Below are 71,797 nucleotides of genomic sequence, written 5' to 3'. Positions count from 1 at the left end.
GATTTCCAATTTACTGCACCACCACCAAGAATAAAGATATAGCCATTAGTGGATTTAATCTCATTTGAATATGAAATCTAGATAACATTGTTGTATCCTTCTAATACAACGAGAAATCCACTATATAGAATACCATAGTTCATAGTACCTCTCAAATATTTCATTAATTGGATTATTGCCGTCTAATGCTCATGATTGGGATTTTGTGTATATCTACTTAATCTACACATAATGTACAAGTCGAGTGAAGTTCATCAAATTCATCAACTCTTAATAATTTGAGCATACTTAAGCCGAGTAATAACTTTACCTTTATTTTTTGTTAATTGAGTGTTAGTATCATAAGGAGTACTAACAGGTGTCACATTAAAGTGACCAAACTTCTTGAGAAGTTTCTCTACATAATGTTCTTATGTTAACATTATACCATTGTCTCTCCTTATAATTTTAATACCCAATATTACACTAGTTTCACCCATATTTTTCATATCAAATTTAGAGGCTAAGAAACGTTTAGTGTTATACATGACATTCATGCTAGTATTAAAAACAAGCATATCATCTACATATAAACTAATGATCACATATTCATTATCAATAGACTTAGTATACACACATTTATCAACATTAACTAAAGAAAAACCATCACTTAAAACAACTTGATTAAATTTCTCATGCCACTGTTTTAGAGCTTGCTTTAAGCCATATAAAGACTTTAACAACTTACAAACTTTATTCTTTTGACCAGGAACTATACAATCTTCAGGTTGTAACATATATATCTCTTCTTCTAGATCACCATTTAAAAAAGTAGTTTTAACATCCATTTCATGTATAAAAAGGTTATACATAGAAGCTAAAGCAATTAAAACTCAAATTAAAGAAATTCTAGTTACAGGTGAAAGAGATATCAAAATAATCCACATTTTGTTTTTTGAGTAAAACCTTTTGCAACTAATCTTGCTTTGTGTTTATCTGTAGAACCATCAGGAAAACATTTTTTTTAAAGAATCTATTTACAACTAATAGGTTTTACACTTGGGAGCAAATCAACAATCTCCCAAATTTGATTTTGTAAAAGTGAATCAATTTCAACTTTAATTGTTTCTTTCCTAAATAAAGAATCAGAAGAAAAGATAGCTTCAGATTAAGTCACTGGATCCTTATCAACTAGATAAGTGAAAAAATCATTTTCAAATGAAGTTTATTTCCTTTGTCTCTTACTCCTTCTCACTTCCTTAATGTGAGTTTCATTATTATTAACAGGTGCATGAGAAATCTTTTCATTTAATGGATAAATGTGTTCAAAGAATTCTGTATGTTTTTGTTTCAATAATATTATTATAATCTAGCACATCACTTTTTAAAAATAGAAACATATATGCAACATTATTTTCAACATAACCATTAAACTTAAAATCAGAAGTTTTTGAACTTATCTTTTTTTTTTTTAGTTCAGATAACATAACCTTAGCTAGACACCCCCATTCTTTTAGATATTTTAAATTAGAAGAATAACATTTTCATAATTGATAAGGTGTTAAACCAGTTTTCTTACAAGAAATTTTATTTTGTAAATGACATGCAGATAAAATAGCTTCACCTCATAAATTATCAGGTGTTGAAGAACTAACTAACATAACATTCATCATTTCTTTTAAAGTTCTATTTTTCCTTTCAGCTACCCCCATTAGAGTCGGGTGAATAAGGTGGAGTAACTTCATGTATTATACCTTTCTTTTCAAAATAATTATTCATTAGAACATACTCACCTCCTTTATCAAATCTAACTCGTTTGATTTTTTTTATTTAATTGATTTTCTACTTCTACTTTATATAACAAGAACATGTTTTAAGCTTTATCTTTACTTCTAAGTAGTTAAAATTTTGTATATCTTGAAAAATCATCTATGAAAGTCACATAATATTTCTTACCTCCTTTAATCATAGTTTGTTTTAAATCTCCTAAGTCTGTGTGTATTAAGCTAAGTAATTCAGTTTCTCTTTTAACATATACATATGTTTTCTTAGTAATTTTAGCTTCAACACATATTTCATGTTTATTCATAGATGAAGAATTTAAGCTAGAAATGAAACCAAGAGAATTCATTTTCTTAAGATAAGATAAACTAACATGTCCTAATTTAGCATGTCATAGATCAATAGAGTCAAGCAAGTAAGCAAAAGAAGATGGATTTTCATTCATTTCATTATCAACATTGAGTACAAAAAGTCCATGGTTACAATATCCTTTTCCCCACAAAACATTGTTCTTAGTCATTACAATCTTGTCAGATTCAATTGACACTTTGATCCTAAATTTTCCCAACAAAGTTATAGAGACCAAATTTGCTCTTATATTAGGGACATGCAGCACCTCATTCAAAGCTAGCGTCTTGCCCGAAGTCAATTTTAGAAGGACTTTGTATTTTCCAACAACATTTGCAGTTCTTGAGTCTCCAAGGTTGACCACTTCTTCTCCATCCTTAAAAGGTTTATAGGTGAAGAAGAATTCTTTATTTACACATATATGTCTGGTAGCACCAGATTCTACCACCCAATTTTTCTTATTGGTAACTATATTGACTTGAGAAACAATCGCAACAATGATGTATTCTCCTTCAACCATGATGACCTTAGTTTTATGAGGATTATTGCTTCTCTTTCTATTTCGGCATTAAGATGCATGGTGGTCAAGTTAGCCACACACAAAACAATTTTCCTTTTTATTAAAATTATTGGTTTTGGGTTTGAACATATTGGTATTGTTACCATTGGACTTATTATTATTATTATTATTATTATTATTATTATTATTATTATCATTATTATCATACCTTTTTATGTAAACTCATTTCTACTAAGTTTGCTTTGGTGATCATTTCTTTCTTCCTAGTAGTTTGCAACTCCTTTCTATTTATGTTTTCAATGTTGATGTGGGTGATAAGATCAATCAAAGATAATTATCTATGCTTATGCTTAACTTGTTTCTTGTAATCGCTTCATGAGTTGGTTAGTTTTTCGATCAATATTTCAGCAACTAATCCTTTAGGAAGGTTGATATTTTTGGCTTTCATGTCATCTAATAGTCTATAGTATTCGTTAATTTGAATTTTGATATCTTTGTTATCCATCATTTTCCATTGATAAAATTTTTCAATGACAAATATTTGTTTTCCCACATCTTCGGCAGTATACTTTGTCACCATATTGCTCCATATCTTTTTCTCTTCCTTGTAGCTGCAATATACATCAAATAACTCATTAGAGAGAGTGCTTAAAATGGAGTGTCTACAAATGTTGGTTCCATGTGTATATGCTTTGAAATTGTCACTGGTCTTAAGATTGGAAAAACCCAAGCAACTCCATACATGTCAAGGACACCAAAGATTCTTTCTTGCCACCTTCTAAAGTTTTCTCCAACAAAAAACTCAATCTTTGAAATATTAAGGAACGACTTAGCTAATGACACAGTGGCAACAACAACAGAGTTCTCAACAACATCAATGTTGAGGGTAGCAGCGTTATCAACATCAGTGTTTCTGTCCATGTTACTAAAATATTCTTAAGATTGTTGTAAGAAAATACGATGAAGAACATAAATAAAATAAAACTGAGGTGTGTATAGACACTGTCCTTAAGGATATTTTCTCAACACAAGGCTATCCTTCAGGATCCAACAAGTTCCTCCTCTAAAATGAGGGTCACAGAAACAACTAGACCAAGAGCGAAAGGAAATACCAACAAGTTTTGCAAACACAAGAAAATACAATGATTTTTGGAAGCCTTTGATTATAAGAGTGTATGGTATATAAAAGCTGCTAGCATGTAACAAGTTGTTACAATAGTTCAAAAATAAAAAAACTGTTAAGGAATTAAAGAGTTGTAGTTGTTAAAAAATGTTTAAAATAAAAGAGTTGTTAGGATTTTTTAACTGTTAGAAAATTAATTTCAATTGTTTAAAAATTATGGTTTCAGTTTAAGGGCCAAAAACAAATTATTATTGGAGACAAAAGGTTCAGAAAGTATAGGCGTTGCCTCGCACGCAGGGGGGCAATCAGAGGTTTCCCTTATGCATGCAAGCCTACTATCCTTTCCTTGTTGGTTATTATCTCGTATCAAAGTTTACTATATAAATACTAGATAAAAATCTTATTTTTTCAATGTGGGATAGAAAGCTTTATATATTCTCTATGTTCACAAGATTCAAGTTGTGTTTTTTTAATTTATGATAAAAACCTTTTGAAATAGTCTTGATTATTTACTGGAGATACTCAAGAAACTTAGTATAAAATTTTTGTTTATGTATCATTTTCCAAGACAAAAAATGGTATGAGACTATGAGCCCACATACAATCACTAAAATTGTGAATAGTTTAAAAGCCAACCCAATCAAATTGTTTCAACAAAATTCATAGATACAAGCTGAATTCGAACTCTGTTATATAGGTTCTATTATTGAGTTCAACTATACGAAGATGATGAAGCTATGAGATATATACTGTTGGACTCTCTATTATTGGATTCAGTTTATCAGCTTGTAGACAGAAGCTAGCTAGGTTCCATCTTTGTGGTCCTAGAAAAATTTAGCAGAAATACAAGGACATTCGTCAAAATAAATGTGGCTGGGTCTCTCTCATGTTTTCTCTTCTCAGCTAGCTCTTTACCTTATCTTTTCCCTTTATTTGCTGACAATTTGACAACTTGTATGTACTCAATTATTGCCGGACACAAGTCTAAGATGCGATTTGGAGACAAATGCTGACGGGATACAATCTTGATAGCAGAACTTTGAGAAATTTTAACAACGAGAGCCCACCAAGTTTCAAATTTGTATGTACGGCCATTTTTAAGTTTGAAGGAATTATTTGTTACAACTTACAAGACCTTGATTAACATTGCTGTATGGGTGCTAGTTTTATGTATTTTGGCACAAATCTGCTCTAGCTATTTGTTCAAGTGTGTAGATCCTTCAAATTAATCTTTATGAAAATTGTCAAGTTGTTAAAATTGAGAGTGTTTTTTTTTTTTCTAGAAAGAATTATATATTTATTTGGAAAGAATTGTTTTTCATTGTAAAATCCAAAGTATTTTGGACCTAGAAATTAATATTGGCCAGATTCATACATTTATGATTTATCCACGATTTTTTTTTTATGTATTTCAATCTAAGCTTTTTCCACGGAGTATTCGGCAAACATTAATTGTCCGTCCACAATAGTATTTTTGTATTGTAAATTATCTAGTTCGAATATTGATCATTTTAGAACAAGCCTTGTTATATGGTGAGGAATATCTTTTGATCAACCAAAAAGGCTTAAAAAAGAAAGGTGGGGAATATCTTTTGATCAATTTATGTATTTATTACAAGAAACCAGGTGGTGTGGAGAAACCATTTTAGCATTTTTTACTATTCACTCTCTCACACATCATTATGGATTAGAATAGAGATTTTTTAAAATTTTCAATTTGGTCCTTGAATATTTTTTATGCACAATTGAGCCATTTTGATTCCAAATTAACACCCAATTGCATATTGTTTTAAGAAATGGTTGGATTTAAAGTTAGAGGACAAAATTAAAAATGACAGGTAAATTTGGTGGCGGCATTGAATTTCATTTTAAATGTTTATTTTGATTCCCCATCTTTTTCAGTTTATAGGTGATCGGTCCCTTCAGTTTTCAGAAATTCTATTTTGATATTAAAATCTATTTTCATTATTTTTTAGTTTTTTTTCATGAAAAAAGAGATAGGATCACTAGATTCTGGTACTATAGAGAAAGAAATTTATCAATAATGAAGATTCCAGCCACCAAAATAATTGAAATTGGTGTCAATAAGTTTTATTTCATTAGGGTAGTTTCACCTAGGGGCTTTCTTCCTTCTCTTTGCCTGAGGAGACAAATTTGACCGTGAGAATGTTTTTGGGTTTGTGTTAATTTTGGTTTTTTGAGCTGTTTTTTTTTTGGGGTTTTAGGCCATGCATACGTTTATCAAGATATTTAGGGTTTTTTAGGATAAAAAAATGGTGAAAATGGGGTTTTAAGCCAATAACATTGAGACCTCATTTGTTGTCACAAAGGGCACTTCATTTGCTATCTTTTTTAAAAGAAAATAAGAAAATTAGGTGGACAACATGTTCTTCGCCCTTTTAAAAAATTGTAAAACAAATAAAAATAAAAATAAACCTAGGCTTGCAAACTATTTTTAATGCCCAGGTATGTTGGGCCACCAGGCCCACATGACTGGGCTCCTTTTATTTTTTATTTTTTTTATTTTATGTTTGGGTTAAGAAAATTGATACAAAAATCATTAAATCCAATTAAGTTTATAAATTGGATCGCAAGTTTAACGGGTTAATCCACTGCATAAAGGATATTATTTATTTATTTTTGTTTAATGCTTTTTCTGCCCCTCAATTTAAAAAAAAATACAATTTCATCTTTTGTTATCGATGATATGTTTTTTTTTTAATTTAACTCAAACCTAAAAAAATGCAATTTCACCATTTGTTATTAATGATCTACTTTTACTATCTTGGCTCTATGGTTTTTTTACTTTAAAAACAATATTTCATACAAAAAAATTACCATGCACTTTATTGTAGTATAATAAATAAATAAAATCTCTGGGATAAAAATATTTATTGAATCCAAAGATGTGCATGACTTGCATTGTAAGGTTGCTTGATTGACTTGAGTTCACTTAATTTTTTTTAAAATTAAATGCTAGTTTTTGCCGATTTAATTCTTCAATGTTAAGTTAATTCGAGATTGAGATTTCCAACTTGTTTTTTTTTTTAAATTATCTCTGTGAATTTTACGAGACAACTCAGGTTAACTTAGATAAATGAAATGTTTTTCTATCTCATTATTAGATAAAAATATCATTCAATTCAGGGTTAAATCCTTTTTTTTAATTCACGTCACCATTATCTAAACATTGTTTTTTTGCTTTTTTTATAAAATTACTCTGACCCGCAGTGTAGTGCGGATAAACAAACTAGTTGAGACTAAATCCAGTCCACATATAATTTTGCATATATATTTTTTATATTAATTCGTTCATTCAAAGAATAAATTACTTTAAATATTGATCCATATATATATATATATATATGTTTGGATCAATATATAGAAAGTAAACCAATTTGACTCACCGGTCTAGTCTTTAGAGTTATATGAAATGTTTTTGACAACTATGAAAAGTCAAACAATAAATTTTTTGCTTCCATCTTCCAATTGTGAAAACAATAATTAAGAGTAAATATTATATAGTTCTACTTTTATTATTGAAAACAATTTCAACTAAAATTATCTAAAAAAGGAAAGATAAAGTGTACGTATTAACTACCTAAATAAACTTATTGTAATTTCACCACCTTTCTTGATTTTAGAATTTCCCTAAACCCTAAACTGTGGATTTAGCAGATATTTGGAACACGATTGTATATACTATAAATAAGAGTAGACACTGTGTTTTATGTATAAAACTAGTGTAATTAAACCAAATTTTTGGTAAAGTTTCCCAAAAAATTAGAATTGAAATATTTGAGTATAAAACATATGACGAGCTGCTATAAATTTTTTTTTTTTTTTTTTTGAGAACACTGTCATTGATGCTGAAGATACACCATCATACACGATGAATGAGTGGCTCATATGAAAGATAAAGGGTGGCTGGGGATTTAAGAACTGATTTACAATTTCATTTTCTACAAGTACTTGTTTTTACCTTTAATTGATTTGACTTGCTTTTAGGGCATCACCACTCAATAAGATATACAATATATATATCCTCTGAACCTGTTCGGTCAAAAACCTTTTTATAAATGATCAGTTTATAAATATTAATAACAGTTTTATTCCAAACCAGATCAACTTTACTACAAAAAACCCTACAATAAATTTACCAAACTCCATAAACCTTTCCAGTCAAAACTCAAACCAAAATTTAACCTCAAAACATTACATGTTACAAATACAATCAGAAAAGATATACATCCCGTTTCTGCAAAGTCAATACCAAACTTCATAAGCTCCAAATAGATAAAAAAAACCATCAATCAAATACAATATATATATAATCTTTAAGAAAATGGGACCTCATCAAATAATGCATTGAGACTTTGGAAATTCTAAGGCTAAAACAATCGATATGATCATTTATGTAATGAAATTAAATGTTATTAATTTTCAGTTCCTTCCAAAAAGTAAAAAAATAAATAAAATGGAAGCATGCGTACATTTTGTCGGCTCCATCATAAGAGAATACTTGCGCTAGTAATGAAGTGATGGTAATTTCTTCTGCATTATATGTGGTTCATGAATCTGCTTTTTGTAGTCTAATATCATATACAGACGCGTGCATGAGAACAAATATGCCCACACTTTTCACTCTTTTTTTAAGGGAAAGTTATGTGAAGGGATCAAATCAAACGATGTCCACCCTCTCCATTTCTTAATCATTTGATGCCATGGTAGCTTAAAAGTCATCAAGAAAAGAAACATGGAGATACTTTACCTACTATATCTCCAATACTCAAATCACTACTTCAGCAAGATAGGGCCTTGCTTACACCAAATCTATGATTGAAAATCTTAATTTTCAGACTATTTTGTATCTATATGTACTCTTTATATTATTATTTTTCTGGGAAAATCCATGGGGATCCTCCTTCATGGATTTATTTTCTTTTCCAAGTGCCAATATTTTGATTAAGTTTGTGCTTGGCCCATCGATGAAAGATTGGAAAGGAGATAAAAGAGGAATATTTTTAAGTCGACTCAAGCATGGTCCTAATGATTAGAGATGCAATTATTTGATGATGAAACGCAAAATAATGTAACTTCAGGTTTCTGTTGCCTTTCGTCTTCTAAAAATAATATTATTTCATGAGTTGTGGTGACCACAAGGTATCTATCTCTTTGCCTCTCCAAAACCTGGGCTCAGCCTCACAGGGTATTTTCCCAGTTCACTACTGAGTAACCAAATTAATGTTGCTTGGTGCTCTTTTTTTTTTTAACTGTATATTATTAAGCTTGAAAGTTGAATATCTATATTATTTAAAAAATCTAAGTCTTGCGATGGGTGGTTTATTAGCGTGGGTGCTCGGACTAGCTTGCGGGCACTTCGACTAATCCCACTGGCTCTGAAGTTAACGACTATGTAAACCTTCAGTGACCCTAAGATTTGTGAGACTCGAACTGATGACCTCTAGGGATCAAATTTAGAGTCTGATCAGTTGAGTTATACCCCTCAGAAATATTCATTTCTTATTTCATGTTATTATATATTGTTTACTAACACTTCCTCTATGTATTTGCAACTTGTCTTTAGTGAACAAGTGAATTAAATTTTATGATTTTTATTAGACTCTTAGGCATGAATGCTTCTGCTAGTTGAGTATCACTTTTATCGACCACGAAGCAATCAACATAGAGAAAAGTGTTTGTGTAATTGATTACAATACCAGTTCTTATTCTAAATACGAGTCTTTAATATATTATATTAATAAGTATTACAAATTAGTTAGGAAATATATAGTTGCATAGGAATATAAATTATATTAGAATTCATATAATAAGCTCTTAATTTGTTATAAATAATTTGTCTAAGGATAGGAATTGCAATTCATATAGTATTCCACTATTCCATCTTTGTAACAATATAAAAAGATCATCCAGTTACTAGAAACAATAACCATTTCCACCTATGAATTTCATTATTTTTTTTCTGTGATTCATTGATCTTATCATAATTTATTGCTTTTCTATTCTTTGCTTTTATTTACACTTTTTCCTTTACTTCTTTATCACTTTCTTGTGTTTTTATCTTGTTTGATTTTTAACATCACCTTTCTTTTCTTCTTAACATGTTAAAGCAAAGTTAAGGACCTTACATTTTGTTTAATTTGTGAGGCTGCCATCTACATCCACTCAAGATTAAATGTAGTTTCTTCCCATTAGACAAAAGAAACAAAAAAGACATATAGTATATTGATTAAGATATCAACGATCGATAAATAGTTTACAAAGATTAATCATGAAGATTATTTATCATATCAACATTACCACAATGCACTTTAATATATTAGCTATTTACATGTAATTTTTTATGGAAATAATTTTTTTATGATAAACATAATTTTGTATGTTTAATGAACGTTCAACTATTATTTGTTTATAAATTATGAAAATACTAAAACTTTATATTATAGTTTCCCCAAATCACTTAATAATTACAATATAACATTCAATATTAGTTTAAGAAAGCAAAATATAATACTAACAATTGATATTGAATTTGTCAATTTTTCGGTCATTATAAATAAATGTTATTTGAAATTAAATATTTTTTTGTTTATTTTAAAGAAGTAGTTAGTTAAAATGAAACCTAATTTAGTCATTTCATAAGAGTATGGAGTAGGGTTATAAGTGTTTTTAGAGAGAACTAGTCAAATGAATGCAATATCGCGAGGAACTTTTCAACGACGTTATTAAACCAAGTCAAGTTTAATGAGTCATCATGGTGACCCATCAACCCTTCAATCACTAGATCAGGTTGAGTTTTATAGCAAATATTCTTGTAGGAGCTAACCAAGTATGACTTAGTTGACTTGACGATTGCACCTGCAAATCAATCAACTAGGTAGAAACTCAGCTTAAGAAAAAATTATTTTTTTAAAAAAATGTTGATTTAATGTTTTTTTATTAAAAAATATCAAAATGATACATTTTTATTATCCTAATGAAATTGGGTAAAGCCATCAAACTCGTGCTCTAAGTCATGACCCTAGTTAGGTTTTATTACCTTGCTTTCTAGAACTATTTTTTTTATTAAATTAAACAATTTTAAAAATATATATTTACAGGAAAGACAACGAGTAAAATTATTAATAAAAAAATATATTTTTGTTCATATAAATTATTCTTTTATAAATGTATATTTTTTATTTTACTATAAAAGTTGATTTTTTAATAGCAACATGGTTCATTGAGTCCAAACAGCAACAATAAAAAGAAGTTTAAAGAAACTACATCAATTTTAAATAAAAGGAAAAGGTGTGTCTTTTTAATTAAAAAAAGCTAAATTTTCCTATTAATGCATTTGACTTTTGTCAAAAACATATTTTCTTAGGAGTATTGTTTCTTAAATAAAAACTCATTATGATCATGAAAGCAATCTTCAGTTTTTTTAAAAAATCATAAATCAAGTATCTCTTTGCAACTATATATAAAAAATAACAATAAATTTGAAAAGATTATATAAAACAATTTATAATGAAAAAATAAAAATAAAAATATTTTATTCTCATTCAATATTAATGAGAAAATTATCATAAAAATTATGTATATCAAGTAGATATATAATTATCCATAAAGCAATTGTCGATATCATCATAAAAAAGTCCTAATTATCTCAGAAAACAACGTCATTGCTTTTTTACAAGGAGCATGTTTTTAAATAAAAGGCATTGACAATAAAAATAAAGGTTTTTTTTATAAGTCCCAGCCATTTGAAATGAGTAGGGAAAGATGTATTTTGTAATTGTATAGAAGATATTCACTCTTTATTGCTTTAAATCATCCTCTTTCTTTTTTTATCTAAACACTCAATGGTAGCCTAATCATAAGTGATTCATCCTCAACTAGATACTCTACATTATCATCACTAGCATCTTCAAGTGATGGCATTTCATCATCATTGTTATCTTTTTCATATTCAATCTCCCCATGATCATGTAAGAATATAGGATATTGAGATGCTATGTGATCTATTTTCAAACATCAAAAACATTTGATATCAAGAGTAAGGGTTTTTTGAGTATCATATTTACATCTAGTATCAGTGGAGATTTATTTTTTCATTAGGTTGTTTGGTTTTAGCTCCCACAATAGGCTTATTTTGGGCAACCCCTTCTTTCCTATAATTTGGCTTCCATGTTGAAAAAGAACGTAGATTTTGAATTTGCCACGTACGGCCTTTTTCTTTTAAGTTTTATTTTCAACTTTGTAGGCGATTGCATCATTTTTTTCTAACTCCACATAGTTCTACATTTCCACCACATTCGTTATCTCATAGTTCAAAGCATTCAAAAACCACACCAAGCCTCACATCCATCCTCTCAAATTGCTACCACATATCTTGTAATATAAAGAACAAGTTTTCCATTTACTTTATAGGTGATGATCCATCTTTGAAAGACATCATCAAAATCTAAAATTTCATGTTAGTAGAAAAAAAAAGGGAAGCATATCCTCACACACTCCCTCATGTGTTTACACTCAATATGATATCACTTCACTCGTGTTTCACTCAATTATCGCTTTCCACGATAATATACTCACACTTTACCTCTCATGCTTTTTTTTTCAATTCTTTAGGGAACTAATCATAAACAATAAAAAATCACAACTTCGTAACATCCAACCAAAGATTTTCAAGACATAAACAATCAAGAAAAATAAAAACAATAATGAAATGAATTACAAAATGAAAATGAGAGTGAAATAAAAAACAACAATGAATACGATAACGAACACAAAAATGAATATGAAAGTGAAGATGAATGCAATAAATATTATTAAACCCGAAACCATAATTAAGATAAACCAACCCAAAACTAATAGCAACAAATAAAATAATTTATTGATGATACAAATTGATTCGGTAGACACTGATTTGTATTTTTCTCAAGTGCTAAATTCAAGAATTGTAAGTTTTGATTTTGCGGGAGTAACAAAAACTTGTGATTTTAACTTTGCTTCTTCTTTTTTTAATATATTGATTCAGTAGTAGTCTTTTTTAATAAAAACCTTTTTTATATACTGTTGCCACAAAATCAAGATTGAAGAACAACAAAAAAATAACATAAAAAATTTAAAGATAAAAGGATAGAACTTGATTTTAGAGCCTTGCTCTATTATCAACCGAAGCAAACCCAAAAGGTAAGAACCTTTAAACCCACATGCAAGAAATAACAACCCAAGTAAGCTAAAATCATATTACAATAAAGAACTTGATACAATGATTACTTGAATTAAATCACTCATGTTATTGGAGAAAAAAAACCCTAGCCTTTTGATTATAACAAATTAAGAGCTAAAGATATAAGAAAGAATGTCATAATGACAATTAATCTTTGATAAGTCCAAAAGAGTTCAACGAAGAACCGAGAGATGAGCAACCTCGCACATACATAGTATTATTCTGAAATAAACCAAGTTTCTCCAAAAAACATAAATACAAGTTAAATAACTCTATTTATAGTAGGTAAAAATATCCTAAACAAGTCTCGAAAAATAATAAAAAAGTACTTATCCACATAGAAAAAGAATCTTAAATCAACTAGGATAATAATGTAAATCTTACACGGTAGCTTCTGCACTTTATCGTAAGACTTTATAGATGTCTGATCGCTATAAAATTTTAATTTTATAGAAAATAAGGCCTTATAATATTTTGGAAAAGCTTCGGTGAAGGAACTTTTATTTTGACAACCAAAAAAAGTCAATCTTAGTGTCAATTGGTTCATCTTGTTAAGAGGAGTTCTATTAGTATGGTTTGGAACTTTTATCTTGCCAGAAAAAAGTATATCAAACTTTGAGAGAGAAAAATTATTTTAATTTAATGTGGTATTATGTTATTTATTAGGTTTTTCAGGTGAAACAAAAGTTGAAAACTAGGTTTTTAGGGTCCTAAAACTCAGACCCCGACTTTCCAAAACCGGAGGTGGCAAGTATCTAAACTAGTAGATATGCGACGTTTGCAAATATGAATGACACGTTGTCCATTTATTTAAAAAAAAAATAGTGTGGGCAACATGACATCAAACCTTAAACTAAAAATTTGCAAGCCCGATCACTTGGCCTTCTTTCTATTAGGCCAAGTGTGTTGGCCTAATCTCTTGGGTTAAGTTGTTTGTCCTCTTTTGGTAGCCCTATAAGCCTAATATTTTAGTTCATTGATTGATTTCATCCATTGAGGACTTGATCTTTTCTAAGTGATTCTTCTCGGTCTACACTATCTTTTTATCTTTCATGACTTAGTTTAATATGGGCTTTTAAAGAAAATTTGTATTTGTTTTCCCTTCTATAAAATCTAAAAAAAAATAACTCGCATAAATACAAAAATTCACAAAAGTAATATCTTGAAATAAATAATTGGATACAGAGTAAACCTTTGTGATATGTTAAAAGAGTTGTGGAATCTTCTAAGGATGATTAAAAGTTTGATAACCACTTTAACACTCTTGATTTATAAGGGGACTTGCTTCCATTGATGAATAGGATACAGTACTGTGATTTTTCCATGGATAGAGATTTCATTGATAATTAGACTTATATTGGAACTCTTCTTATATAGAATTCAATACTTGGACATCTTGTCACCCATGCACATCAAACCTACCCAGTGTGATATTTACAAGGAAACACCCTAAGTGAAGGTTCTAGACATTATATGGGTAGGTTGGTTAGCCTATTGGTCTTAAAATGTCCCACATCATTTGGATCACAAAGCTTTAAATATTAATCTGACGTTAATAAGATTCAAAGTGTATAGACTAGGAAAATCCACATCAGGTACTAATCATGACCTTGCAAAATTTTGATAAGAGTCTAAGGGTTCATATGTGCTAGCCTAGGTCAAAGCCATATCAAGACACCATTAATTCTTTATGATAACTTAAAGCAATGTTTGTGCAGAATAAGGGTTGTTTAGTGTGTGTAAGGGAATGGATCCATATCCAATCTAGACATAATGGAGAAATACATGAAATAAGGTACATAAAATAAACATATAAAAAATATAAAAACAAAACAACAATACATAGTGGTCAGTTTATAAAAAAAAAATGGCAGGGTAAAGTCCTTTAAAGAACACATCAAAGCATATAATACATGTTATCATAAAAATCAAGCAAAAAAAGCTTAGCTCTAAAACAAGGTCCCCTAATGGAGTCAACATTTTATCGCATATGACATCTTAGTGAAATGAGGGTAAAAATATAAAATAGAAGTCATCACCTATTTTTTATGGTAACTAGGAACCATAACTAGTCTTCAGAGTGCTAGGTAAGAGGATGGTTATATAATAGGAAAGATGACTACTACCATATAAATTCTATCTAAGTTGCATTGTTGCTTATCCTTGATGGTAAAGGTACCTATTGTGTCATTAATAAAGTTTTTCTAAATTGGTATATATGTATCTTTATGATAAAAGATTACTAAAACCTAAGACAATGATTGGGAATATATGTCTGGCAATAAAGCACAATCCTTACTTTTGGGTATTGGAACCGAAAGGATGATTAATGGTAACTTGGGTTTCAAACCCGTTTTCCTTAATTATATCCAAAATAGACATGAAAACATCAACTCACACTCAATAGGCCTCGGCGGTGTCACATTGACCCAGCCGAAATCAACTCATAATGATGCAATATTGAAGAATTAATATGTACATAAACCTCAAATTATACAAAAATATCATTCTCATAAGAATATATTTACAAACAAAAGATCAAAATAAAATTTACATAAAATACGTATAAATATATAATTAGTTTTTTAGAAAAAGAAAGATGTAGTCACCTTTAAAGTAAATCCATGGGTAGGATTGTGGTTTACTTTATGTGGAAAAAATGAGTTAAGAGGGTATTATTGATAAAATGCACCCTTAACTCACAAATTCATATTAATAAAAAAAAATGATATTTTATATTAGAAAAATAGAATATATTTATTATAACACAAGCATTATTATTATTATTATTATTATTATTATTATTATTATTATATTAACAAAATATCAACATCTTAACGACAAATTTCTTTTAAAGATTGTACTACCATTGAGTTTATTTTTTTATTAAAATATCCCTACCTTATGTTTTAAAAAAAATCATTGAAAATGTTTGAAACTCACATCCACACATAAATTTACATTTGTACTTTAAATCAACACATCAACAAGTAAATTCAAGCATGTCCACGAATAAGTTTAAACACATCCATACACATTCACACAAGAAAATTTCCATGTATAAAAATTAATAAAGATCAAGTAAACAAAAAGAAACCTTTGGGAGCTGTTCAAACAGACTAGGAATGTTGGGTTTCTTAAAAGTTTTACATGCAATGGAAATGATAAATTTTTCGGGAACTCCAAAGATCATGTTAGAGTATTTAGACTCATTTAGGATTTGAATGAAGATTATTTATTTTACGTGGAAGGTTGATATAAGAATAAAAACCAAGTCATTAATATTTTGGATCTTTCAAAATTAGATATGTACTTTGTTTTTGTTTTTATAATTTGACATGTGGATTTGAGCCCAAGGTGTAAATTTATTTATTTTTATTCTATTTTATTTTATTTTTATTTATTTTGGCTTAGGTTTTCTAACTAGTAAACAAGGTCCAGTCCTAAACATTTTCCTTCCTAAATGGACTCCAGTGGCCAGTATCAATTTAAGTGAGAGATTAGACCATGTTTCACTCTTTAAATCACCTTAGCTATGATTGATTAGAAAAAGCTGAATAATCAACTTATAAACTAGGCTTGAGATGTTGACATATAATTTAACTTGCATAAGAAATCCTTTTAAGTTAGAATTGAGTAGTAATCCCATTACGATGATATATTAAGGTGATTGTGCTCTTAGTTATGAAAACTACTCCCTGGCTAGAAACTTTTAGAATGAGTGTTAAGTTTTTCTTAGTTATCACATTCAAGAAAAATTATATGGCCACTCTTTTATTAGAAGTGTTTTTTTTTTATCGCCTACATGTCACCATCCATCTTATAACTCAATTATGACCCATTTGCTTTTAATTTAATTTCGAGGATTAAAATTTAAAATTAAAATATCAGGGATTGATTTTGGTTAAATGTGTGATTTATCAACTTGTGAGAAAATTATGGATTATGATGTGTTTTTTCCATTCTCTTCATCTTCACTTTAAAAGGATCATCAAGATAATAATAGTTATTCATTTTCAAATCTGATTTTTAATTCTAATCAAATTTAAATTTTTTAAAAAAATAAGTTTATTTGGGACTTTGTTTCTCATATGTTATGGGACTCCTGTATTATAAATACAGATCCCAGTGCATACAAAAAAGGGGAGAGCCATTATAAGAAATACTAAAGGAGTACAATACACACACAAAAATAAAAATCTAGCCCTCATTGCACCAACAGTGCCTCCATCCCCATCTTTATAATCTAATCATACACATTTTTTTCCTCTTGGTTGCCAAAAGACACACCTTTATTTTCTCTTCCCCAACCTTTCCACCAGACTTACCCCACACCATACAAGTCATGCCATCTTTTGATATTGTTCCAGCAACCTCAAGCACAATAGTTGAATCTGCACCATATCTCTCATCATCTTCAGAAAACAAAACCAACTACCCAGATCGGTGATGGAAGTCTTGGGCATTGTAATGGATATGATTTGGTGTGAATTTGGTGGGGAATTGGGGTCTGGCCAAAGCCATTTATGTGGTTGGTCGACTGGATTTCCCCTGCTTCCAGAGGAAGTGGAGAATACACAGTGTTTGGAATGACATCGTTTTAAGCTAGGACTGTTATTTTTCAATCTCCCCCCTGAAATATCAGCGTCTATTCACTTTGGTCCATAGAATTTAATTTCTTTCATTTTTTACCCAAACTGACTATGAACTTTGATATTTTTTCAATTAAGCCCTTAATTGCATTAATTAATTAAATCAAAGTTTAATTAAATCCCTAAATTTATCAATTCTTCTAATTTTTGGCTAAATTGACTTTCAAATTTATAATTTCATCCTCATTAGTCCTCAAACTTTCAATTTGTGTTGTCTTGACCCAATTCTCAAATTATTTTTCATTCATTCATTTTTTTTTTTTTTTAAATTCAAAAATTGAGGTTATGATAATCATTTTAAAAACTCAATCCAAAAGTGTTCGAGGTAAATGGATTCACGACGAATATCAATCCTAGTATTCACTAATGTCAAAGTCATAAATATCAACTCTGATATTTATTGATGCTAGAGTCAAAAATATCAACTCCAATATTCACTGACACCAAAGTCAGGAATATCATATTTTTTTTTCATTTAATATTTATCAATACCAGAGTTAGAAGTATTTGTAGTTGAATATTTATTGGCACTAGAGTTAGGAATATTATAGGCAAACCATCAAAAGTGTGATACAAAATATCCTTAGCAATTTAAAACAAAACTAGCAATATTGAGCTTACCTCAGGTAGGATGCTTAAAAGGTGATAGTATCTTTTTTTTTCGTGTAATCAGTCTCGTACCATAGAATCTTTGTTGACCAGTTAGGGTTTCTAGTGATCATAATACTATGTGGCGACTCCTTAATAATACTAGGTGATGACTCCAGAGTCAGAAATATCAACTCTGATATTTATTGATGCCTAAGTCAAAAATATCAACTCTAATATTCACTGACATCAAAGTCAGGAATATCATATATTTTTTTTCACGTAATATTTATCAATACCAGAGTTAGAAGTATTTGTAGTTAAATATTTATCAGTGCCAGAGTTAGGAATATTATAGGTAGACCATCAAAAGCGTAATACAATAAATCCTTGGGAATTTAAAACAAAACTAGCAATGAGTCTACCTCAGGTAGGACGCTTAAAAGGTGATAATATCTTTTCTTTTGCGTAATCAGTCTCATACCATAAAATTTTTGTTGAGTAGTTAGGGTTCCTAGTGATTATAATACTAGGTAGCGACTCCTTAAACCATATTTTTTTTCTCATCTAAAAACAAGATGTCAAATATCTATTTTTTTTCTATAAGTATTAAAGGTTGCTGCAATGTCGGGTGCGACAATCCATGTAACATAATGGCAACTCTTCTAGAAACTTATGGGTTACACTAGCTTATTTCTTTACATTTGTGAATTTTATATGTATGTATCGATAATTGTATGCCCAATGTGACTCCTATTCACACACAACACTACACTCTATGAGTTACGCACACCATTTCAAACTAAAACCTAAGATTAGATTGGCGAGGGCCTCAACGCTTTAGGATTTCGATCTTAGAGTATGTGGAGTGGTCATTTCTACTCCCGTCGACACTTGCTTACATAATAGATCCACGAAAGGAAAGCTATCAACCTTCCAAATATGGGAAGCAAGGCTCAGAAACCATCTATTATAGTTAGAATTCAAACTAGCGATGGGGGACTGTATAATGGAGGATAAATTAGGACTAGACGTTAAACTTTATCTTCAACTTTAGTTAAATCCGACAACCTAGCTACCACTAGGTTATCTTGTAGGACGGAGGCATACTTTTTCTTTTTATTTTATAAACAAAGTACTGATCATAACAACATTTTGTGATCTTATCAAGAGTCAGTATCATGGCCGCTAATACCACCTCAATCAAAATACTAAATAAGGATTTCATATATGATCGGTTTGAGTTTTGCAAATTACTTACACTTTCTAAGATGATTAATGAGGCATCAACCCATTACGTTAGTAAAAGTACCTAATAAATTACTAATTTAAGAAAGTAAAAGTTAGTACGAAGCGTCCCATTGGGTGAAATTCTAAATAGACTCATATTGTGATCAATGCTAGTTGAAATAGTTGGTCTTGAGCCTATTGTTGGCCAAAAACCAAAATGGTGATCAAATAATCATAGGAATTGCCAGTCGAATTAAGCAAATCGAGCCCACTGATGATCGAAATGCTAAAGGTTCATAGAATCATGGAAAACAAGGAAAGAACTCTATCATAACAAAGTCAAATCAAGGAGATTGAATCCCTCAAAGAAGAAGTAGCTCGATTAGTTAGTTTACTTGATAGGCACTCTGAACAAGACAGTTGGATATTGAAGGGACATATAGAAGGGTCAACTCTTCTACACAACTTACTATTGAAGTGCCTGTTTCATATCCTACAATAAACACATAGGACAACTCCACAATCTTCTTGTTGCGGTTCTAGCATCCTCCAATAATGTCTACCCTAAAAACTTAGACCTCCAAGGCATGAGGAAAGGGAGTGGTGAGCTTTTTAACTAGTAGTGGTAAGGGATGGCGAGAAATAGCTCAAGTACACCCGCCATTAAATGAGAAGGAGCTTGTTTACATATTCATCAACACTTTTAGATCCCCGTAATATGAGTGTCTGTTGGACCATCTCTCATTTTCTTTCGAAGAACTCGTCACTATGGCTAAAAAGATAGAATATGGTATAGGTATGAGGTTGATCAAGGATGTGGCTATAAGACCCTATAAGTAATAATAAAAATGGCACCCCTCTCTCCACATAAGTCATCCTCAAGGATTGGAATCCCTCTTCCATATAGTGTAGCATACCATGCCTCTTGCTTGCTTAACTAATTGCACCTACTTCAGCGAATCCTATACACCTACCCTAACTAGTACGAACCAAGTATATAGTAAGAGTACCATTATGGAATTCAAGGTTCTATTAAGAAATACAAGCATGGAGTCTTGAAATATGTGGTTGGAGATAATAGATTTTGAAGAAAGTAATGGAAGATACAACAATATCAACACCAATCCTTAATATGTTGGAGACTAAAGTACTCTAAAAGAAACGAGGATCTTTACCTTAGTTACCTCACTCCTACAATGATATCTATCATCTTCTTCTAAGAGCTCGTCAAATAAAACCTGCATTGATCGAGTCTATCCAACCACTACGTACTTCCTAAGTGGTAAAAAGTGTGAGTTTCATGCTATGGCTAATTAAAAGACACAATGTTGAGAATTGTCAAGACTTCAAGAGGCAGGCGTAGCATGATCAATAATGGAATATGGAAGTCATTTATTCGAGATAGAGTCACCCATTAAACCCACATATATACCTCTTTCGACAAGCCAATGAGATTATTGAGTAGAGAAAATGAAGATATGGGATTATCCAATGAACTAAGTGACGAGAAGAAAAATCTATAGTACAAGACAAAGCTTTTCATTTACTTGCAAGAAGATTGCATGGTTGTAAAAAGTGTTCATACTTTATATTTAGTTTCAAACATTGTTTTTCCTGAAAAAAAAACTTTTTTTGGCATTTGCTTTCGTGAAGATTTACCAACATATTTTAATGATTCCATGTTTTTATTATTATTAATTTGAATTTAATAGATATTTTCTTGAAAGTATTATTTGGTATTCAATGGTTTCGATCCCTAGGAGGAAGAGATATAATGATAAATGCATTCCCAAAACTTTTAAAATTGATCAAGTTTCAAAATATTATTATGCAAAAGTTGGTGGCAATTTTTAATTTTAAAGAAATTGTTATAATTCAATTCTGATCCCTGAGTATTAAAACTTAATTTATCAAAAAAACCTGAGAATCTCTAGAATATGCATTTTGCACGGTTTTGAGGATAATTTGGGCAAAATTAAGAAAGGATAGTCAGAATGGGGATCTAAAGTGGATAGAAATACAAAAGAAAGAGCACAGGTCCAAAACAGATAAGGTGACCAATTATATGGACCAAAATCAAACAAAAGAATAGGAAAGAGCGAACTACGTTCAAACAACTAAGGGAAATAGTTAACTATTTTTCTTTTACTTTTTTCAATTTTCTTTTTTTTTCTAGTTTTTATTTCTAATATAGAATTAAAAAACATGTTCATGAATTTTTCAAACAAAAAATAAAAACATACTAATATTATAATTATTTTTCATAAAAAAAAAATCAAAACCATATTTATAATAACCATCTTAATATTTAATTTGTATTCATGATAATTTAATTATAAAATATTAATTTTATTTCATTTGTTACATTGTTAACTCAGAAAAATAGTCATGTTAGATTTATAATAAAAATAAAAATAAATATTGTTAAAAAGTGTTTATATATATTTAATAGAAAACTAATTAGATTGTTTGTCTTTTATTTATTTGAAAAACAATGGAAGACTTGTAATAAAATTATGAATAACTTTTAAATGTGTTTTTCAAATTCAACACAAATTTTAAAAATTGGTTTTCGTGTGAAGAAATATTATATTTCAACTGAAAGTTTTAGTTTTTTATTTTTAATCCAGTTTTTTTTAAAAAATGAAATATTATTCACGTTTATGTGTAGCCTTGCCTTTCTTCCTCTGCTCCCTGCATGTTGTTGTTTCAAACAAACACGACAGCTACATTTCTCCTCTCTCGTGCTCTTCTATCTCCTCGAATCATCCAAGACACACAGGTTTTTCCTGCATTGTTTTCCCCATCCCTAATTAAAAAAAAAAAATTAACTCACATAACCTGCTGCAAAGCAGCCAAAAACACACCCTCTAAAGCCTTGAAAAACGTTGTCCACCATTATAATACACACATCTCCACAGCCGCTATTCTTGCTCCAAAAATAGTACAGAGACATCTAACAAAAGAGTTGGGCGGTGCAGATTAATTGGGCAAAATAAAAGACCGACATTTAGCCAGAGAGTTAGAAAGGAGAGTATTTTTTTTCTTTTTTTTTGGGAGAGGAAACGCTATGGAGTATTTCGGCTCTGGGTTTCTAGAGGGAGAGACTGCTTGAGGGAGTATGAGAAGGAGAAGTGCGGTAGTTATACATTCTTACTGTCGTTCAGAGGGAAAAAGAAGAACACCCTCTGTGCTTGTGCTATATATTCGGAACGCTGCCAAGGTTCTCTAATCGGTCAGACCAAGCTTCACTCAGGTACACTATCCATGCCCTTTCTTTGTTCAGCTTAAAGAGTCGGTGCACAGTTCTGTTGTTTTCCTTTTCTTTTGCATTGAGAATTTAATCTATATATATATATATATAGTAGAAATCACGTTGTGTTTATCCTGCTTCCTTCGTACCTGTTAAAACCTCACGTGACGGGTTCAATGGTTGATTGAAGATTAAGATTTCATTTTATTTTATTTTTCGTGCGAAGAAGAACAAAGAGAATGAATGCCTTGTTAAAGTCCAGATAATAGGCTTTGCTCGGTTCATGTTGAGCTTAAGTACGAAGAAGGCCGTTTAGGTCGCTAAAAAATGGGACTTGTAAGTCGGTGATGGGTGCGGCCGTGAGGGCTAGTTCGTTTCTGGTATCTCGAGTTGCTGTGCAGCTAGCTTAGCTTTGTCTAGGATGAGCATGAAACGCAGAAATACGAATGGAATAACATCAGTGAGTGTCCTTGTGTAGTGGCAAGCCAAAACTCTAGGTACCCATGTGTCGGATATTGTGGTGGAAACGTGCTTTCGCTGGCTGTTTCCTTGTCAATCTCCTTTGGTTTGGACGCTAGTTGAAACATTAGCTGTTAGTTAATTAATAAGAGACGAGGTATGCATTTGGGTTTTGGTGGATGGGGGGACAATTTCCAGACTTCTAAGTTTAAGTTTGCTTTGTTTTTGGCATGGCTTGATAATGAACGAGGACCATGTTTCTGTCATTTTTTTCGTACATGAGAACCATGCCCTTGTAGTTATGTGATTTCAGTAAGTCTTGTTGCTTGATTGGACAGGGGGTTAAGATGGTCAGGTGTAGGTTTGATCCAATATATGTATGTATGCGTAGGTATATCTCCCCTATGCTAGCCCTAGTTTTGGATTTCCCTTGATATTTTGAGTTGTTGGAATATAATTATGTTTGTTTTAGCAGTTGGTCTAGTGTTTTTAAAAAATTCAAAATATTTCTTTTTTAAGATTAGTTTTTTTTATATTTTTGAATCGTTTTGATGTGTTAATGTCAAAAATAATTTTTTTTAATAATTTTTTAAAAAAATTATTTTTGATGCATTTCCAAGTAAAAATCACTTTTAAAAACAATCGCTACCACAATGTCAAACACTACTAGAGTGGGAAAAGAAAGTGGAGTTGATTGTCACCATTACTATGAGGAGAAAAGGTAAAAACATGTTGTTATTGAGTTTAGTGACTATCATATTATTTGGTATGATTAACTTGTTTTAGGTAGAAGAAGGAATTGAGAGAGACCTGGAGAGACTTAGGATGAGAAGAAAGCAATTATAAGAAAAAAAATATTTATAGACATTATTATAAGGAATTATTTTAGAGATTATAGAGTTTAACTCAAGAGTCTAAAAGTGTGGAAGATTATCACAAGGGGATAGAAATTGTCATGATTAGAGTTAATATTATGAAGGATAAAGAGGTTACAATGACAAAGTTCTTGGTTTGAATAGAGAGATAGCTAATGTGATTGAATTATAGCATTATGTTAAGCTAGAAAATATGGTTCACATAGCTATTAAGGTAGAAAAACAGATGAAGAGAAAGGCAATGCATGCCAATGAGGTAATTCAAGTTCTTTTTCAGCTTAAAAGCCGAATTATAGAAGGGAAGGAGCTGCCCCATTAAAGTCAAATAAAATGGAGAACAAATTTAATCCACCTAAAGCTATAAAAAAGGATTTGTCCACTACTATCCATGGTAAAATCAAAACTCAAATTAATCATAACCTTGATATTAAGTGTTTTGGGTGTTTGGAAAATGGACATATAGCTTCATAATGTCCAAATAAAATGGTTATAGTTATGATAGAACATGGAGAGATTGAATCCGAGAGTGACGCATCAGAGGAGGATGAGATGTCACCACTTAAGGATTATAGTGATATTGAGTATCCAGTTGATAAATAGACTTTGGTAATTAGAAGATCACTTAATGTTTAAATTAAAGAAGATGGTGTAGAGCAATAAAAGGATGACATCTTCCATACTAAATGTCACATAAGTAACAATGTATATAGTATGATTTTTTATAATGGGAGTTTTGTTAATGTTGTTAGTGTTATATTTGTAAGAAAATTAAGTATGAACACTATTAAACATGAAAGACCTTATAGACTTTAATTGTTGAATGAATGTGGTGAAGTAAGAGTTATTAAACAGGTTTTGATTTCTTTTTCAGTTGGGAAGTAAAAGGATAAGGTTTTATGTGATTTGGTTCCTATGCATGCAACTTATTTATTGTTAGGGTGTATTTGGCAATTTGATAGGAAGGATAAGCATGATGGGTTTAAAAATAAATATTCTCTTGAAAATGATGAAAAGACTCACACTTGTACCATTGTCACTTAGATAAATTTATGAAGATTAATTGAAACTAAAAAAGAAAGGTGAAGCTAAAAGTTCAGAACAACCATGTGAGGATGTGATGACTAGTGAAAATAATAAGAGCACCGAAAGAAAAGATTTGGATAAGATGGGGGAAAACAGGGTTTCATCCGAAAGAAGAAAGAAGAAGAAAAAGGTTAAAAAATAAGAGTGGAAAAAAAAAGAAATATGTTAGTTTTTATGCAAATAATAGTGAGATTAAGAATGCTTATTTTTTGACATGCCTATGATTTTACTTGTGTATAAGAAGACATATTTTAACACTAATAAAATTGATCCTTGTTTCCTAGTGTTTGTATTTTTTTTTATTACAAAATTACAAGGAGATTTTTCCTGACAAGGTTCCTAGTAGGTTACCACCTATTAAGAGAATTGAACATCAAATAGATTTTATACCCGGAGTAATAATACCTAATTGATCAGCCTATAGAAGTAATTTTCAAGAGACAAAAAACCTTCAAAGGCAAATGCAGGAGCTGATGTCAAAAAGGGTACATAAGAGAAAGCATAAGTCCATATGTAATTCTAGTGTTGTTGGTACCAAAAAAGGATGACACTTGGAGAATGTGTGTTGATTGTTGTGCAATCAATAATATTATGGTAAAGTATAGACATTTAATTCCTAAACTTGATGATATGTTAGATAAATTGTATGGATCCTATGTGTTTTCTAAAATTGATTTGAAAAGTGGGTATCATCAAATTATGATGAAAGAGAGAGATTAATGGAAAACTTCTTTTAAAACTAAATATAGTTTGTATAAGTGGTTAGTTATGCTTTTTGGACTAACTAATGCACCATTACTTTCATGAGATTAATGAACGATATTTTGTGTGATTTTATAGTTAGATTTGTTGTAGTTTATTTTGATGATATTCTAATTTATAGCAAGAATTTAGATGAGCATGTTGAGCATTTAAGAAATGTATTGGATGTCTTGATAGAAGAATGTTTATATGCTAATATGAAAGTGTGTGACTTTTGCATGGAAAAAATTATCTTTCTTGGTTATGTTGTTAGTTTAAAAAGTATTAAAATGGATGGGGGAAAGGCAAGGGTTATCCAAGAATGGCCTACATTTATGTCAATTATAGAGGTAAGAAGTTTTCAAGGTTTAATTAGTTCTTATTGGAGATTTGTTAAAGATTTCAGCACTCTAATCGCATTTTTAACTAAAATTATTAAAAATTCAATAGGGTTTAAATGGGGTAAAAAACAAGAGAATGGATTTAATTTGTTAAAGGAAAAATTGATTTCAACACCATTGTTATCATTATCTAAATTTACAAAAACTTTTGAGATTGAGTGTAGGGATAGGTATTAGAGCTTTTTTAATTCCGGAAAAATGGCCCATAGCTTATTTTAGCGAATAACTCAATGGTGCAACATTGAGTTACCCTGCTTATGATAAAACGTTTTATGCTTTGGTGAGGGCATTGGAGACTGGGCAACATTACTTGTGGCCTAAAACATTCATGATCCATTTAGATCATGAATCATTGAAACATTTGAAGGGCCAATGAAAGATGAACTACCAGCATATCAAGTGGGTTGAGTTCATATAAATGTTTCCATATATGATAAAATACAAGCGAGATAAGGAAAATATAATTTTAATGTATTATCATGAATGTATGTACTTATTTCAACTTTGAATACTAAATTATTATGATTTGAGTATGTGAAAGCTTGTATCTTGATGATATTGATTTCGGCCAGGTTTATAAAGCATGTAAGGATTCAGCATTTGACAAATTTTATAGGTTTGGTGGTTATTTTTAAAAATAAAAAAGATTTTGCGTGCCTAATTGTTTTATGTGTGAATTTCTTATTTGTGAAGTTTATGGAGGCGGTTTAATGGGACACTTTGGGGTTGTTAAAACTTTAGATGTTTTGTATAAGCATTTTTATTAGGTAAAGATGAAAAGATATATGCAAAGAATTTGTGATAGATACATAACATATAGACAAGATAAGTTTAAAGTACCTTATGGTTTGTGTACTCATTTACCATTACCTAAGAAATCTTGGGTTGATATATCTATAGATTTTATTTTAGGTTTGCCTAGGTTAAAAAGTGGTAGGGGTTCTATTTTTATGGTTGTGGATAGGTTTTCTAAGATGATACATTTTATATCTTGTCATAAAACTAATGATGCAACTAACATAGCAGACCTATTTTTTAGGGAGATAGTCTAGCTTCATAGAGTTCCTATAAGCATTATTTCTTATCGTGATGTTAAATTTATTAATTGCTTTTAGAAGGTTTTGTAGGGTAAGCTAGGATCTAAATTGTTATTTTATATTACTTGTCATCCACAAACAGATGGTAAAATTGAAGTAGTTAATAGGACTTTAAATACAAGAGATTTAAACTGATGTCGAGAGGAGATAGTTCATTCCAAATCCTTGAAAGAATTAATGATAATGCCTACAAAGTATATTTGCTAGGTGAGTATGATATTTGTTGTAACCCATTTTTGGATCCCGCATAAAAAGAAAAGAAGAAAATACAAAAAAATCAAAAATATATTCGGAAAAAAAATCCAAAACAATAATAACAGTGAAAAAAGAATGCCAAAGCGCCCAGAAAATGACTAAAAATTGGTTGAGGAAGTTCAAAAATACAAAGATTGAAATTTGACAGTATTTTGTTGACTAATAAGAGCCTTGTTGACACAGAAAATTTAATTTGAGGAAGAAAAGTCCAAAATCAGATGTTTATGGACTCAATTAAATTTTATTGAAGGTTTAATTGAATTTATGGAGGGTTGATTGCAAGAAAAATTGATTTTGAAGTCAATTTGGGTTTTAATTGGAAGAAATTAAAGTTCTGGGGTCAAAATATAATTTTTTAGAGTTAATTTTGTCAAATCAGGGGCTTAATTGCATAAATATTGAAGTTTGATGGTCAATTAGGGACTTAATTGAACAGATCCGAAACCAGGGACCAAACTGGAAATGGCGCGTAAATAAAGGGGCTGCAATTAAACCGAATCAGGGGCCAAATTGAAAAAATTAGAAGTTTATTGATCAATCGAGGGTTAAATTGCATAAATTAAAGATCAAGGATCAAAGTGAAAAAGGCGGCCAACTTTAAGGCCGTTGTTTGCTTTTTTAGCAGGGATGCAATTGCATTGATTTTTAAATCAAAATTGCAATTGAGGACTCGATTGAACAAATCACAAATTGATGACCAATGTAAACTCTGACACGTTTGTTTTGCCGCCTTTTTCTTTTAAATGAAACGGCACGTTTTGTCCAAAACAGCGTCGTTTCATACACTGTTCATTAAAAAAAAAAGGAAAAGCCCAAAATGGTGCCGTTTTTGAACGGCACTGTAGCTTTTCTTCTTCCCCTGGATGCGCGAGGCAGGGGAAGAAGAAGACTTTTCTCCCCTGCTTTGCCCGTTCCCTCTTTCTCCGAAACCACCAAAATGACGCCGACCCAAAACACCCCACTTGCCTAAGTTCTGACCTGTGGCCTACCACGGGGTAAAGAAAAACAGAGGGGATGCACCCCTTGGGCTGTTGTGGGGCGACTGCACAATGGTCACCCCTGCCTCTCTCTCCCCTCTGTTTTACCTATAAATACAAATGAGGAGAGCACAAAGGGAGGACATAAAAAAGGAGAGGGTGGACAGACCGAAAGAAAGAAAAAAAAAGAGGAGAAATAGAAAAATAAAAGAAAAGGAAGAAAACAGAGGAAGAGCGAGAGAGCAAGAAAAAAAACAGAGGAAAAGAAAAAAAAGAAAAAAAGGAAGAAGGAGAGCAGGAGGGATGAACAAAAAAGAAAAAAAACAGAGAGGGAATGGAGAGAAACAAAGAAGATAGACGAAGAAGTGGAGAAGAAGAGAAAACAGAGGAGAGGCTGCCACTGTCACCGCACCGTCACCGCCGCTAACGGCCATGCTCAGGCTGCACCACCCCCAGGCAACCTCCGGCTGCCCTGTTTATTTCCTTCTTGCTTCTCCCTTGCCTTCATTTGCATGCAGAACGTGAATAATTCACGTTCTGCAGCAAATGAGGTAGGGGTTGGTAACTGTGCTTATGCACAGTAACCAGTCCCTTTAGTTTTAGGCCGAGTCCGGCCCAGCCCACTGATTTGGGCAAGGTCCGGCCCACTTCCAGAATTAAAAAAAAAGAAAAAAAACATTTAAAAAATATTTTTTTAGAATTTTACAATTTTCCCGCGTATTTTTTTATGTCATTTTGATTAATATCGGGCAATATTTTTATGTTACTAATAATACAATATCCGATATGACAATACTCGGTTTTCAACAAAACTTCTAAAAATACAAAAAAAAAACTAAAAAAAAATGTTTTTGTGCATACGGTCAAGTGTCTCAAAGCAATCATATTGTGTTTTTCAAACACCAAAAAACAATGTTTTAGCATGCATTTTGGCTTTAATAACCAGTTTATTGACGTCAAGAGAACATTGGCCAAAATATCAAAAACAAAAAAAAAATTATTTTGTGTTGTTTTAGTATCAGGGATTACGAATTTATACGTAAAATGTATTCCCGATATTAAAATGGTATTTTCTTTTGACGACATAAAACAGTTAAGTTTTTACCCAATAAGATAAGGATCTCCTTGCAGTGGAAGACTTTTCTTAAACCATAGACAAACCGACAAATTAGAAACCACAATAAGACTTTAGTTTTTTATCAGATAACAAAACAATGCAGCTTACCTTAGGTAGGGCGTAGTTAGGGTGCTAATACCTTCCCTTTACGCAACTAGTCTTCATATCCGATCTCTGAGATCAGTTAGGGTTCTTAGTGACTAGAACACTAGGTGGCGACTCCCATTCAAATTTTCCACTGATAAGAGACAAGAATTCCTTGTCTCTCCATATTTGTCAGATAGACCATTACATTTTCCTTGAGAGTGGTGAACGATCGTCGCGACGCCGCACACGTGCGACAGTATTAGTGCTACTTTTGATGTTTCTAATCTTTCTTTGTTTAATGTAGGTGATGATTCAAAGTCAAATTATTTTAAGAAGAGAGGGAATGATGTGATCCAAACCACATCAAAAGATTTATTAGAAGTTCTAGTTGGGCCAATTGCAAGATCAAGGGGAAAAAAAAGCTCAACTATGCATTCAATGGGCTTATTCAAAGTATTTGGGCCAAAATGAATTTTAAAGAGGCTACAACTTTAACTAGTGATGAGCAAACCATAGTCAACTTAATATATGTACAAAATAGAGGTACCTAATCCATCTACTTCCCTGGCTTAATTAATTTTGGCAGTATAGGTTATCCATAGAGGGAGCATTCGGCAACTATGAGGTTATGTGTTTCCATGTGTTTTATGAATTTCAAACTATGAAAGGATTTCTTATTATGTGTGGAAACAAAGGAGGCTAAGAAAGAATTATCTCCTTATTTGTTTTGGATCCCAAGGGGCGATACAACATTCTATTCAGTCAAGAGTCCTTTTTTAGCAAGGATTTCATTCAAAATTTGTTTTTTTTATTCATAATATGCAGCAACTAAGCATTAGATTATTTTTATTGTTTTTCATGTTTTGAGTCTGATTTAAGATACTTTGGGGTTCATTTTCATTTGTTTATGCTAGATCCATTAGGTTAATTATAATGTTTTATGGGAAGTTTCAAAAGACTTGTGCACGCAGCTTTTGGAAACGTGGGTCAACCCGTGTTTTCAAAAAAATTAATTTTATTTTTGTTAAAAATTAAATTTTTTATATGTTTTAGATTGTTTTGATGCATTGATCTCAAAAATAAATTAAAAAAAAAAACATTATTTTGATGCATTTTAGAATGAAAAACACTTTGAAAAGCAACCGCAACCACACGCCCATACAGACCCTAACGTAAATGATTTATTTAGTTTAGTTTGGGTTTATTTTTTAATCAAAATCATAAAAACCAAATTTTGTAAATCAATATATTTTGGTTGAAATTTTCAATTATTAATTATTTTCAGGGGAAATTTTTCAAAATTTAAACTTTTATTTTCTGGTTTTTCATTTTTTTTAATGTTTTTTGAAAAACAAATGAAGATTAGTTTTTTTATTAGCATCATTTTCAAACTAGGCCAAATTAAGACCAAACAACCAGAGTGAACACACTGAAAAAGCAAACTAAATGAACTGAATTGAAGTGGTTAGATTTGGTTTTTTAGTTTAAACCAAAACTGCACACGTTTAGGTTAGACCAGCCAATTACTCACGCTACATTGCGAGTGGGATTCCAAGTTATTTTTTTAACGTAAGAGAGAATGTTTTGGTATCGTGAATGCATTTTCTTGTATCATAAAAAATTTTAATTGGAAAGTTCGATGTGCGTATTTAATGAAATAAAATAAAAATTATATAAGCTAATAAATTGTAAAAATAGTAGTTAATGCTACCTAAACACTAAAACATGAAGCTAAACAATCAATGTATATGATGATCTCTGACCTTTTTTATTTAATTATTTGACAATAGATTTTTATCACAAATGTACAATTTTAGTTTTGTAGAAGAAAAAATAATTGTTAGTATAAATCCTAATTCTTTTATTAATGTATTTTTCTTAACAAAAAAACATATCTTCTTTTAGCTATTTTTTATTGCATGAAAACTATAAACAATTAAAATCAAGATAGAAAAAATATAACGACCTAAAATAAAACTGAAAAAAAAAATTTCTTTTATAAAAACCTCTTTCTTTTATTACTGTGTTCTATTTTTTTAACCAAATATTTTTTTATTACAAGCTTTATTTTTTAAACAAAAGCTTATTATAATCCTAGAAGGAGATTTTAATAAAACAAAACAATAAAATAATGAATTGATAATTTTGACGTGAATGTATGAAAAAATAATATAGCAATAATAATGTTGAAAAATATTATATAAAAAATTACAATAAAATTTTGAAAATAGATATTTCATATACATTTAAATACATTATGCATAGTAGTTCATAAATAACTATTTAGAAAGAATTGTTAATATCTAAATATCATTTAAATAAGTTTATTTAAAAATAATTCAATTAAAAAACATGAAAATACAAAACAAATAAGAAAAAATGAAAAGTCAAGCATGCATGGGCTAGACATGCATGCTTAGCCCACATGAAACCCATACACATTTAGGCCAAAAAACTAAGGCCCGCGCACCTAGTTTCTATTTTTTTATCTTAATGAAGTGGATGACACGTTGTCTATCCCATTTATTTTCTTGATAAAAAAAATTGATGGATGATATATAGTCTGCCTATCATCTTTTCCTGTCACCAGAGATGTCTTTACTGACCGAAAAATTAGGTTCTACAGTTTTGAACCCTAAAAACCTATATTTCAACACTTTATCACCTTAAAAATATGAAAAATAAAATCTTATAAACCTTTATAACCTGATTTTTAACAACAAGACGCATTCTAATCAACCTAAAAACTTAGAATCATATCAAATAAAAAAGAATTCAGAGCTCAGATCTATTTTTTTTCAGCATCATTAAATATAAAAACCACCTCCATGAAGTTTCTGTCTCGAAGAAAAATTCATAAACACTAAAAATTAAAATTATTAGTGGGCATAATCTAGGCACTTAAAATTTTCTCTTTCCTCCAATTTTTTTGGTAACTTTCTTTCTCTTTTCCCAAAGATTGAAATATAAGACAAATAAAATTTGGGATCAAAACAAAAATTTCAAATTACAAGAAATCGAATTAAAGCAAAAAAAATAAAAATTAAGGGACTAAATATAGATATACATACTTTTTTTTAACAATTAGCAATATTAAATTTAGTCTTTGTTCTTTTAATTATTTTTACAAAAAGTTAAAAATTTTATATGTAAAATAGTCATGTCACTAAGGCCATGAAATAATTTTCGACATCTAGGAAACGTGTAAACATGAAATCTAAAGAGAAAAACCTATGATAAAAACAAAAGAATTTTTGAAGGATAAATCAAAAGAATTTGCAGCTTGAAGGGAAAAAAAAGGGGGAACAAAATGCTACAGTGAAAGCCCGTTGATTGATGTTAATGTTAATAAAAGTGGTGGGATTATTAAGCATAGCAAGTTTCAAAGCCCAATTTGATGTTAATCCAAACAAGAGACCCAAATGTTTCATGGGCGTGTTTGACATCTAACTAGTGCAACGTTGGTTGGCGACGAGCAGATGCGGTGATGTCTTCAATCTTCAGCTCTGAAGCAACTAACAAAATCACATTCATTCAGTGAGTTGTAATAAGATGGATTAAATCTGTGCACTGCAAGTAAGTATAATTTAACTCTTGATTTTTTATTTCTTCCTTGTGATAACCATAAATTACCTGTGAAATGGAAGCAGTGTTCTATTTATTCTGATCTGTGTCTTGATTGCTTTTTTTTCGCATTTTTTTAATGCATTCTTTTCTGGGTTTTGATTATTTTCCAAAGTAGAATTGTATTGATCATGAACTGTTGAGATGGATCGTGATTATTCTTGCATGAGGCTGTTTAATGATATTTCAGGATATGTATTTGAAGTTTGCGATTTGTTGCTCAGGCATATTTACTTTGAGCGAGGTATACTGGAATCAATCAACTTGCAGCAAGTTACTTGCTTGAACCTTAACAAAAGTTTGTGTCTTTCTGGCCAATCTTGATCTTAACTTCAATTAGGGGAGTGTGAGAGTGACAGTCATTATGAATTTGCTTTGATGGTAATGGAATAAAATTAGGTTTCTTTCAATCTCTCTGTGTTCTTTTCATATTTGCATGAAATCTAGTCTGGATGCTGTGGGGATAGTTATAGTTTTTTTTTAACAATGTATTATCAAATACTAATTTGTATATGCGAGCATGAAGTTTGAGATCGGAGAGATCAGAGGATGAACTTGAGGAATATGAGTCTTTGCTGAATTTTGTTTCAGTCTTTAATTTGTTAAAATATTGTTCAGCTTCTTTAAAGAATAACAATGAGTTTTTCGGTGCATGGATGGATAGAGCTAGTGGGAAGGCATCGATGACTTGATGATTCTGTTATTGGTGTCATAATAAATTATCATGGCTGGGTTGGAGGAGCTAAAAAAGAAGCTTACACCATTGTTTGATTCTGAAAAAGGCTTCTCATCCGATTCAACCTTGGACCCTAGTGATTCTTATGTGGTGAGTATCCCATATAAAGAGAATTGAGTATTCTAGTTCAAGGACTTTTTGCTAAAATTCTGCTGGGTTTGCGAAGCTTTCAGATGGCGGAACCGTAAACTTACTAAGCAGATCATACGGAGTGTACAACATAAATGAGCTGGGATTGCAAAAATGCACTACTTCACCTGAAGATGAAACTGACCATAGCGAAAAGACATATCGATGTGCCTCTCATGAAATGAGGATTTTTGGAGCAATAGGCAGTGGTGCTAGCAGTGTTGTTCAGAGAGCTCTCCATATTCCTATGCACAGAATTCTTGCCTTGAAGAAAATTAATATTTTTGAAAAGGTCAGCATTGTACTTCTTGCTCATAATTTATATTATTGTCTTGATGCAAGGAGTTGGATTATTGCTTCTTATGCTCTAGCTTTTGCTTGGACGGATGGCAGATGTGTTGGCATACTATTATCTGTTTTCAATTCACTTTAAAAAATTCAAGTTCTGCTAAATAATTCCCATTTGGTGAAACTGTATGCTTGACTATAGGGAAATTATTCTGTAGAATGCTGTGGATATCATGCTTGAACATTTGCCTGCGAATTTTGTTAACCGATCAGAAGAATGCAGTTTCTACATGTTGATACTGAGAGGTGTCCCTTGACATGCACCATGCTTTGTTGGGAGAAGAGAAAGGAAAGAGTGTAAATAAATAGAAGGGGAGGGCAAGCAAAGGTGGGGTGATCCCTTTGTTTCAGTATATGGAAGGGGGAGAAATAGCTTCCTCATCTTTTTTTAAGGTAGAAAGGAGTGTGTGGCGGTAAAGGCACATTTATTATATCTTACCAAACATTCTAGGGAACTTAAGGTTGACTTTAAAAGAACAAGGGACTAAATTATAAACCCTATTCCCTCCTGTCCTTGACTCCCCAGTTTAGGGTGTTGGGGTTTTTGCTTTTTGGTGGGGACTGGGGAAAACCTTCCAATTCTATCTAATCCCCTCCAATTCCCATTATTTTCCCTCAAAAAAGGCTCCCAAACAATGCAAATTGTTCATTCTTTGTTATTTTCCCTTTCACCCACAAATCTACCCATCTACACAGAGTGCTAGTCTATTGGAATGGAACCGCTGTAGCTGTAGCAACATTGACATACAATCAAGTATATAATCATTACGAGCATTCTTGCTTCATCTTCTTTAGTTACTCTACAACCAAATTAAGCATCTTTTTCTCTCTTCAATACTGACAGTTCTAAACTTTTTATTATTATTATTATTATTATTATTATTATTATTATTATTATTATTGTACTGACAGTTCTAAATTAAGCTTTCATGAATATGACATATACTTTAATGGTATGCAGTGCCAGCAAAAATATGATTGATGGTGGATGTTCCATTTTAAAATTCCACAGTTAAAAGGTGTCATTTAGTTTATTCAACTTAAGCATTATCTTAACTTGCTTGTTAGGAGAAAAGACAACAGCTTCTTACTGAAATACGGACGCTTTGCGAGGCACCTTGTTATGAAGGTCTTGTGGAATTCCATGGAGCATTTTATACTCCTGATTCTGGGCAAATAAGCATAGCTTTAGAATACATGGATGGAGGATCGCTGGCTGATATTTTACGATTGCGGAAAAGAATACCAGAACCAGTGCTTTCACATATGTTTCAAAAGCTTCTAATTGTAAGGAAATTATGTTTGGTGTTAGTTTCTTCTCGTTACAGCTTTTCTATGTCTGCTAATATCTTTTTTCATGTTATATCCTCCTTAAAGGGACTAAGCTACTTGCATGGGGTTAGGCACTTAGTTCACAGAGATATCAAACCAGCAAATCTGCTCGTGAATCTCAAAGGGGAACCAAAAATAACAGATTTTGGGATAAGTGCTGGCCTAGAAAATTCTGTGGCAATGGTTGGTGACAGATACTCTACTTAATCTGTGATATCTTTCATGTTTTTTTAGCTGTTCCTTTAGTGAATGTTAATTTGAACTGGTTCAAATAAATATTCTGAATGTCCGAGAGTTGTTGCTAACTTGTTCCTGACTTCAACGTGTCATGTCAGTGTGCTACTTTTGTTGGAACTGTAACATACATGTCACCTGAGCGGATTCGGAATGATAGCTATTCTTATCCAGCTGATATTTGGAGCCTAGGTCTTGCTCTCTTTGAGTGCGGAACAGGGGAATTCCCGTACACAGCTAATGAAGGACTTGTCAATCTTATGTTGCAGGTAAAATGATATTTTAAAACCGTTCTTTTCTAATTATGTTTCCCTTAAAAAAAAATTCTGAGCATGTCATTTTTTGCTATTTCCGACTAACATTATTATTCTTCATGGAAGATCTTGGAAGACCCTTCACCATCACCATCGAAAAACAATTTTTCTCCAGAGTTCTGCTCATTTATTGATGCTTGCCTGCAGAAGGATCCAGATACTAGACCAACAGCAGAGCAGGTGAACAAAATGACAGGCGGGATTTGTAACATGTAACTGAACTTGTAGAGATAAACTTAGGAATATACCTGTGGGAAAAAATAAGAATACCTTCTGAGTATTTCAAGTTTGTGGCAAAAGACCATTCTTTATCAGTATGTCAGAAGTTATTTGAAACTCGAAATTTTGGGGTTAGTAAATGCATATGGTTCTTCAATCTTGTCATTGTTTATTTGCTGTTTTTTTTCTGAATGCAGCTTCTTTCATACCCATTTATTACAAAGTATGCTCACACTGATGTTGACCTAGCAGCATTTGTCCAGAGCGTGTTTGATCCAACTCAGAGGATGAAGGATTTGGCTGATGTAAGTATACAACATCCAGCATATATGTGAATGTGTCTGGATCAATGTACATGAACCTGATTCAATTATGCTCTACTAAGCCTCAATTGCAACCTGGCTGGGATGTCAATCCATAGAAACATGATAAAAATGTGCACATGTGCATGTGTATCGCGTTGTGCTTTTACACATGTTAGTGCCTGGAGCAAGCTAAATTTGTAGGCTGTGGATATGAAATGTAAGAAATTCAATTTTGGAGACACCAACCCAAGAGCATCTTACATGATTCATGCAGAAAAGTATGGGTTTAAATTGATTATATGCTTATTTGTAGCAGCATAGACCCGGCACTTGATAGAACTACTTAAGAAATTGTCATTTCAAAGTCAGTATATTTTCATCTTTGTTGAGATTTCTACTCTGATACATTTGTGAATTACCTATATTCTGATTTGATCTTAAGTTGGAGTTGGACTCTCAAGTGTTTTTATTTCTACTTTTGATCTTCTGTGCATTTTTGTCTAGAGTAAAAAGTCAAGCATACATCTCATGTTGGAAAAATGAATGCCTGAAGCAGTTGGAGCTGCACGGTCCCCTGGTGATAATTCTGAGTGGATACTAATGTGTATCTTTTTTTTTTTTATTGACCAGATGCTGACAATACACTATTACTTACTTTTTGATGGGCCTGAAGAACTTTGGCAGCACACAAAGGCCTTCTATAATGAAGGCTCGATATTTAGGTACTGAATTATGCCATGGCATTGTCTCCTATCTTTTCCATGAAATGAGGAATTTTGTTGCTCTGGGGAGTTCAGCAATCAAAACCAGTAGAGTTTGGTGGTCAAGTATCGTTTTTTAAATAAAAATATTTATGATAGTTAGCATTGATCAGGTCAAGTGAATATCCAGAGAAACCAAATTTCTGAAACTCTTCATTTAGTACTACTTTTTTATGAAGAGTGGTGGTGATCGTTGCTGTGACAGTTTATTGTGGCTTGGGGTAGAGATGGCAAACAGAGGATGCTGGACTGAAATTTGATATTTTTAGCTTTTATTTCGTATTTTTACTTTGGAATTGCAGGTCAGCATGATATGTTCTTGACATTTATGTGGCCTAAGATACGTTTCTTGTACTTTTTAGTTTCTCCGGGAAACAATCTGTCGGTTCAAATGATATTTTTGCAACCTTGACCAACATACGGAGTACATTAGCGGGTGACTGGCCTCCTGAAAGACTTGTTCATGTTGTGGAAAAATTACAGTGCCGTGCTCATGGTGAAGATGCAGTTGCAATCCGCGTTTCAGGATCCTTTGTAATTGGAAATCAGTTTCTCATATGCGGAGATGGTGTGCAATGCGAGGGACTGCCAAATTTTAAGGATCTCTCTATCGACATCCCTAGCAAGCGAATGGGTACATTTAAGGAACAGTTTATCATGGAGCCTGGAAATGTGATCGGGCGTTACTTCATAGCTAAACAAGAGCTTTATATATTTCAGGAGAATAACTGACGAGTATTGTTTTCTTCGAGTGTTGTTTACTTCATAGCTAAACTAGAGCTTTACATTATTGTTGTCTTTACAGAAGTATGTATTCATAGTATTCGTGCTCTATGTTCCTCCAGTTACCTTGTTGCCCTGGCACTAAGCTACTCTTGTACCTCATAGCTGTAACTTAAAACTCCATTCGTGACAGATATGAAACCATTTCTTCTTCATCTGCAAGAGCTCCAAGGTTATTAACTTGTCTGCTCCACTCCGTCCATGTATGAGCACATTTTATGATCAAACAGGTTATAAATGCAACTTAATCCGATTGCTTACAGATTTTCCTGTCAAGTGCAGTGGTATCCTTTTCATTTACTTTCCTTAAATAAATGATATCATGTCTGTATGGCTAAGATAATTTTCATCAATTAGTTAATTCCAAGTAGCTACTTTTCAATGCCGGAGAGTAGAAACTGATGGTGCAACCTCAGGCATTTTAACCAGAAGAAGCATGTAGCTGCATCACCGCACCAGGCTAGAGAGCAATTTTCATAAATCGATTCCATGCATAGTCAAAACAAAAATCTAAAGTTTTCAATTAAAGAAAAAAATTCTTATGACCTTGATTTGAAATGGTTCTGATATGCTCTAAAAGAACCCGTGTGTGAAATAACCTACTATTCCTTTTGGATAGAACTTGGAAGCATATTTGGTACCTGATTTTCAACTGTTACTTTTTTTTTATTGTAAAGACATCAAAATAATAATTTTTAAAATATTTTTTTATGTTTTTGATGTGTTGATATCAAAACTTAAAAAAATATATAAAAAAATATCATTGTAATACTTTACAAAAACAACTACACTGTATTAAGGACACAAAAATTGCAGTTGCAAACAGGGATGGATACAAGCAGTTGAATGCAGTGTATATTCCATCCCTGATAGCTTTTAACAGGGTCTACTCTGTCAAAGAGTTACATCACTAGACATGCTAGAGAAAATCAGTGTAAGCTACATTTATATAAACGTATTTGAAGTTTATCCTACAAGCAATCTAAGATCTACACTTCAAAAAAGAAAAACCTAAGGTCAGATTAAATTGATGGCAGATGTTACCCAATCCATCCTCCTTTTTCTTGCTTTACGTATCAAATTCATCCCTGCAAAGTGAAAAGCCAACCCTGCCAAGCTCAGCATTAATGTGTGCAAGGTGCAACTCTATCAAAGAAAGCGCAAGCAAAGAGATAAGATTAGGAAAACAGAACTTACCATAAATGTGGAAAGACTTGATGCACCATCCACAAGGAATAATTAACATGTAGGAAATATTTTACTCTTTCCTGGAAAATTAAGCTGCTAGAAAGTAATCTCTGATAGTTCTTTTTAAAGAAGAAGGAGGGTTCAATACAGAAGAGGGGCTCTTCATCGCTGCTTCAGGGGTTTTCTCAAAAGTTTCTTTAGAATCAGAATCTAGTGAAAACTTTTTCTTATGGGCTTCAGGGGTACTAATTGTGGGCATTGTTATAGGAATAGGTGGGTTATTTTGGTTGAACACTTCATCAGAAGGAAGCAGATTGTCAGGAACCTTTGTTGGATCAATTCGTTCATCATTCATCAAAAGTTCTCTACATTCCTCTCTTGGGATTGCCATTACCCTCCTTCGAATGGCAGATGGAGATCTTGTTGTGCTTGAACAATAACTGCTATTAATGTTCCAGATGCGAACCTAACAAATAGAGTCGCAGAGAAAATGAGATAACGGAAATAGGCACGGATACTAGGAAGCAACAAAGCATGGTAAGAAAATGAAAAGAAATTTAATTTCCAGGATACACCAATTGACTTTGTTAGGAGTGTTTAGCTTACTGTAAAATCATCTGAAGAAGTTGCTATCTTCCCAACCTCAGATGGACACCTGCAACGGATGTGATAAATGAATGGTAAATATGTGAAGTCCACTAATGAAAATAGTATATGCTTTGGGAAAAAAATTACCAATCTACTGCTGTAACCTCTCCATCATGAGTTTTCAATGTGATGGGATCCACATCGGGCTTGTTCACCTGGTTCAGCGAGCTAAAAAAATTATACAGGCGTTTCCATATGAAGGCATTTCCATCACTAAAGCTAAATCAAAAAACTCTTCTTCAAAGAAGGAATCAAACCTGCCATATGTAGGCGTTTCCATCACTAGAGCCACTGAGTATGTGAGCTGCGTCAGGACTGATTGTTGACTGCAATTGTACAGTTCATATCAACATGGATTGCTACAAAGCATCATTTGGCAACAGAGAACTTGATGCAAGAGCTTCTAAAGGAAGCAGTGTTTTAGGGTTCCGAGGGAATCAGAAAAGGTGCGTACCTTTACATAGAATGATTCTATCCGACATCCAGAAAATGACCGCATCGGACCCTTATCAAGCTGAAGTACATTATACAAGTATATTCTGCAGAAGAAAAGAGAAAAATATAACTTTCAGAGATACGCTGCATGCATCTATTATTTATTTGAAAGAAAAAGTAGTTGAAAACTTGAAAATACCTATTGTCCATGCATGTAGCTGTAAGAAACACGCCATTTAAATCCTGGGACAGACTAGATATGCCATGTAATCTTCTTTCCTGGAACAAGGATAATAAAATATAACTTAGGCTGATAAATGATTAACATATCACAAATTTGAAGTTAACTTGAAATTTAGAATTATGGAATATTATCTCTATAGAATACTGACGAGATGAGGCATATCAGTTAGAAATCATCATTTGGCCGCACTGACCTTCTCAGTTGATGACTTGATATTAGGGGATGCCTGAGTGACCTGAACCTTTAGATTTCTAGTATCCCAGAATTTAACAATGCTGAAATATGACCAATAGTTGAAATAAAAGTCAGTATGATACTATTTCTGCCGAGGAATCAAAACTTTCACTCATGAAATCCTGCTGATGGCTTTCACTAACCTGTCTGCTGCTCCAGCAGTGGCAATGGATACCTCGTCTTTAAGATAAAGAACTGATGTAATGCTCATCGAAGCAGCCTGGAAGAACTATAGTGTTAACAGAAAACAAGATACATGGACTCAAATTGAAAAGAAACTTGCACAGACAAACAAACCTTGCCACGCCTGACCCGCTTTGCTCGAGAAGAAAGATGAGCTCCTTGGACCATGGCAGCTGGACTGGATGAGGTAAGAACAAAGTATTGATCACAATGCGATTCATTAACCAAGATAGAGCAAAGAAAAACCCATTATCAACAATAACTTCACAGGACAAAATCGGAACGTTGCAAACCACATGAATAAAAGGTGTAATGAACTCACGCGACATGTGCTTCACTGCATCTAGTTTTGGAAGTTGTCTTGCATCTCAAATCCCAGATAGCAAATGACCCGTCTCTGGAAGCCGAGATAAGAAGATCTGCGGAACAACTTGGAGTATAAATTTATAACAATGGATTAAGAAATTAGCCGTTCTGGTCAACAGAGGGCAATGCAAGACAGGTACCCGAATTTGTTGGATGGGGAGACAGAGATTTAACACTTCCTGTGTGCCCCATCAATATTCCAGTACATTTCTTCTCTTGTGCATCCCATACCTTTATCTGCAAAACAAATTTCAGTTGTGTGATTTCTTTGACTATGCTGCCACTAGGTAGTATTTTCATAAAAGTAAATTCACATCATCAACTAAGAGTTACAGTAAGATACAAATACATTCTGAAGAACATAATCAATACTCCATAAAAGGGACAGCACATGGGCAAATATTGAAGATGCTACAACAGCAACCAGCCAACGTTATGATGTGATGGGAAATATAATAAAATAATATACTATACTTACAGTTTGATCGCCTGAAGCTGTGAGTATGTTGGTATCTTCCTGAAACAAAATCCCACAATCCAACAGCTCATAACTCTTTTCTTTCTTTAAAATAAGAAAAAGGAAAAAAAGGGGCCTAATTTATTCCGAATTTCTCCTTCTATGATAACTAGAAAATCATAATAAATCAAATGAAATGAAAATTGGCCTTACCTTAATCCAACAAACATCAAAGATGGCGTTCTGGTGAGCTACCCAGTCACTGATTCTTGCTTTCTCTGTAAATAAACCACTAATTAATTAATTAATTAATATTCGTGAAATCAATAACATAGAGAAAAGAAAAACTAACTGACCAGAAGGGAATTCGGTACGAGTATCAAACATGCTCACATAGCCATCCTCGTCCGACACCGCCAAAATATGTGAATATTTACTTGTCTTGCAAAAAGAGACAGACAGTGGTGGCGTTTCCTCGCCGTTATGTTCGACCGTCACCGATCCCATTTCAGTGAAATCGGATCCCATTTGGGTAATAAAGCGCCGTTTTCTAAAACCACCCAGCTCTCTTGACCTCATGTCTCGAAACAGTGATTTAGATCTGCTAGACCTCTCCATTTACAATCAATCAAACAAGCAATATTTTTACGAGTTTTTCCGCAGATTAGGCTCAGAGAGAGAGGGGGGGGGGGATAGCGTGTGTTTTTGTTGAAGAAATTGTTTTATCGAAACTAATTTGGATTGGCGCCAGCGGGATAGTTGTCGTTTCAAAACCACGCGGGAAGCTCAAAAATTTTCTTTTCCCTCTTTTCACCGCTGCTTATATCCCCCCAAAGATACGGTTTAGTGACCCCTTGAGGTTATTAAAATAGGGATTTGGTTGATCCGGACCTTAACCGAGTTTTAAATAAACAAAACTTAGGCTTGTAGTTAGTGACCCATTGAGGTTATTAAAATAGGGATTCTGTTGATCCGGATCCTAACCGAGTTTTTAATAAACAAAACTTAAACTTGTAATGTCCTCAGATAAATTAAATTTAAATTTAGATAATTCTTTGAGTCAATTTAAAATTTAATGTAACTTAGGTGAGACCCGATTAAAAAAATCATGGTGGAAGTGCATGGCAAATTTACTTGGATCAACCTATATAACTTGAAATTCAGTCTTTTGGCTAAGTCAACTCTTGAGTCGGATTTAATAATTATGGTTAATACAAATTAAGGTTTTTACAGTTAATTGTATTTTGAAGTTTGAATTATCATTATTATATTTTTGGAAAAAAATTTCTTCCTCTTTTCTTTTCTTTTCTTTTTTGATTGTTAATCCTTGGTCAAAACCTATCTTAAAAAAATTCAGATTTTGGTATTTTAAATTGAAATTGTCATAGATGCTTATGGAAATTCAGTCCAGTTTCGAGAATAGTTTCAAATAAATTCCAGTACATATTTAAATTCCCTTGCTCTAAAATATAAATATTTAAAATATTAACTAGTTTATTAACTTTAAAATTTATTTCAGTCCATCTTAAATGACTTAAGAATAAAATCAAAGTCTTGAAACTAAAATGAATCTTGATTTTGATTTTCATTCTATCACGATGAATTCTTTGACATCTTTTTTCTTTGGAATTGTGGCCGATAATATCACATTACACGATAATAAAGATAAAAACAAAAAAAAATAGCTACAAATAGATGAAGTATAAAGTGGTAAATTTTTCAAGTGTAAAGGAAAAAAAAAAAGAGAAAAAACAAAAAAATATATAAATTTATCACTGCTACAATAAAAAAGAAAATTATAAATTTGTCATTTCTACGTCATTTCCTTTTAGTTTATGTACTATTATATTGGCTTATGCTCTACTTTGGGTCAGATTAATTTTTTTAAAACGTAAAAATATATATTAAGAGCATGGAGGATTTTTTAGCAATGTCATCAAATTGGGGCAAGTGGATAAATCTTGAAACCCCTTGGCCCAACTCTTTACCTAGCACGAGTTTCTAATTAAATCATATCACAACTAACTCGATGTGAATTAATTGATTTCATAGATTTAAAGGCAACTCAAATGACAAGTAAAAGCATGACTTAACTTATAAAAAACATCAAGATGAAAGCCTTTTCTCTTTAATTATTGAGAAGATGGCATATCAGATGACCCTGGTCACCCCGCGACTCGATTCATTGACTCAACTGGGTTTAGTAACTTTTTTCTTAATTATATGATAAAAAATAGATGCTCGTAATTTCAAGTATCAATCTAAAATAGACGTTTGTTTGAGACCATGAAAACCTTAAACAAAACAGGAAAAAACCACCCATAAAATCTATTTCTCAACCAATCCAATATCGAAATATGAAATTGGAAAAAATAAAATAGTTTTTTAATTATCATCAATATTAATTAAAAAAACAAATTACATCTAAGATCACGATAAAGCCCTAAAATCGAGCTTTAAGAGTGAAACTTAAAAAAAAACCCTTAAACTCAAGCTAAGTGTTGTTTTGTTTTGAAGGGTATTCTAGTAATTTAACTCTGCAAAAAAAGAAGTAAAAGGACAATAATAACCTTGATCAATTAAAAAATAGCTAATCCATAATAATTGAAGGAGGGCGAGTATGACAGGTATTGGAGGAAAAAACAGTAAATTTATTATTTCAATCCATGGTAATTGATTCGAGCGTAGGTTAATATTCTAAATTCACACCCCGTGAAATTGTACACATGGACTCAATCTAGAAGTTCAATTCTCAACTAATTTAATATTGAAGGATAAATTTTAAAAAAAAAGTAACAAATTAAAAATCTCACAAACACAGAAAAAGAAATAGCAATAAAAAAAATGAGCATCAAATATGAAAGAAGAAAAAAAATGAAGATGTTGAAATTAAAAAGGAAAAAAAATTAAAAAACTATCTTAAATAAAAAAAAAGAAATAAAAAGAATGAGGTTCAAATCTTACATACTAAAAAAATTGAAGGATGATGAAATTAAAAACAAAATGAGATTCGAGAAATTAATTAAAATAAAACAAACAAGAATAAAAAAAAAGATGGACAAAATAAAAAAAAAATAACCTGAAGGGCTGATCTATAAATCTCGAGGGTTAGACGCGGATTTCTAGAAGGAAGGATAAAAAAAAGAAGACCATCAACAATGCACCGAAGGTCCGTAGACATAACGTGTAGCACAAAGAGAAAGAGGAGGTCAACTATCTAGGTGGTGGTCCAGTGGTAAGAGCTTGGGACCAAGAGGTTTGCTCCCTCTGTGGTCTTAGGTTCGAGCCCTGTGGTTGCTCATATGATGGCCACTGGAGGCTTACATGGTCGTTAACTTCAGGGCCCGTGGGATTAGTCGAGGTGTGCGCAAGCTGACCCGGACACCCACGTTAAACTAAAAAAAAAAAAAAAAAGGAGGTCAAAACAAATTAAATGATGCAACGGAACAATAACCACCAGCATTAACAGCCCGAAGAAGGTTGCACATGTTAGCAACCTTTTGATATGTATATTTTTAAAATATTACGTTGCCTTATTGACCTAAAAATTATAACAAAAAAACCATTATGAAATGATGAATAAGCCTTTTTAGTCAAGTGTTTGAAAGCTTGCATTCAAGGGCAAAAAAGTTATTATACCGTAGTAAAAAATAAAAAATACCAGAAAAACAACTAGATTACAGCTGATTTTTTATTTTTTATTTTACTTTTAAAAGTAATAAAGTGATTTTACTGTATAAAATAACAATAAAAGTATCAAGATACCCTCAAATGATTTTAGAAAAGCAAATGAACCAAGAAAAAAACCCATTTTTTCCCTTGAAAAGCAATTGATTGCAGTTTTTTGAAGTGCAAAATCTTCTATTCACGGTCACAAGACATGTATGAATACATGTTCAAGTACTTTTACCACGTGTTTTAGCCTTTTCTTTTAATAAAATAATTATATAACAATTACTCTCAAGTCTCAAGAACACCAATGCCTTCCATTAGCTTAAGAGTCTCCACTCTCGATGACTTACTTCTTTTCCATTTCACACGTAGCTGTGAAAGGTTTGTTATGGGTGTTATTACTGGTGTGAAGTAAAGGGTTAAATTCCAGAAATGCTTCTTTCTTCTTCTTCTCTATCTAGCTTGGAATCCCTGATGCCATATTACGACTTCAAACAAGTAGTGACATCAAACCAGAGATTTTTATATACTTTTACTACAAACATTCGAGTTGTATCTCAAAAGCTCACAACATTAAAATTCCCAGAATCCAGAATCTGAAAACATAAACTCCTGTATATACAAAAGCTCCCACACCTGAACCTTGAACATATTTCCGAAAGTAAACCATGCTATGTCTTGCCTGTGCTTCATTTTGGTGAATGTTGTTTTGGATGAGAAGACTTGCCTGTAATGGCTTTCTTCACCTTAGAAATTGAGTTCTTCACTTTTGACCCAACACCTGATAGTATATTATAGTGCTTTTTGCTTGCAACCTTCACCTCTACTATATCCCTAGATGCTTCTACCATGACTGGAGCATCGGAGCCCGAGTCTGTCTTTTTGTGTTCCTCTCCTTCCTCCTCCTCCTCCTCCTCCTCTTCCTTTTCTTCGTCTGATTTTGCCTTCTCTCCTTCAACTCTTGTTTCTTCTGTCAGGTCTCCCCCCACTTGCCTTTCTCTTGTGGAGCTCTGCATCATGTCAAATAATGAAGTCTTTGCTGACATACTCTCATCATTCCCTCTTATATTCTCCTCATCAATACTTCTCTCTGCTTTGTGCTCGAATCCTTGTGCATCAACGATTCCTGTAGCTTTTCCAGATTCCGATTCTCCTACTCCAGCACCCTGCGTGGCTTCAACAATCGGCTCCTGCAGCAGCACTTGTGGAGCATCTTTCTTCCTCTCTGTGGTTTCTTGGGGTTCTGCTTCTATTGGAATTGGCTTTTCAGAAGTTGAATCAGAGTCTCTCTCTCCCTGATGAATGTCTTGTGTGGTTTCATTGGCTTCTGCAGGAGCTTGGAGGCTTTCTTTTTCTGATATCTCTGTGCCAAATTCCTGATAAGAAAAAAATAATGAAGCTGCAGGTAAGAATGAGAAATGCTAAGAAAACAATCAAGGATACATAGAATAGAAGCAGATTGTTTTCTTAATGTTTTTTGTTCTTCTTTTCTTTTCCAAGATCCTAGTAGGGGTTCAAATCACATGTATTGTTGCTGTTCATAAAATCTCATTTCTATGCTGAAGCTTCTTTCTTTTTCTTGAACTAATTGCTAGAAGAAAATCCATGACATTACATGATTCCTCATTGAAAAAGTTTATCATGTCTGCACGAGTCACAGAAAGAGTTGGAGCTCTTAAAAAAGCGCTGAACGTTTTTTTTTGGGTCTAATTTTCAATTTTGTCAGAAAAGTGTATATGACAGGCTTCCAAATACAGAGGGAAAGAGAAATGCAGCCTAACCTCGTTTGTTATGGTTGTGGCTTCTGTTCTGTCATATCCAGAACTCTTCTCATCGCTATGATTTTCAACCTGCAGGTTAGTTCCCATATCCTTAGCATTCTCTACCAATGCTTCATCTGGAAAGCTCTCGTTGATGGTCTCATTCTCGACAGCAGTTGGGTGAAGGTATTCGCCACTCTCGTTGCTTACCTGTTTTTAAATTGCATCAGTGTATGCAGTCCTCGTATTATTTATAAACTTATTTACCATCCCAAACACAAGTTGATCTAGTTAGCCATTCTTATTGCAAAAGTATTTATGGGGCCTTTAAATTGTACTATAATCACCAATGAGATCTAACGTATCGCTCAAGGTCATTTCCATGAAAACAGAGAAGGCCTTGGTGGTCAGATTATGTAACCATGTCAAAACAGAAGCTTTAATTTTATATCAATTGAGTGGTTAGGTAAGAACTAAAATTTAATGGTTCTTCGGTATTTATAATCTGACTGACCTCTTCATTCTGAATTTCATTTTCCATGTTATCTTCCTGACTTTTTTCAGCCTTCAGATCATATATTTGGCGGCTTTCTTTAGTTGTTTCTTCACCAAGGTTTATTGGATTACAATTCTTGGTATCTTCCTTTTCCTCCTTGAACTGTTGTTTGTCCTGCTTGGTCAGCTGTTATCAAATTTTAATACTTGCAGAAAAAGAAAGATGAAGGAGAACAGACAAAAAATTTCACGAGAAGCAGAAAGTTGTGTCTAGTTCTCTTTCTTACCTCTTCATTTGTGAGTTCATCATGCACGACATCAGTTGCGTCAATTGTTTTCTTATTCTGATTTTCCCCTGCCACCAAATCAGTTACTGCAACCTCTGTATGCTTTTCTTTTTTTATTTCAGCATGTTCTGACTCGGCGAGAACTTCATGTTCATGAACTTCTGACACCGATTTGAAAGCCTCTTCACCTGTCTCAGCCCTGAGATCGGAGGTTTTTTCAAATGCTCCTGTTTCTGTTATTTCTGTCATTTTGTTACTTTCTGGTAGATATTCTTTATCTTTTATCTTGTTTTCGTATCCTTGAGGCTGTAGTGTTGAATCTTCATCTGGTGTTCTGCCTTCTTCCTCATCGAATTCATTTGAACCGTTCTTCTGCATGTCTGTGCTGCATTCAACTCCCGAACCACATACTTCCTGCTCTTTAGTCTCTTCTTTTTGCGAGCATGTGTTTACTGTTGTCTTTGGTGCAGAAGGATGTTCATCAACTTCTATTTCCACTTCTTTAACATGCTCTTCAATGTGCTCGGTAGTGGTTTTAGAGGTTTCCTCTTCCTCATGAATGTCTCGGGTGGCTTCATTGGCTTCTACAAGATCCGTGGGGACTTCTTTTTGTGATATCTCTACATCCTTTTCCTGATAAGAATGGTTTGTTGAAATTCCGGATGCAATTTTTTTAATCCATTCAGATATTTATGCTTCATTTGTTCTTCAAAAGAATGAGAAATGTTAAGGAAAATTTAGTGTTCTGAAAAACAGACTCTTAAGGATTTTCTGTCCTTTAATTTCTTTGTAGATCCAAAAATGGTTGAAGTAAAGCATGTTCTTGCTCATTACATAATTCCAAGTTATCTTGATCCTCGTTTCGTTTTCAAGAAGTGATTTTGGTGTTGATGATTTTGGCTGTCACCAAAGCTTGAAGCTAGGTTTAGTGATTTGGATCAACACCAAACCTGTTATGTAAGAAGCATCATTATTTTCAAGAAGTCATTGCTAGAAAATATGTGCAACATTGTTTGGCATCTCACAGATCGTGTCTGCATGAATCTTAGAAAGAGTTAGGGTTTTCAATGAAAGTGTAGTTTTCTTTTTGCCCTTTTAAGCTGGAAGGCTATTAGGTTTCCAGTGTATGGTTTGTGCATGTGCTTGTGTGTTTGGGGAGGGGGTTGAGCGCAGCCTCACCTCTTCTTTTACATTTGCAGCTTCTGTTCTGCCATCATTTCCAAAAGCTGTCTCACAGATCTGATTTTCAAGGTGCAACTCGGATCCTGCTTCATCCAGAAAGGACTCCTTCATAGTCTCATTTTCAGCAGCAGCTAGGTGAAGGCGCTCAATGATTCTTTCAGTATCCATCTGCTTTTCAATTCCATCAGCCTTTTCAACTTCCTTGTATAGCTATTTGCAAGATAAAAACTTTCTAATTTATAGCAAATGGAGAAGTTAGGTAAAAGTAATGTCTGTATTTATAGTCTAACCTCTTCATTTTGAATGTCTTTTTGTGTTTCCTTATCTCCTAGACTTTCCTCAGCCTTCAGCTCATACTCTTCCTGACACACTTTAGTTGTTTCTTCACCAAGGGTTACGTGGTCACCATTTTTGGAACCTTCCTTTTCCTCCATGATCTGTTGGTTTTCCCTTTTGGTTAGCTATTATCAAATATTTTAGTACTTGCCGAATACAAAGTAAAGGGAAAAAAACAGAAAAATGTACGAGAAGCTAAAATTTATGACAGAAAAATGTACGGGAAGCTAAAAGTTATGACTATTCTCTAACTGACCTCTTCACTTTTGAGTTTATCGTGTATGATTTCAGTAGCGTCAATCATTCTCTCACTCCGATTTTCCTCTGCAGCCATATCAGTTACTGTTACCTCTGGATTCTTTTCTTTGATTTCAGTATCTTCTGATTCAGCGAGAGCTTCATGTCCATGAACTTCTGAAATAGATTTGAATGCCTCTTTGCTTAACTCAGTCTTGAGATTGGTGGTTCTTTCAAATGTTCCTTCTTCTATTACCTCATCATGTATGATTTCAGCTGGATCAATTATTTTCTCACTCCTATTCCCTTCTACTGCCAAATCAGTTATTGCTACCTCTAGATGTTTTTCTTCGATTTCAGTTTCTTCTGATGCAGTGAAGCCTTTGTGGCCATGAGCTTCTGACATAGATTCAAAAGCCTCTTTGCTTGTTTCATATTCTGGAGTCTGTAATTTAGAGGCATCATCCGGGCTCTTACTTTCTTCTACTTGGACTTCATTCAGACTATCCTTCTGCATTCCTGTGTTGAGTTCAACCCCAAATCCTGAGACTTCAAGCTCATTGGTCTCTTCCTTATGCAAGCATGTATCTTCTGTTATCTTTTTTGGAGAATCATTTTGTGGATCGGTTGGTATTTCCACTTCCACACACTCCTCAATATTCTCAATAATCATTTCAGTCCCACAATCCTTTTCCTTAGAAAGCAATGCCGCTGCTGGCGTCTGATTTTGCTCTTCTAATTTCTCTTCCGGGACAGTCTGACCTGAAGTGCTCTCATCTTCTTTTAGTGCTTCAAAACCTTGAGAATCAGTCATGGATACTAATTTTGGACCTTCCTTGATTTCTTCTTTAGTTTCATCAGGAGTTCCACATTCGTCTTCTAGTACCTCCTTTGGACTCTGATTCTGTATCTCTTTATTGGATTGAAGCTCTAATTGAGAGATGTCACGTTCCCTACAATCATCCTTTTGCAAGGGCACCTCTTCTGTTTTTCTCAAATCATCTTCCAGCAACTCCACATCCTTCATATTTTCTTCCCTTCTTTCCGTTGTTGCTGAAATTCCTTGCTCTTCTTTTGATATAACTTCTGGGGGATTCTGGCCAATAGCAATTTCATTTGCTGCTGCTTCAACACCTAGAGATTCAACTATTTCTGAGGATTTCTCATTTTCCTCTTTAATTTTGCTTGTGATCAGCTCTTCAATACCATTATCTTTGGATTCATAAACTACATCAGAAGCTCTTTCATTTTCCTGAACATCATCTGCGTCTGTGTTTTCTTTAGCTACTTGCTCCCTCATTATGTTTTCGTGATCATCAATTAGAATTGGAGATGCCAAGTTTGAGGGTAGCTCAAGTCCCACGTTATCTTTGATTTTTTCTTGTTGGCATGCTTCAGCTTCAATTTCCAGAGAAACGCTATCATTTGAGGTAATATTAGATACTTGTACCGGCTTTTCATCCAGCTGAGCTTCTTCCAAGCTAGTCTTTGCTATCTCTACCATAGTTGTTGCCTTGATCTTGTCACAACAACTATCTTCTTCCTTTATAATCTTTATCATTTCATCTGACCCTTCAGCTGGTTTGGTGGTGGAGAGAACAGCAGGCATCTCATTATCTTCATCATTTATTGCTTTTGCAAGTGACATCTCCTCCATGGTTGGTGTCTCTTGAAAGTCTGAGCTCATAATTGCTGTCTGTTCATTAGACTCTGTTGCTTCATGACATTCCTCAGCTATAAGGCTGGATTCTTTTACCTGATGAGTAATGATGCTTCAAAAAAATGTTCATGGTGGAAATAAATACATAACATATAAAAATTATATCAAATAGTACTATTGTTAAGCTGACCTCATGAACCCTTTCATCTTCAGTGGATTTAGCACAAAGTTCCAGGGTGTCATTTACATCCTTTTCCGTGCATTTGAGAGTTTCACTACCAGCTTTGTCAACTTTTTCGTGCACCTGATAATGAGATAGTGTCAAGAAACTGAGCCTAGGAGATAGAGTAAATCAGCAGAATTTAGAAGCTAATCATGCTTAACAAAGGGTTTGTATCTGACCTCTTTAGTTAACAAGACATCCTTTACAGTCTCATCTGTGTTTTGTGTTTCCTTTACATCACCTTCAGTCTCAAATCTCGGCTCTGTTTTCTCACCTGTCTCTTCTCGAACTTCTTGGGATTCTAGGGAACTTTGTTCTACAGATTTCAAACTCTTATTCTGAATTTCAGTAATGTTCTCAACTTTACCTGGATCTGTCTCAGGGATCTTTTGGCTGCTTTGATCTCCTGTCTCAGATTCAGAGACACCTTCAAGCTTCTTACCAGATTCAGATACTTCAAAATTCTGTTACAATCTGATGATTAGTATAAGGTTGCATGTGATCATAGAAAACAGAAACAAGAAGAGCTAGGTTGATATATAACAAAGTTATGTTGTAAGTTTTAAGCTCTTTGACACGATCTATAACTCAATTTGTTTGTTAACATAGGAATATTTGAGGGTGAGATAGTTTGGCTCGAATTTTATTGGTAAATACAATAGGACCGCTCACATTTTTGCTACATTTAATGCCCTTTTAAAGGATCCATCTGCAGTATCTCGTTTTCATCATTAGGGATGGAGAAAAACAAATTCATATATGCTAATTACTTATTTTATTGTTAGGAAATGCAAAAGAGAAAAAAGAAAATTAGGTTGCTCTAACCTCTTCTGCTAGAAGTCCATAGTCTTTGGTGCCAATAGCCTGCTCTTGGTTGTTGGTTCCCTCTTCGAGCTCAAATGCTGCTTTGTTTGCTTCAACATTATCTGGTAAGCTATCTTCATATTTCTTAGTAGAGTAATCTTCTTCCAGGATAGCCTCTTTTCTTTCTGCACTAGTTGCTTCAATACACTTTAAGGCCTCATCTCCTACAATTGATGAATACTCATCTTCCAAACTCATCAGCTTGCAAATCTCTCCCTGATTGGCTAGGTCTCTTACTTCTGATGATTTTGAGATATCTATGCCTCCTTGTTTTTCATTGTCTAGCTCATGATGCTCGTTCAGATTGTCGAATTGGTAAGACCCAACTTCTTCCTTTATACTTTCTATTCTAGGATCCACTGATTTAGAGGCATCTCTTGCATTGATGGGCATATCTTCCTTTAGCATGATTTCTATTTCCTGTGGAGTCTGGGGAGTTTCTATGTTTTCATATGTTGTTGAATTCTCATCTGTTGCCTTGTTTCCTTCATTGGTCATGAGCTCAGGTTCTTTAGGTAGCATTGTAGAGCATTCCACCTGCTTATCATCTAAAACATTACCTAGAGATGTCTCATTAGTGGTCTCCTCTTTGTAATCTTCGCTTCCTGTTATTGGAGTTTCCTCATGCATTTCATTCTCTAGCTCTTCTACTTCACTGGTAGCTGGAATCCCCTGGTCCTCATTCTCAATAAAGTTGGAATCCTCTGGTTTGGCATCAATATCCACACTTTCCAGTGTAGTTCTTTCCGTGCTCTCTGTCATTGGTCCCTTCTCTTGAGGAGCAGGTTCGAAACTCTCTATTTGCCTTTTATCTTCTGGTTCAGCTTCCTTAAAGCTCGTTTCTCTTGTAATTCCTGTTGTAAGTGCTGAGCTAGAATCATTAACATCAGGCTGAACTTCTTCCAAGATTTCTCCTTTACTCTCAGACTCTAAGTAGGAGATTTCAACGGGGCTTTTATTGCTTTCTTTTTCTGAAACTCCTTCAGATGCTTTTACAAGGTAGATGTCACTATTTGGTCCTTGTTTGCCCCTTAAGGTCTCAAATTCTTGTCTGTCCACTGAACCTCTGGCTTCAAACGGTTCAGTGAATTCAGATTTTGAGTCCTTAACCTGTAAACACACGAAACTATAATTAAGCAACTAGAAAAAATGGCAAAACAGGAATGCAGGGTCCAATTCAGAAGCAGACCTCTTCGTTTGGCTTTACTTTATCACTTTCATCTTCTGTTTCCTTGTGTAGAGGATTCTCTTCATTTGTGCTGCTTAGAGGTACCTCATAGCTGTCCTTAATAACACTGCCTTGTTTTCCAATATCCCCATACTCCTCAGCTGTTTGAATAATCTCATGTACCTAGGTAAATGATGTGGTATTGATTAATTTAGAACTGAATGAGAATATACGAGACATTGAAATAAGAGAAGATAATATAAAATTCGATATTGAGTGCTGGAGCAGTAATGTTCAATTTACCTCTTGTTCTACCAACATTCCTGATTCGTCACCTTTGTATATAATCCTAGACTGGTCATTAATAGCACTTTCCTCCTCTGGAAACTTTTTCTCAGCGTCCTCATCTACGGTTATCACTGATTCTTCCATCTGTACAATAGATGTTGAATATGAATTAGAGGGACGTTAACATGCAACAGAAACATGAATAAATTAACTTCTCAAGCCAACCTCCTTTACAGTTTTTTCTTTTTCCTCAGCTGTTGTTTCTCCAGTGGTTTGTGGTGAGATATCTGTATTGGTGTGTTCTTCAGTTGTGACGTGTTTTTCAGTGTCCACACTCAAGCTGGCAAGCTTAGTATCTCCACATACCTGCATGTAAACGAGGCTCACACTAGGTAAACAATCAGAAGTGGGAAAAAGAGTAAATGGTTTGAGATTAAGTGAAGATTAATGTATTTAGCCGGACCTCTTTGATGTCTTCATTCATCGTTTCCTCTTCTTTATTCTCCCTCTTCTCTTCAACCTCCAGCTTCTGTATGGAGTCCAATCCAAATGTCTTTTCGACTGTTTCAACTTCTTTTCCACCTGATATAATATTTTCCTCCTCCGCATCATTCTCCACGCTTTTGTTTGCATCAGATGCTTCTGCAACTAATTTGAGATCCTGCGTCACAGTTAAATCACAATGTCATTAGCGTAGCTTTTTTTGAGATACAGCCAATCACATTAGTGAATGAAATCAAGAGGAAAAAACCATTATGTAAGGTCATTTCGACTATTACCTCTTCTATTACAGCTTTTTTAACTTTGGTCACATCTATATCTTCACTTCCTTCTTTCTTTTCTTTCTCAATAGTTTCTTCAATGTTTTGGATGGTGACAACTTCTTCCTGGCTTGGAATATCATCAATCTTGTCACTCAAAGTGCCCGCCTCAGTTTCAGCAGCCATAACAGTTGATAACTCTTCAGGTTCTCCTGGTTCAATTCTCTGCAATTCTTGTTCAGAATCTTCTTGGACCTTCGATGCTTCCCTTGCGCTGTCCAGGTTAATCACGGTTAAGTCAGGATTACTATCATTACCTTCACCTGCTTTGTCCAAAGGTCCACGCTCTTCTTTCTTTTCTTTCTCTACGGTTTCTTCAATGTTTTGGACTGTGACAACTTCTTCCTGGCTTGTAACATCATCAATCTTGTCACTCAAAGTGCCCGCCTCAGTTTCAGCAGCCATAACAGTTGATGACTCTTCAGGTTCTCCTGGTTCAATTCTCTGCAGTTCTTGTTCAGAATCTTCTTGGACCTTCAATGCTTCCCTGGCGCTGTCCAGGTTAGTCACGGTTAGGTCAGGATTGCTATCATTTCCTTCACCTGCTCTGTCCAAAGATCCATGTTCTTCTTTCTTTTCTTTCTCTACGGTTTCTTCAATGTTTGGGATTGTGACAACTTCTTCCTGGCTCGTAACATCATCAATCTTGTCACTCAAAGTGCCCGCCTCAGTTTCAGCAGCCATAATAGTTGATGACTCTTCAGGTTCTCCTGGTTCAATTCTCTGCAGTTCTTGTTCAGAATCTTCTTGGACCTTCGATGCTTCCCTCGCGCTGTCCAGGTTAGTCACGGTTAGGTCAGGATTGCTATCATTTCCTTCACCTGCTGTGTCCAAAGGTCCACGCTCTTCTTTCTTTTCTTTCTCTACGGTTTCTTCAATGTTTTGGACTGTGACAACTTCTTCCTGGCTTGTAACATCATCAATCTTGTCACTCAAAGTGCCCGCCTCAGTTTCAGCAGCCATAACAGTTGATGACTCTTCAGGTTCTCCTGGTTCAATTCTCTGCAGTTCTTGTTCAGAATCTTCTTGGACCTTCGATGCTTCCCTCGCGCTGTCCAGGTTAGTCACGGTTAGGTCAGGATTGCTATCATTTCCTTCACCTGCTCTGTCCAAAGATCCATGTTCTTCTTTCTTTTCTTTCTCTACGGTTTCTTCAATGTTCGGGACTGTGACAACTTCTTCCTGGCTTGTAACATCATCAATCTTGTCACTCAAAGTGCCCGCCTCAGTTTCAGCAGCCATAACAGTTGATGACTCTTCAGGTTCTCCTGGTTCAATTCTCTGCAGTTCTTGTTCAGAATCTTCTTGGACCTTCGATGCTTCCCTTGCGCTGTCCAGGTTAGTCACGGTTAGGTCAGGATTGCTATCATTTCCTTCATCTGCTCTGTCCAAAGGTCCAGGCTCTTCTTTCTTTTCTTTCTCTACGGTTTCTTCAATGTTTTGGATGGTGAAAACTTCTTCCTGGCTCGTAACATCATCAATCTTGTCACTCAAAGTGCCCGCCTCAGTTTCAGCAGCCATAACAGTTGATGACTCTTCAGGTTCTCCTGGTTCAATTCTCTGCAGTTCTTGTTCAGAATCTTCTTGGACCTTCGATGCTTCCCTTGCGCTGTCCAGGTTAGTCACGGTTAGGTCAGGATTGCTATCATTTCCATCATCTGCTCTGTCCAAAGGTCCACGCTCTTCTCTCTTTTCTTCTACGGTTTCTTCAATGTTTTGGACTGTGACAACTTCTTCCTGGCTTGTAACATCATCAATCTTGTCACTCAAAGTGCCCGCCTCAGTTTCAGCAGCCATAACAGTTGATGACTCTTCAGGTTCTCCTGGTTCAATTCTCTGCAGTTCTTGTTCAGAATCTTCTTGGACCTTAGATGCTTCCCTCGCGCTGTCCAGGTTAGTCACGGTTAGGTCAGGATTGCTATCATTTCCTTCACCTGCTTTTTCCAAAGATCCATGCTCTTCTTTCTTTTCTTTCTCTACGGTTTCTTCAATGTTTTGGATTGTGACAACTTCTTCCTGGCTTGTAATATCATCAATCTTGTCACTCAAATTGCCTGCCTCAGTTTCAGCAGCCATAACAGTTGATGACTCTTCAGGGTCTCCTGGTTCAATTCTCTGCAATTCTTTTTCAAAATCTTCTTGGACCTTCAATGCTTCCCTTGCGCTGTCCTGGTTAGTCACAGTTAGGTCACGATTGCTATCATTTCCATCATCTGCTCTGTCCAAAGATCCATGCTCTTCTTTTTCATCATGTGTTGAAGCCTCAGCTGTAGTGATGTTCTTATCCTCACCCTCGAAACTTTCATCTATTTTATCCACGGAAATGGTAAGACTTGAGTTGCAGTCTTCATCATTCGTATTTGTTTCATCACCTCCAGCTATTTGAGACTCTAACATCTGCATAAGATACCAAGTCTTTGTTCAACATACAAGACTGTGAACTGACAACGTCAAATATTGTTTCAAGTGCAGACTTACCTCCTCGGTGGACTTCTCAGAATTCTTTGCAGCATTCTGGAAGTCCTTAATTGAACTTTCTTCAGCGGATTCTTGTGAGAGGCTATTGATATTGCTCTCTTCTACGACATGTACCTCGATATTTTCTTCTTTAAGCAATTCTGCCTCTGCATTTCCTCGAGGAATCTCAACTATTTCTTCTTCATGGTTATCAACCATTTTACTGAAAGCATCTGCCTCAGTTTCTGCACATATCATGTTGATTGATTGTTTGGGGTTTTCTATCAATTTATTATTCTGCAAAATTTGCTCTAAACTTTCTTCAGCCTTCAATGTTTCCCCGGCATTCCGTGTCTCTTCAGCTAGCCCAGTGTTCTTCTCCTTGTCTTCATCCTTTTTGTTGGAAGATCCATCCTCATATTTTTTCTCTCCTGGTGAAGTTTCTTCTGGAGTTAGGTTATCTCTTTGCACGCTTGCCTGTTCTTCTACTGGTGAAGTTTCCAGAGTCGAGTTAGGGAATTCAATGTGCTGATTTGTCTCATGTGCAACAGCATCAGCTTTTTTGGATGTTTCCTCGTCACTCTTCTCTAGATCCTCCTCCAGCTTGATTTCGCTGGAATTATCTCCAACCCTTTTAAACCCTCTAGCCCGATCATGTTCTTCCTCCTCTTCTGGCGAAGCTTCTGCTGGAATTGTGTCCTTACCCTCACCCTGTACAATTTCCACTTGTTTCACTGTTGAAGTTTCAAGGGCTGCGTTGGGGGTTTCATCATTCTGATACGTTGCATCTGTAATACTCTCATTTGTTCTAACTGCCATAGATTCCTCAGAAATCTGCTTAAGAAACAAAAACTTTTCAGTCAACAAACAAGAGTACGGAATATTTTCATAGAGACAAAGTTTACACTCACCTCTCTTTTGAACTCCTCAGCATTATTTTCATCATTCAGCAGTTTGCTAACTGGAACTTCCTTGATAGATTCTATCGGGATGCTTTTAGCATCGTTCTCATCAATGACCTGTTCCTCGCCATCTTCTTTTCCAGTTTCTCCCTCCTTTTTGACGCCTTCAACACCCTCATCCATCTCTTCCTTAGTTTTCTGAGTCGTTTTATTCAAAGCAACTTCCTCGGTTTCTGCAGATATCATGCTAGCTGAACTTTCAGGATTTTCTCCTGGCTCATTCATCGGCGATATTTGCTCTACATCGTCTTCATCTTCCAATGTCTCTTTCGCTGTCGAAGTTTCAAGAGCTGCATTGGGGGTTGTTCCATCATTCTGATACGTCGCATCTGTAATACTCTTATTTGTTCCAGCTGCCACAGATTCCTCAGAAATCTGCTTAAGAAACAAAAACTTTTCAGTCAACAAACAAGAGTACGAAATATTTTCATAGAGACAAAGTTTACACTCACCTCTCTTTTGAACTCCTCGGCATTATTTTCATCATTCAGCAGTTTGCTAACTGGAACGTCCTTGACAGATTCTACCGGGATGCTTTTAGCATCGTTCTCATCAATGACCTGTTCCTCGCCATCTTCTTTTCCGGTTTCTCCCTCCTTTTTGACGCCTTCAACACCCTCATCCATCTCTTCCTCAGTTTTCTGAGTCGTTTTATTCAAAGCAACTTCCTCGGTTTCTGCAGATATCATGCTAGCTGAACTTTCAGGATTTTCTCCTGGCTCATTCATCGACGATATTTGCTCTACATCGTCTTCATCTTTCAATGTCTCTTTCCCTGTCGAAGTTTCAAGAGCTGCATTGGGGGTTGTTCCATCATTCTGATACGTCGCATCTGTAATACTCTCATTTGTTCCAGCTGCCACAGATTCCTCATAAATCTGCTTAAGAAACAAAAACTTTTCAGTCAACAAACAAGAGTACGGAATATTTTCATAGAGACAAAGTTTACACTCACCTCTCTTTTGAACTCCTCAGCATTATTTTCGTCATTCAGCAGTTTGCTAACTGGAACGTCCTTGACAGATTCTACCGGGATGCTTTTAGCATCGTTCTCATCAATGACCTGTTCCTCGCCATCTTCTTTTCCGGTTTCTCCCTCCTTTTTGACGCCTTCAACACCCTCATCCATCTCTTCCTCAGTTTTCTGAGTCGTTTTATTCAAAGCAACTTCCTCGGTTTCTGCAGATATCATGCTAGCTGAACTTTCAGGATTTTCTCCTGGCTCATTCATCGGCGATATTTGCTCTACATCGTCTTCATCTTCCAATGTCTCTTTCGCTGTCGAAGTTTCAAGAGCTGCATTGGGGGTTGTTCCATCATTCTGATACGTCGCATCTGTAATACTCTTATTTGTTCCAGCTGCCACAGATTCCTCAGAAATCTGCTTAAGAAACAAAAACTTTTCAGTCAACAAACAAGAGTACGAAATATTTTCATAGAGACAAAGTTTACACTCACCTCTCTTTTGAACTCCTCGGCATTATTTTCATCATTCAGCAGTTTGCTAACTGGAACGTCCTTGACAGATTCTACCGGGATGCTTTTAGCATCGTTCTCATCAATGACCTGTTTCTCGCCATCTTCTTTTCCGGTTTCTCCCTCCTTTTTGACGCCTTCAACACCCTCATCCATCTCTTCCTCAGTTTTCTGAGTCGTTTTATTCAAAGCAACTTCCTCGGTTTCTGCAGATATCATGCTAGCTGAACTTTCAGGATTTTCTCCTGGCTCATTCATTGGCGATATTTGTTCTACATCTTCTTCACCTTTCAATGTCCCTTTCTCACTACACTCCTTAACCTCTTTTAGCCCATCATCATTGTCTTCATCTTCATCCTTTCTGATAGAAGATCCGTCTTCATCTTTTTCCTCTGCTTCTGCAGTAAGATATTCAGTTTGCAAACTTTCCTGTTCTTTTAGCAGTGAAGTCTGTAGAGTTGAGTCGGGGCTTTCATCATTATTGTTTGTCTCATCCTTTTCTTCCGCCTCGGACACTTCAGACATCTGGATAAGATCACAAGAAATTAACTTTTTAGATTAAAAAGATGTAGAGCTAAGATGTAATGAAAACTAAGTTGTGTTCACTTTCATGCTGACCTCTCTGCTGGACTTTTCAGCATTCTTCAAATCATTTTGGAAGTCATTAACTGAGGCTTCTTGAATAGATTCTTGTAAGATGACCTTAGCATTGTCGTCCTTCATCATCTGTTCTTCAACGCCATCTCCTTTTGACATCTCTGCCTCTGTTTCATTGTCTTGGGAGCTCTCAACTAACTTTTCATCAAAGACTAGTTCTGATGAAAGGTGTGTTGCATCATATTTAATTTTCTCTTCATCAATGACCTCTCCAATGTCTGTGATCTTAGGTTCATCAATCACCTGTAGTAGCAAACACCATCATACAAAAGAATTTAAAGACATAAAGAAAATGAGATTCGGTGTTAATCAATGTGTGTTGGAGTACCTCTTCGTTTACTATGCTACTCATTTCGTAATTCTCTCCAACTCCGTTTTTTGATGGTGTTTCTGCCTCCTGAAAACCTGCTGCTTGAACACTACGCTCTACTTTTTTGTCAACAAATTCTCTACTGCAAACTTCATCTGAGGTTACTTCTTCAATTCTATCACCTGCAATGGATGTTTGAGGACCGTCATTACCTAATAAACTCTTACGCTTGTCCTCTTCATTTATATGTATTTTGTGATTAGATATCATTGTGATATTTAAAGATTTCTGCTTCAATTTGAGAGAGAGAAGATTTGGAAATTTAAAGAACTTACTTGTTGCCATTTGATATGCCTGTTCATCATGGGCTTTTTCCTTCTTTTGCATCTCCTCTTCTAAGTTAGTCCCAGCATCATCGATCGCTAACTTTTCCTCGGATTCCAATTCATGGATCTTTTCCTCTTTCTCAACAGCCATTTCATTTGCTTTTGAGTTCACTTCTGTTGTTATTGCCCCTTCGGCAGACGGATTCTCTAAATTGATGTTCTGCATGCTTTCACATGCTTCAGAGGCATCTTCAGCATGTTTTTCCAAGTCTTTAGATGGTCCATTTTCTTCATGATCTTGTTCTTGAGGTTCAAAATCAGAGAGTTTTGGCTGTTTTTCGTCTTGTACTGGTATTGTTTCTTGTTCCAACGAATGACTTATGTGCAACTCACTGGAATTCTTGTACTGAAGCTCAAGTCCTGCGTCTTCAATCTTCTCATTGAAGACCGTTGGTAGAAGACTCTGCAAGAAGAATAGAAAAGTTGGTGGTTCTGTTGTCATTATTGATGCTGAATTTTCATGTTGTTGGAGGAATTGAAATACAAATAATCATGAGTCATGTATAGTTTTAACCTTTTCTATTGGAAGCCCACTGTCTACGACAGCATCGGCATCAATTGGTTTCTCTTCCTTCTTATCCTCAAAGCTTTCTCCTGGGATTTTGATGGGTGTCTCCTCTTTGGCAGATGCAATTGCTTCAGAGCATTCACTTGAAGTCGCTGTATCTATCTCCCCAGATATCAATGCCAAGGAATTTTCAATCTTCTCATTTACTGCTTCATCTTGCAGTGCAAAAGTTTCTTTGATCTTATCCTCGTATTTAGACATCTCCTCTTTGCTATGCTCTGGAACAATATTGGCTACTACATCCATGATTTTGTCATCTTCTATCACAGAATGATCCTGAGCAGTAGTAATGGTAATAGGTACCGCATCACTTGTGTTGTTTTCAGCTGCTGTCACAGTAGGAGTCTCCATGTCTCTTTTTTCCGCTGTTGATTCTTCTGCCATAGCCAGATCCTGATGCATGCTTTGCTTGTTCTCCTCATGTTTCACAAACAAACCATCAGGCTTTTGTTCAGGATTCATCCCATCCTTAATATTTTCACCTTCACTGCTGTCAACTTCAGCTGTTTTCTCAAGGATAAGAATTTGACCTTCTCTTTGTGGACTCTTATTGACAATTTCCTCTGATTCAGATTCTGAGACCATGCATACGTCAGGCTTGTCTACTTGCTGAGAGTACATTTCTTCTGTCTCTTGTGTTTTATGAGCGACAGTCGCGATGTCTTCTGTATTCCGTTTGTCCTGCATACCTTCTCCAGTTCCAGGTGTCGTTTCTTTTTCATTCTGAATGTCTATGCCTGCTTCTACTATATAGGTCCCCCCTCCCATTGTATCGCATGTGGTGCCCTCTTTCTCATTTTCTGTCTTTTCAATGGCTTTGACCACATCAGTAACCTTGTCATCCAAGAAACTAGAGCAACTCCCTGATTTCTCTCCTTCTTTTCTTTCTTCTCCTATCCGCTGTTCATTTATAGTTCCATCACCTGTGCCACTGTCTTTGATTTCTTTCTCCTGGCAAACTTCTTTGACTGTTTCAGGATTGTCCAGGCTGTTGACTATCGCATCAGCGGTTTGACTCAGAGCTTCTTTTCCCTGACTCAAGCCTGGCTCAAATGAGCTAACTTCATTGCTGGTTTCAAGCTCAACACTCTCTTCTATCTTCATTTCTCCTTCCTCATATTTCTCTGGGCCGCCAATTTCCTTCTCGATACTCTTTGGTTTTCCTTCAACGTCAGCCTCCCCAACTTCCATTGCTTCAACATGTTTGACTATTTTCTCCTCTTCTTCAATGTTGACGCATGGTCCTTCAATCTTATCCATCTGTAAAATGGTTCCAGTAACATCATCAAATTGTTTTTCCTTTTCCGCAATCAACTTAGTTTCCCCCTCTTCTGTAGTGTCAAAACCCTCATCTTCCTGCGCCCGTTTCTCATTCTTTTCTACCAGGCATGGTACTTGATCGATCTGTTTTCTGAAGATTTCTTCTCCTGGAACCTTGGCAATCGAGGGTGGTTCCAAAAAACTTCCACCCTCAGGCACAACAGCATTGCCTCCAAGGCTGGTATGTACAGTTTCAAGCCCTTCTGTTTCCTGGCTACGTGAATAACTAATTAATATAAATGAAATGGGAGATGATGCGTACAGGTAATTAAGTAGTAGATGGATGGTTTAATGGCATGTCGAAGGATGCAGCTATTTATATATCATATCATTTAAGATTTTAAAATTGCTTAATTAATTCTTACAAGTAAATTATGGATTGACTTATACGATTACAGAAGACAAATGAATAGCTACCTAAATTAATAAAGCTTGTGGTTAATGTTAAGTATATGCATCCCTATCAGACATCTGGCAAATATGGTATCGCATGACGGCAAAGATTTAAGGAAGACCAAGCCGGATCGCACTGGCAGAGAATGAACTACTATATGAAGATCTCTGCAACCATCAGATCCTTGTTTTTTATTTTATTTTTTAAAAAGAAACATGGTGGATAATATACGAGGATATTTAGAGAGAAATGTAGAAAAGCACTCAATATTCATATGATTTATCTCCTCTCTTTCAAGAAAAGGAGGAGATGCGGCAGAGCAAGTTTCCTGGTAGGAAACAAAGCTAAGAAAAGGCTGCAAACCTTTTTCTTGGTATCTTTCGAAAAGGAGAAGGATCACAGTCTTGTCTTGCAGTGAAAGCATGAATCAAAGAAGAGCTTCTTGATTTATTGATTTCATTGCTTGGATTCTTTTATTTCAAAGTGATCATGAAACCTATACATGTCCAATGATCTATAGCTAGCAAACTTTCATGCAACATCCTACAGTTTATATCATTACAAGCAAGCAAAATCAAAAGCAAAAGGCATGCAGTAGAAGAATAATTAAGGGGAGGAACGTACCATTGAAGATAAAGGTTCTGATATATTTCATGCAAGCAGATATATATGCAGGAAAAAAGTTGGGATTTTTGCTGAATCTTTGATCCAAACTCTCACTCTCAGTTTTTCTACTGAAATCTCTCGTTCTAATGCCACTATACTTGTAACTAGGAGAGATTTTGATACACTATGAATATATATAGTGGATCATTAGGTACTGGTAATAGTCTGCTGACAGGTATATATTCCTAAAGTTTGCTAGGAAGTGACAAAATGCAACTTGATATAGGTAATGTGTTTTGTGAGTTGGCAAGATACAAAATGGTCCTACTGAATGGCCATCCACATGCCCTAATGACTCATGTATTCATATAGTAAAATTGCACAGGGCTCAAATGGACTGGTTGTTCTTGGACTCGATTGAGATGTGCCACTCTTTTTGACAGTTCCTTTCCGCCTTTCTCAAGGCTACAGTCTTACTTTCTGTGGGAGACTTTTGATGATTCAAGGCATGTCTATACTCATGGGTCCATCACTGTAATATTGCAGTGCAAATTTGGTTTTAATTAGGAGAACGAGATTGCTTGTAGTCATGCTGTTAATTAGACGAGGCATCTTTCTTAGCTGATAAAATTGGTTCTAACTGTGTTGAATTGGTGAGACTAAGCAAAAAGGATTAGCCATGATATCATGAATTGAGATTGAAGCAATATCCATTCTTAAAAATTATTTTTTTTTTCCTCTCGTTTTAATGAGCTGATGATAAAAATGAATTTCAACAAATAAAAAAAATAATATTTTCAAATAAAAAAATATTTTAAAAAACAATCTCTAACATGTTATTAACAATACCCGGTTTCTTAAACATGACTTTGGTTCCAAGGAGCCGCTTGTATCAATCAAAATCCACGTCCAATGACGCTTGGAATTGGTGGGGGAGGAAGGGAAAGCAAGAGTAGCTTCAAATTGGTCCAGAAGCAATGAATTTTGTGGATTAATTTTTTGAAAATGAAAGCAGCTGTAACTGGTTGGTTTTTGACTCTCAGTCCAGAGATAATTATGGAAAATAAGAATGATAATGATATCTTAATGACTTGATTATAGCCTAATCGAGAAAAAAGAAATCATTATGGAATCTCTTGTAACGTAAAATGTCAGTGTCATTGTTGGCCAGAATGGAGGGTCCCCACCATCCGAACATTTACTAATAAAAATATAGGAAATAATGTTTAAGAATCAAGTAATGTTTCAATCTTTAAAGAAGAAAAAACAACTGGGAGCTGTTGATTCTTAGAAATGTTTTTTTTATATTGTTGTTTTCTTTTTCTTTTTCTTTTTCCCTTTCAGTTTGTCAAAGCATTTTTTTTCATCAAGAAACTTTTTAACTATAAACTGAAAACGTTAATGCTTGCTATTAATAAATTTGATTGGAAATTTTATATATATAGTGAATTTATGTCTAGAATATTTTTATAATGAATTTCTATAATTTGTATAGGCTAAACAACACCTCATTCAAACTCTTCTCCTTGAATGTAATCCGTTGACATTAAAATTAATTTTTTTTTGTTGACGGAATGTGGTTAGCCAATTTTTTCTCTCTTTTTCACCTAATTAATTTCTCTTTCCTCTCTTAAAATTAGAAACTAAAAAATAAATAAAATAAATTTTGGGATAAAAACTAAAATTTTAAAAACTATAGGCACAAAAATGAAAGTGTAAAATTTCTTAGGAAAAATTATTTAAAAATAGCGACTGAAAAGGCACCCTACATTGTTGCCATCTTTGCAAACTTGATCTCTCTTTTTTTTTCATAAGCAACAAAATCAAAAAAAAAATTTTAAAAAATAAAGCATCTACACATTGTTAAGGTGCTCTTTTGACACCATAACAACCTCATAAAAAATAAATTAAAACCAAGGTTGTTAAAATCGCGATTTTAACACGGCACGGAAAGCCGTTCACAAACTCGGATCGTAAAATTGTAAAATCGTAAGGAATTTTAAAATATATATAAAAAAAAATTCATGATTTAAATAAAAATAAAGATTTTTTTTTTAAAATTCAAGGCATTTGAAATATGTAGATAAAATATATTTCTTTAATCTAAATTTTATTTTCTTATTAATGCATCTCTTAATCATTTTAATGAAAATATTTTTTTTAAAATTGCAAACACGATTTTCTAAACAACAATCTATCATAATATTAAAAGTAATATTTGCCTCCTGATAAATTTTGGTCCTTGAATTTTAATTTTTTTTTCAAGCAATGAAACTAAATTGTTTTGTTTAAAATTGAGCATTAACCCAATGACATAATCTTTTTTGACATTAAGATAACCACTTAGAAAAAAAGTAAAATAAAGTTTTAAGCTTAATTCCTTGTGAACATTACGTAGAATAACAAAAATGAAAAATAAATCAATAAACATAGTAGAAAAAATTTAAAGGACGGAAAAAAAAATTTAAAGGACGGGAAAAAAAAAAACATTGTTGTTTCTCCTTTTAATACCTCCTAGTATACAGTAAAAACACCTTTAGATATTTTTGTTAATAATTGCATGTTGTACAATATGCACAGAAGAAACCAAAACGTGAACGGCTTTCCGTATTTTTCTTAAACCAAATCCTAGGGAAAGCAAATCGTGCCCGCGAAGCTTTTGCTCTTACCAAAGCATCTGACAGCTGTTCAAGATGGGGAGATTTTGTTTCAGGGCCTCATTTTATCAAAATCGCAAAATCGGTCCTGAAATCACGATTTTGCGCGATTTCATCCGATTTTTGCGATTTCACTTGATTTCAACCCGATTTTACCCATTTTCGATTTTTTCAAGCGATTCAACCCGTAATGCATGTTTTGACTCGTAAAATCGTATGATTTTACGAGTCAAAACGCGATTTTAACAATCTTGATTAAAACAAATCATAAAACTTAATTCCAAACTAAGACAATATAAAAGAATGAATTTGAAGAACAAAAATAGTTCAGTGAACGATGGAAAAACAAAAATTAGATAAGAGTAATTGTATAAAAGAGAAAAAAACTATACAAAAATACAAGAGGCATACCCTAAGAAATACAAATGCTTGTTACCCAGGTCAAACCGACCAAAAACAATTGGAAAAGGAAGCGAAAGCTAAGAGAAAATCAAAAGTGAAAATAACATATTGCCAAGATAAATAGCTTGTTAACCAGTTGATCAATTTCTAGGAAAATTAGAAGCGATTGACATGTTGTTCATACAGAAACCTAGAAAATAAAAAAACTCAAAAAACGGTTGACCGGTTTATCAAGATCACACAACTAGTCAATCGGTTTCTGTAAAAAAAGTAGACTATTTGAGCAAGTAGAAGCGAAACTCCTCCTTTTTTTTTAAATGCGTGTATGCCCACTATAGCAGAGATCAATATATCATGGAAGACCAACCCGCTGGTAGAAAAACACTAAAAGAACAAAAAAAAATGCATTGTACGAATTCACAGTAAACTGAGTATATAGCTATAATGTTTTTTCTTGTAATTGTATTTGTAATGTAATGTACAAATATATTTTTTTTTCAAATAAATTTTGAAGTGCTTATACATGTATAATTTATTTGGTCTTGATACTGTTTTTTATATATATATAAATCTATATGAAAACATTTAATCACACTAATCAATTCCAATAATCTTTTATGTAATTTATTATATAGGATAAAATACCAATCACACACACATATGCCTTTCATTTTTACTACTAGGAAATAAACAAGAACTGGTAGTTAGAAATTAAGTAGGCATTATTTATGTCTATCCAATAAAAAGGAGCATAAACATCTTTTAAAAAGTTAAAAGATGAAATGTCAGTTTGTGCAAGAGGCAAGAACAAGGAAGCAAAACCAAGAACCAATTAGGCTCTTGCGTTTGCCAATAAAACTCACAGCTTTATGTCATTGTCACTCAAAAAGTTGTGTGTTTGATCCCCTCACTGTAATAAAAATTGAGTGAATTTTAGATTAATCCCTGTATTTTTGTAAAATAATTAATTAGTTTCTTTACTTTACTGGTGTGGATCATGTTTAATTTAATATTATTTTATTTTAGAATATATCTTCTTTTTTTTCCATTAGTTTTTCATACCACCAACTTTTTTTTTCCTTTTTATATTCCATAAAACAAAAACAAAAAACACAAAATAATTTGGAAGAGAACATGAAATGGACATATAAAATCAAGTTACAAGTAGTTAATTATTATTATTTTTAATTATTATTAACATGAAGTATCTGGACTAACTTGAATACACCTCGACTAATTCTATAGGTTCTAAAGTTAACGACCATGTAAGCCTCCAGTGATCTGAGGAGATACAAACTCGTAATTATTGGGGAACAAACTTAAAATCTAACCAGTTGAGCTACCGGGTTATTTAATTTGTTTTTGAATATAAGAAGACTGTATTTACTAAAACTAAAAAGAGAAATAAAAAATAAAGACTTTTTGGGTTTATTTGAGACTATTTGGGGGAGGAGTTATGCGTGGATTATAGAGCTGACGTGGATGGTGACAAGGGCACAATAAGGTGATGTAATCTACTGGATGAGTCTCAACGACCAAATGAGCCGTCCAAGTGGCAGAAGTCTAAGAAAGTGGGCAAGCAATAATTTATTTTCGATTTTTTTTATTATTATTATACGTAGACGATGATTATTGAGATTGGGGTCGCCACGGGTGCATACGTGTAAAGTAGCATAAAACAACATGAAGACAGTCTTCATCAAACCGACCAAACAAAAAATTGTTGTCTTTTATGGCCGCCCTCATAGCATAAAATTGGTACGGCTCCATCTTCGTTTTGCCTTTTCTTTTACAAGTATATCTGGGAGCATGGTGTAAATAATCTTTTTAATATGTCAATAAATAAAAAAGACGGTTTAGAAACGTTAATATATATATATATTTAAAGTGTTTGTTTATTTCATAATTTTTAAGATATAAACACTATAAATTTCCAAAAAAATCAAAAAACAAAGACAAAAGAAAGAAAATTTATTTTTATTGCATGTGTGATCTATGTGTAATAACATGTTTATTAGAATTAAAATATTATTTATGTTAATATTATGATCGTTAATGAAATAATTATATTTTAAGTTAAATTGAATAGTTACTATTCAGTTTTATCCCGATAATTATAAATATCAAAATTAATTATGAAAACATGCATATAATAGCATTAGAAAGCCCATCCACCATGGCTTTTACTTAATTTACTATACAATAAAAATTCATACTTATAAACACTTGGAAGAAAATATTTCTTTTCAATGTGGAATATACGTACATCCTTTTTTTTTTTTTTTATTTACAAACTAAATCGAAGTTGTTTTTCAAAATATTTTTGACTTATCAAAATAATAGGTATTTTTTAATTTTAAAATCTATTTTTAATATCAAAACATAAAAAAAATAAAACATAAAAGAAAATTTAATTTAAAAAAATAAATAAGTTTTCAAAAACATCACACGGGGCATAGAAAGAAAAAAAAATTATATGATATGCTTAGGCTTTTGGATTAATCAAGGGTCGCACCAGGGACATGCTTCATGTCTTCTTTTTCATAATTACAGTTTTGAAACTAAGAAAAGTTACCTTGGTGATCTTGTTTGCCTTCCCATCCTCCTATACTATACTATATTATATTATATTATATAATAAGGTGATATGGGGGTTGGAAAATGTGATGCTTTGACCGTCTTTATATATTATATATATTAACTTATTAAGAGTTTTTATTTTGTGGTTAAAGACATACATTGCTATCGACATTCGAATCAAGAGATGATGATATGAAAGAGAAATTTAAATGTTTTTGAAGTTTGAAAGGTAAAATAGGAAAGAAAGAAGCAACACCTCCTGCAATGATGCATGGTTTTGATTTGATACGTGGTCCTAAAATCCTGCTGGGTAAGGTGCAACTTGCAAGTGCTGCCAGATGTTACAGGTCTCGAAATGACTACTCCATTTCTGTAATCAATAGATGCAATTATTATTACAGTATAAACAAAAACAAAAATCAGTAATTTTACGGTATATTTCGAAATAAAACATTATTTATTTTAATAATATTCTTTTATATTTTAATATTTAGTTTATTAAAAAAAAACTTTATAATTTATCGCGGTTTACTTTATACTTGATTTACTTGATTTCATAACCCGTGTCATAAATTTGGCTGGTTGAGTCTAGTTTTTTTTTAATTGACAGTTTTTTTTTTCAATTTTATATTTCAGAATTAGGTTGATTGAGAATTAGGTTTTATGATTTATTTTGGTTTGCTTTCTATGAGGTTATCTCGGTCTCATACTTTCACTAGTTGTTTGAATTACCTTTAGACCCATCAAGTTGATCAGGTCATGTTGGGTCAACCTCCATACGATTTGTTTTTACTAGAAAAATATTAGTGATACCTGGATTTTTTTTTTGTATGTTCAAAAAAAAAAATTTGATCTAACCCACAACGTATCATGAGTCAACAATCTAGTTCTAATTCTAATTAGATATGAAAATCCTATTTCTGTACCCTATTCCCTTCATGAATTGATACCATTTCACTAATCTACTTGGTTAAAAGAAAAAAAAAATTATTGGTGCATAATCTTTTCATAAAACGTTTATTAATCTCACTTATCCTAATTAAAAATGTTTTAAAAAAAAAAAGTGTGATATAAAACATACTAGATATGTGGTCTATACTACACTACGGGTCAGGTTAAACTTTTCATAACATAAAAAAAAAACCAAGAAGCATCTAAGATCCATGTCATTGACTTGACTGAGTTTAAACAAAAGATATTTATAATTAACTATAAAAAAAATGAGTTATTAATATCATATTCGGGAGAGAACAAAGAAAAGTCCATTGGAGACTCATTGTCGCTCTACTTTGAACATCGTCCTACCACTAGAAAGAGTTCATTGAGACAGTTCTAACACAATTGCAAAAAGCTGCACAACAACATTGAAAGAGGCTGCATGTATCTCCAAAGCAATATTTGACTCGAGAGAGAATAGAGAAAATCTCATTAGAGACTTATTGTCTCTCCATTGTAAACACTGTCCCACCACTAGAAAAAGCTCATCGAGACTGTTCTAATATCATTGTAGAAGGTTGCACGACAACATCAAAAGAGGTTGCACGCACCACTAGATCAACGAGCCAGAAAGCAAATTAAACAAAATATCATGAAGTGAGCAGCATATCATGCTTATATTAAATTAATTAATTTAATCTAATTAAAAAACAAGATTTCTTTTAGAAAAACTAAATTTAATAAAGAG

At 33.4% G+C, this 71,797-nt stretch overlaps 3 protein-coding genes and 1 long non-coding RNA gene across 53 annotated transcripts; 2 read left to right on the top strand and 2 right to left on the bottom strand.

Annotated features, from left to right (window-relative positions):
- Positions 1–33,061: 33,061 nt before the first annotated feature.
- On the top strand, positions 33,062–38,745 carry LOC7487872 (mitogen-activated protein kinase kinase 3). Of its 2 annotated transcripts, XM_002298502.4 has the most exons (10): positions 33,062–33,381; positions 34,094–34,255; positions 34,332–34,586; positions 35,711–35,929; positions 36,020–36,157; positions 36,310–36,477; positions 36,589–36,702; positions 36,939–37,046; positions 37,677–37,768; positions 38,170–38,745. In XM_002298502.4, exons 2-10 carry the CDS (start codon positions 34,154–34,156, stop codon positions 38,537–38,539), a joined length of 1,566 nt encoding a protein of 521 aa, XP_002298538.1. In that variant the 5' UTR covers positions 33,062–33,381; positions 34,094–34,153; the 3' UTR covers positions 38,540–38,745. The 2 variants fall into 2 exon arrangements, with proteins under 2 accessions (XP_002298538.1, XP_052303235.1); XM_052447275.1 differs by lacking the exon at positions 33,062–33,381 and having other exon boundaries at positions 34,107–34,255; positions 34,339–34,586.
- A 593-nt stretch (positions 38,746–39,338) lies between these two features.
- Positions 39,339–43,106, bottom strand: LOC7496841 (uncharacterized). Of its 2 annotated transcripts, none has more exons than XM_024589715.2 (15): positions 42,702–43,106; positions 42,559–42,623; positions 42,367–42,405; positions 42,029–42,125; positions 41,845–41,941; positions 41,637–41,700; positions 41,483–41,559; positions 41,299–41,380; positions 41,061–41,140; positions 40,881–40,965; positions 40,684–40,752; positions 40,514–40,581; positions 40,385–40,433; positions 39,788–40,244; positions 39,339–39,699 (listed from the first exon to the last, which is right to left on the bottom strand). In XM_024589715.2, exons 1-14 carry the CDS (start codon positions 42,961–42,963, stop codon positions 39,867–39,869), a joined length of 1,512 nt encoding a protein of 503 aa, XP_024445483.1. In that variant the 5' UTR covers positions 42,964–43,106; the 3' UTR covers positions 39,339–39,699; positions 39,788–39,866. The 2 variants fall into 2 exon arrangements, with proteins under 2 accessions (XP_024445483.1, XP_002300052.3); XM_002300016.4 differs by having other exon boundaries at positions 39,339–39,678.
- Positions 43,107–46,519: 3,413 nt separating this feature from the next.
- LOC7487873 (uncharacterized) lies at positions 46,520–64,716 on the bottom strand. Of its 47 annotated transcripts, none has more exons than XM_052456088.1 (29): positions 64,493–64,710; positions 62,101–63,684; positions 61,536–61,989; positions 61,219–61,382; positions 60,852–61,133; positions 60,216–60,758; positions 59,713–60,138; positions 59,210–59,635; positions 58,707–59,132; positions 57,817–58,629; positions 57,484–57,735; positions 57,156–57,204; positions 56,454–56,600; positions 56,092–56,174; positions 55,297–55,812; positions 54,981–55,178; positions 54,743–54,883; positions 54,533–54,661; positions 54,251–54,412; positions 53,023–54,171; positions 52,377–52,661; positions 52,165–52,278; positions 50,334–52,070; positions 50,032–50,202; positions 49,739–49,951; positions 48,560–49,192; positions 48,292–48,459; positions 47,799–47,987; positions 46,520–47,393 (listed from the first exon to the last, which is right to left on the bottom strand). In XM_052456088.1, the coding sequence occupies exons 1-29, from the start codon at positions 64,493–64,495 to the stop codon at positions 46,707–46,709; spliced, it is 12,144 nt and encodes a 4,047-aa protein (XP_052312048.1). In that variant the 5' UTR covers positions 64,496–64,710; the 3' UTR covers positions 46,520–46,706. The 47 variants fall into 47 exon arrangements, with proteins under 47 accessions (XP_052312048.1, XP_052312025.1, XP_052312010.1 ...); XM_052456065.1 differs by lacking the exon at positions 57,156–57,204 and having other exon boundaries at positions 55,297–55,484; positions 55,764–55,812; positions 56,454–56,928; positions 64,493–64,709; XM_052456050.1 differs by lacking the exon at positions 57,156–57,204 and having other exon boundaries at positions 49,739–49,909; positions 56,454–56,928.
- On the top strand, positions 55,336–57,435 carry LOC127905812 (uncharacterized). Of its 2 annotated transcripts, none has more exons than XR_008060231.1 (3): positions 55,336–55,484; positions 56,880–57,011; positions 57,288–57,435. It is a non-coding gene; the product is annotated as an uncharacterized LOC127905812 (long non-coding RNA). The 2 variants fall into 2 exon arrangements; XR_008060232.1 differs by lacking the exon at positions 55,336–55,484 and adding an exon at positions 55,911–56,042.
- Positions 64,717–71,797: the final 7,081 nt, after the last annotated feature.

The sequence above is a fragment of the Populus trichocarpa genome, chromosome 1 (genome assembly GCF_000002775.5).
Source record: "Populus trichocarpa isolate Nisqually-1 chromosome 1, P.trichocarpa_v4.1, whole genome shotgun sequence".
Lineage (NCBI taxonomy): Eukaryota > Viridiplantae > Streptophyta > Magnoliopsida > Malpighiales > Salicaceae > Populus > Populus trichocarpa.
This window is presented reverse-complemented; position numbering and strand designations above follow the sequence as displayed.

What these genes read in the sequence shown, in the direction of transcription:
- LOC7496841 (XM_024589715.2), bottom strand. Translation starts at nt 42,963, where the DNA reads ATGGAGAGGTCTAGCAGATCTAAATCACTGTTTCGAGACATGAGGTCA. An exon ending in TGCAGTGAAGCACATGTCGC is followed by an intron (nt 41,701 to 41,844) that starts GTGAGTTCATTA and finishes TACCTCATCCAG; the next exon opens with TCCAGCTGCCATGGTCCAAG. An exon ending in CTTCTTCAGATGATTTTACA is followed by an intron (nt 40,245 to 40,384) that starts GTAAGCTAAACA and finishes TCTATTTGTTAG; the next exon opens with GTTCGCATCTGGAACATTAA.
- LOC7487872 (XM_002298502.4), top strand. Translation starts at nt 34,154, where the DNA reads ATGGCTGGGTTGGAGGAGCTAAAAAAGAAGCTTACACCATTGTTTGAT. An exon ending in ACCCTAGTGATTCTTATGTG is followed by an intron (nt 34,256 to 34,331) that starts GTGAGTATCCCA and finishes GGGTTTGCGAAG; the next exon opens with CTTTCAGATGGCGGAACCGT. An exon ending in TGTTTCAAAAGCTTCTAATT is followed by an intron (nt 35,930 to 36,019) that starts GTAAGGAAATTA and finishes TCCTCCTTAAAG; the next exon opens with GGACTAAGCTACTTGCATGG.
- LOC7487873 (XM_052456039.1), bottom strand. An exon ending in CTGAGAAGTCCACCGAGGAG is followed by an intron (nt 57,736 to 57,816) that starts GTAAGTCTGCAC and finishes TATCTTATGCAG; the next exon opens with ATGTTAGAGTCTCAAATAGC. An exon ending in TGAATGAAGACATCAAAGAG is followed by an intron (nt 54,884 to 54,980) that starts GTCCGGCTAAAT and finishes GTTTACATGCAG; the next exon opens with GTATGTGGAGATACTAAGCT.